Genomic DNA, 72,089 nt, shown 5'->3' on the forward strand with positions numbered 1-72,089 from the left:
TCAAAACTTTTATTATCCAAATGCAGAGTGGGATGAAAGTCCTAACACATCATACATATAATTAAAGTGCAAGTGCATAAAATGTTATTTGTAAGGATGTAACTAGTTGATGTGGTGATGATATGCTGTCACCCGTTATCTTAGAGAGTGTTGATTTGGAATAATATTGACTAAATTCGGCATGAAATGTATGCCAATTTGATTAATGAATTTATATAAAAACATAAACATCTTTCGATAATCATAACATGATTAATTTGTAATTTTTCTATTTTTAGATGCTAGAGCTGAACTGAAGAAATCCATGAACGGTGACTTGGCTTGAAAATTATTGGAGTGGATTTATTAGGGACAAAAATCTTAACACAAAATAAATTATATGACATAAAAATAAACATACTATACATGAGATGTAATAATGTTAAGAAATATTTAATAAAAACGAGAAAGCTTATTTTTTTATCAAACTGTAAAAAAATTTCATTCATATTTTGAAATTTATGCAAAATAATTTCATTGTCTATATACCTTAACAATTAGTTGCATAGGCAGTTCTTCACAATATTTGTTATCTAGAATATGATTTCCACATCTATTGTAGCAATAAGCAAGACAAGTGTTAACTTTATAAAGAATTAACAAACTGTTTTCTTCTCCAAATTATGGTTAAGAGATCAATTATTCCTTTTATTCCCGAGAACTATTTAAACACATACCAACAATCCACAGTTGAAGCACAGAACAATGTCATAATCATCAAAACATACAATTCCCTTGGTACCTCCACCATCACCCACACTAAAAACAAAGCATTGAGTTAGGGTTTTAGGGTTTTAGGGTTTAGGGATTATTATTTAATAGATAGTCACGTGGTATAAGGGCACTTTTAAATGGTTTAAAAAAAAATTATCCTGCAGCCTTAAATCAAAAGCATTCAACCAGTCCATGTTTAACATGCTTTAAAACCAGCATGTGCAGTATATTAAACATAACTAAAGTTAAGAACAAACAGATCATAATTAGATTAAAGTTATTTCTCCAAAGCCACGTGTTCTTAGATCTTGCATAGCAAAATTGAACATTCCAACTCACTGGCCAACACCCAAACATGCAGAAGTACTAATTAAAGAGAATTCATTAGTAGTGATCACTACTGAAAGCATCTCCATAATGATCATTTCCTCCATGAACAATGACATCTTGTCTTGAAAATTCATTGAAGCATGCAAATCATGCAAGTTGGTTTGCTCATTAGTGGCCAGAAAAAGGGTTCTGGTATCAGAACTTAGTTGGCGTGGGCATTTCTTGTAAGATGTTCTTGGCACCTTCATACTTGCTGAGAGTAGTCAGAAACGATGTGACTTAAAGAAATTATTCCATTGTAATGTAGCAATCTATATAGAACAGAATCCAATCTGACAAAAATAAAGCTTGTGGTTCAGAGTTGATTATTCGTTATGTTTGGTTTGTGAAATGGATGTTAGAGTACTAATTCTTATGGAATTGCACGTGGCTCCCAGCTGTTTCTAAGAGATACTTGTTGTTCCTTCTCATTGTAGGAAGAAAGTTGTCGGCCAGGCGGGCTAACGAACATTAGATGAGTTCCTACAAATAGTACTCCATTTCTTGTGTATTTTGTTTCATGAACAACAACACTGTTGGAATATTCAAAAAGGTTTCATCTTTAATACTGAACAGAAACCCTAATTTGGTGTCTAACATGATTGAAAAGATTGGAAATTAACCTTTCAAACTTTGCTTAAAGTTGGTGGAACTATTTTTTTTTCCTCCCTTTGAATGTTGCAGAGAGCCTTTATCAGTGTTAGGCAATGCTAGTGAATTTATTATTCATAAAGCAAGCTTATAAAAGTCTAATCAACATGCTATTAGCAACTACTTATTGATTTTATAGATCATGTTTACTTAACAGATGACGAAGATAATTTGAAATGGTTAACATCCTTAACTCACTATTTGACATCATTTCAAGCTTAATTAAGTCAAACAAGGGCACCCTAGTGGGGGATTATTATTTTAATCAATCTCATAGGGTTGTATACCTAACCATCTCTTGTCTCATGATGATTTAATCTATTCTCCCAAAAACAAAAGCATGGAGAGTACAACACAATGCAACATACCTAACCACTTCAATATGTAAAAGCTAAAAGCCAATTATTGCATCATACAATCTAAATTGTATTAGGCATCAAGAACATCCACATCAGTTTTTCTATTACTATATCTAAAATTTAGGGTAAATGATCCACTTTATTAAATTTAGATAATCACTTTTCACTACACGCTACATCAAATATCCTAAAATTTTCATCATCCTTAATTTTTTATTATTTTCTTCTCTTTCTTTTATTTTTTATTATTATATTTATGGAATGAGTGAAAGGAGAGAGATTGAGTGGAAAGAGAGAGATTAAAAATAAATATTGTTTTATTTTTAGAATAGAGGTTTCATTCCTTAAATTTGGAAAATCACTATTCATCAAATCTAAATTTAGGAAATGGATAGGGTAACTGATGCAAAGAATTTTTATCTAACCTATCCAAAATTTAGAGTAAAATCTTTGAATAGGGTAACTGATGTGGGTGCTCTAAGTCAGTCTAAGTAAACAGTTGTGAGAATTTGAAAACGCCTTATATGTTACTATGAACAAATCAAAATTGAAAAAAAAAAAAAGAAGGAGAAGAAGACAAGAGACAACGACCCGCGACCAACTCGATCATTGCCCTTCTTTAATAAAAGTTCAATTTTCCAAAGTGGCACCTAGATCTTAAAGTAATACTACATCTGTAAAGCTGCACAAAACTTATTATTATTATTATTATTATTATTATTATTAACCTCAATTGGTTGAAGCACATGAGGAGAAATGTAGTGGAAGAAAAGGCCATTAATCTTTAGCCATGCTTTTGCTGGTTAATTAATTTATTCTATGCAATTTGGACATGAGGTAACACCCACTAAAGGCACCGCCATGGGAGTGAGCTAGTGCACATAAATAGGGCCTTGCCCATGGAGAGGCCTCTTCGTCTTGCATCACAACACTCCATTTCTGTTATAGCAATTAATGGAGGGAGAAGGCAAAGCTGAAGGAGAGGAAGCCAAAGGACATGGCCATGGATCAGTCTTCTTATTTGCAGATTGGGTGGACGTTGTGCTGATGGTGATGGGAACCGCGGGAGCTGTGGGAGATGGATGCTCGGTCAATTGCCTTCTTCTCTTCGCCAGCGGAGTCATGAACAGCTTAGGCTACGGCAAGGCTCACAGCTCTGGCCTTCTTGACCATGCAGATTTCATGAAGGACGTAGAGAAGGTAGTACAGCTAGCCCTAATTTCTTTTGCAGCCTTAATTTCATGAATTTGAGGTTTTATCATTTGTCTGCAGTATTGCTTGTACTTTGTGTACTTGGGATTGGCAGTGCTGCTGGTGGCCTTTTTGGGTGATCAATGCCTATCCATGATCTTGTTCAGTGATTTAGTTATTATAGAATTATATCTTGCACACATTCATATAATCGATTTGTTGATCGATTGACCGATGCTTCGCAGAAGGGTATTGTTGGAGCAAAACGAGTGAGAGGCAGGTGCTGAGGATCAGACACAAGTATTTGGAAGCTATTCTGAGACAAGAGGTTGCATTCTTTGATTCACAAGAGGCAACAACAGCAGAGATCATTAACAGTATCTCAAAGGACACTTCTCTAATTCAAGAAGTGCTAAGTGAGAAGGTAATTAATTAACTGATTGAGTTATTTAGAAGAATATTCCCTTTTTGTTCTTCCCAAAAACCTAGCTAGTTTTTTTTTACTATTATTATTATAAAAAAAGGTCTTTATTTAAAATATAAGGATTTGTCAGATGATTAAGTTTGATTTGACATCAGATGAGTAGTTATATCAGAAACCCTAGTAGCTAGGGTTATAGAAATACCCTAGTAATTAAAAGATGTTTTATTATCAAATATTTGGTAAACTAATAAGGAACCAATAGCTTTTTTAATAAGGTTTTAAAGAACACATGAAAGATAATGATGATAGAATCAAATGGTACAGTCTTTAGATTCTTTCAAGAAGAAGAATAAAGGGATTCTTTTTGCATCAAATTCCTTGTATTTGTGTTGATTTGAATGGTCAACAAGTTAGAAATGGCAATGGTATGAAAAACAATAACATCCTTGATATCTAAAGAAGTTTAACTTTGTTGCTTTCGTGCATCCAATATAGCATTAGGACATCTTGTGGTAATAATATGTAATAGAATTCTTTCATGAAACTTAAACTTTTGTCTAAATGAAATAATTTGAAAGTCTTAATTTGCTCAATTAGTTAGAAGTTAATATTTTTAAGAGCTTTAGATTTTGATAGTAGATATTTCTCTTTACAAATTTATTGAATAGTAAAGAAAATTAGAGGTGCACCTTCAGTTCTTTACAAGAACTAGCTTTAACATAATGAATAAACTAATGGAAATTTTAAAAACTAATATTCCTTTTGACTTCTTTTTTATTTAAAGGGCATCTTTTTTGCCTTGAAAGTCCATGAATCAAATTCCTTGTCTTTAACAAATTGGCATGGTATTTTAAACAGCAATATTCTATATTAAACAATTAACTATTTAATTTAGAGTTTTGTATATAAAACAGCTTTAGATGTAAACATTGATCAAAACAATTCACAAATGTTAGTATTTTTTTTTTCTTTTTTCTTCTTTTAAAAATTGCTTTAGAGGTATAAATTTACAGAGTTTAAGTATTAATATTGCCAAAAAAAATACTTTTAAATAAATTGATCTGAACATTATTTTTTCCTAAATTTAAAATCACTTATATTCTTAAAAAATATAAAATCATTGATAAAAGAATATTATATTTCCATGGGAAAAGTGTTAGGCACCACATGCAACACATAGTAAGCAATTGACTAGCTATGATTAGAAAGGAGTGACATGCATGGAATTGTGCTTGAATTTATTAAGAGACTTGATTAGTTAGGAATTGAGATTTATATAAATCTTATTTATTACTAGTTTTGTTGGTTATTATTTTTAATCAGTAGGTTTAACTATAAATTATGCATATGAGTATAAATCTAATCCATTAGAGTGATCTAATTTAGGTTTATTGGGTTTCGATTATTAGATGTAGACCTTGTATGTGTAGAACATATAATCCTGCATCTATTGTCATCTATGGGTTGATAATAGATATCCACTAGATATACGCTGGTCCTAAGGATTTAGGGATTAATTTTGACAGAACTTTTGATTCCCCATTGACCTAAAGTTTTTCAGCGTCATCATCCCTAAACCCCTTGGAAGACCTTCCTTTTCTTTGCGTTGCATCTTCTTCCACGGAGATTATTTCTAGGCGGCCGTAAAGACAAGGATGACTTTTCAATTATGTTTGTTGTCATATTTATTTATGTATTTATTTTCTTATGTCATGTTCTCAATGAAACGAAGATTCATGCTCATCTGTTCTTGTATTTCCTATATATGAATTCTTATACGATTCTTAGAATCCATGCGATTTAGGTATTTTAAAAAAATCATCAATTGGTATTAGAGTCAAGACCCTGTTTCATGATTTTATGGCAATACAGTATATGATTTTCGTCGATTTGTTGTATGTATGCTAGATTAAGTTTTCCTAGTATAATATAATTTTTTATCATCAAAAAATCATATATGAGAAAACTAAGATAGACTTTTTTTTTTTTTTTTGAGTTTTTCATGTTTCTAAAAAGAATACGAAGAACGATAAAAAAATCGTCACTGTTTAATCTAATTTTAGTTAAAATTGTGATGATTCAATCGATTGCTTTGGTCGAGCAATCGATTGTCGAGTCTAAAATTTTTAACAAAAAAGATTAAAAATTTCAATCTATAAATAGCCTTAAACTCATGATCACTACATCTATTATCAATGGATTAAAATTATTTTTATTCAATTGAGATTATTTTTATTTCGATTAAATTTATTTTCTTTATCAATTGAGATTCTTTCCTTTATTAAGTTAGCTTTTAATTGAAAATAAATTCTTTTATTCGTAAATACTTTTTTTTACTGTTTCATGCTGAAGAAAAAATATACTGTTTCGGTGAAATGTCATTTAAAACAACACATACTGTTTTGTTTAAACAATGTTGCATTAAAAAAACGTAATGCGTTTTTTTTCTCTTGGCACTGTTGTTGAAACACTTAAAAAAAATAAAAAAACATGAATAAATAAATGTACATTAATTTTTTTTTAATGCATGAATAATTAAGGGATTAAGTAGTATTAAATAATACTATTTAATTATAAAACTTGAAGAAAATTTTAATTTCTTAAAGGAAGATTTTATATATGGTCATGTAGTGGTATATAGTAGACTTTCAAATCGATTCAGATAATTGATTGCATAAAACCAATCGATTGTCATATGGTATCAATCAATTGATAAGTTTAATTTGGAGTTGTTAAGGCGATTAAGTAATTTCTGTTCAAATTAAGTTCCTAGAATTTTCTTGAGTCTATCCACACAACGTGCTACTAAGTTGAATTAATGTGTCGGCCCAAAGAAAGACACCTTAAGTAGGTTTAGTGCATTTTATGTTGGTAGACGTGTATATATATGCTAAAAGTAATCAACCCAAAAGAAGATTACTTTTATGTTAGATATATCCATAAGGTAGCTTACAACTATAGAACAAAATATTATTTTGTTCAGCTCATACACAAAATATGTCAGCCCAAAGGAAGACATATTATGTGGTCGATTAAGGTTGTTGTGAGGTATGGACCAAAATATAACTCATATAAAGTATCATATTATACGCACAATGGGTCTGCCCAAAGGAAGACACATTGTGTGACCAATTAAAGTTTGAGTTATATTAGAGAGCATTGCTAATAAATAATGTGTCGACCCAAAATAAGGCACATTGTGTTGTACTTGGTATCTCATAAAGAACTCATTTATATACATTTAAAATTTTATTGTATTTGCATAATTTTATATTATTTATATGTTTTTGGCTTTAGTTAAATCGTGTGCTTAAATAAATTTTTCTATTTAATTCCAGTGCAATTTATAACTACCAGCATTAATAACATCCCAACAGTAACTGCCTAACTGGTTCAAATTTTTCTGAATGGAAAGAATGTGTGATCGTAGTCTTAGGCTGCATGGACTTAGACTATGTATTAAGGAATGATCGTCCAGCACTTCTAACCAGTGCTAGCACTATAGAGTAGAGGACTGAATTTCAGCTATGAGAGAAATCAAATCGCATGTGTCTGAATATCATGAAGCTTTCCATACCGGCACCAATAAAGGGCTCAATAACAGAGGGAGGAGATGCTAGGTGTTTTCTGGACCAATTGGCAGATCGATTCACCTCAAATGAAAAGGTCGAGACTACTATACTTCTTATGAAGTTGGTAACCATGCAGTACAATTGTAAAGAAAGCATAACGGAGTACATTATGGAGATGTCCAATATAGCGGCAAGTCTGAAAGCACTAAAACTCGATATGTCCGAGGGTATGTTAGTGCATTTTATCATGATGTCTATGACTGCATGGTTCACTCCTTTTAAGATATCGTATAATACTCAAAAGGAAAAGTGGACATTAAATGAGTCTATTACACAATGCGTGCAAAAGGAGAGGAGATTAAAGATTGAGACATCTGAGAGTTCTCACTTAGCATCTAGTTTTCAAAGTGCGAGCAAGAAACGAAAGAGAATCAATAACAAAGGAAAAGAAAAAGGAAAATAAACTGTAGATTTTAGAGGCAATGACCATAAGGAGCACAAAAAGAAAGATAAGGAATCCACTTGTTCTTGTTTTTTGCAAGAAGAAATGTCATATGAAGAAAGACTGCTTCAAGTACGCCAACTAGCATGTAAAGAAAGGTAAACTTCTCAACTTTATTAGTTCGAAAGTCAATATAGCTATTGTACCCATTGACAATTGGTGGATAGATATCGATGCTTCTACTCACATAAGTATCACTATGCAGAGTTATCTCAGGAGTCGACTTTTGCTTAATGGTGAAAGATACATCTATATAGGAAATGGAAAGAAGGTTAAAGTTGAGTCGATTGATGTTTTTAAGCTTTGTTTAGGAACTAATATTTTTCTGAATTTAGAAAATACTTTTATTGTACCGTCTTTTAGACAGAATTTAATTTTAATTTCTTATTTGGATAAATCAGGTTATTCTTGTTTATTTAGAAATAGAATTTTTAGTATTTTCTTAATTTAGTGTTGGTTGGCAATAGTTCCTTAGTTGATAAGCTTTATAAATTGAACACCTTTACTTCTATGGTTGACAACGTAATAATGCATAGTATAGGTACGAAACACAAATTGACCGACGAAAATTCTTCCATGTTATGGCATAGGCGTTTAGGACATATATCCAAAGAACGGCTAGAAAGTTTAATGTCACATGGAATTCTCGATTCCCTTAATATGTCAGACTTTGATTTTGCATAAAGTGTGTTAAGGGGAAAACTACTAACAAAAGGAACAAGAAGACCAACCGTTATAATGACATTTTGGAACTAATACATACGAACGTATGTGGATTATTCCCTAAGCATATTGGAATGGACATACATATTTTATTAGCTTCATAGACGATTATTCCAGATTTGGTTATCTGTACCTTATTCATGAGAAATCACAATATTTGGACATGTTCAAAATTTTCAAAACCGAAGTTGAACTTCAACTAGGTAAGAAAATTAAAGTCATCTGATCCGACTGTGGAGGTGAACATTACAATCGATAGGATGGATCAGGTGAACAACGTCCAAGACCTTTTGTGAACTACCTTACTGAGTGTGAGATTGTACCCCAATATACCATGTTTAGTACACCCAGTCAGAGTGGTATAGCTGAGCATCGCAATCAAACCCTAAAAGACATGGTAAGAAGTATGATGGCTTCACTTCTTTACCATAGTCTTTGTAGGGTGAAGAACTCAAGACTGTTGTTTGCCTACTCAATAAAGTACCTAGTAAGATAGTAACTAAAATCTTATTCGAGATATGGACGGGTAGAAAGCCTAGCATTAGGAATTTACATGTTTGGGGTTATCCAGTTGAAGCTAGGCCTTACAGGCCTAATGAAAGGAAACTGGACTCAAGAACAATTAGCTGCAATTTTATAGATTATTCTGAAAAGTCAAGATGATATAAATTTTATGATCCCTCTAATAGATCCTTCTTCGAAACGAGAAACGCCAAGTTCATTGAGGACAGTGAGAGTAATAAAATCAGGAAAGTATCTTTTGAGGAAAGCATTGGCAGTCCTCCTATGGTCACTACTAGTGCAATCAGTAGCGGTATGCATGATTACCATACCGCATATTATGAGAATCACAGATCCAGTGAGCATAGTGAACCAAGATATTCCCATGACATCTCCAATGCAATTAGAGGAACATGCCACTAAAATTGAAGTATTGTCTCATTTTGATAAGCAAGTACCTCAACCACCTCAAACACAAGTGTCTTTAAGGCGATCCACAAGGGAACGGAGAACCACGAATTTTCATGATTATGTTTATCTCCAAGAGTATAATTTTAGCATAGGGTTGGAAAGGGATTCTACATCTTTCCAATAAGTCAAACAATGTTCTAACCCTAAAAAGTGGATTAACGTCATGCAAGAAGAGTTAAAGTCTATGGCAGACAATGACGTTTGGGAACTTGTCGAATTATCTGAAGGAAAGAAGCTCATTGGTTGTAAATGGATATTTGAAACCAAGCGGGATTCAATGGAAAATGTCGAAAAGTATAAGGCTCGTCTTGTTGCTAAGGGATTCACTCAAAAAGAAGACATTGATTATAAGGAGACTTTTTCACCTATGTTGATGAAAGACTCCCTTAGGGTAATCATGGCACTTGTAGCTCATTATGATTTAAAGCTACATAAAATGGACGTAAAGATTACATTCCTCAATAGAGACATAGAGAAGCTTATATATATGGTGTAACCAGAGAACTTTGAGTCTCAGGACTCGAAGCACCTAGTATGTAGATTAAAGAAGTCTATTTATGATTTAAAGCAAGTGTCCCGTCATTGGTACCGAAAATTTGATCAAGTAGTTACCTCATTTGGATTTAAAGAGAACTCCGTTGATCAGTGCATATATGTCAAGTTCAGTGGAAGCAAGTTTGTTATACTTGTTTTGTATGTGGATGATATATTACTTACGAGCAACAATAAGGGTATGATGCATCAAACCAAGTCATTTCTATCTGGTAATTTTGAAATAAAAGCTCTTGGTGAAGCATCCTTTATTTTAAGCATACAGATCTATCATGATCATTCAAGAGCATTCTTAGACTTTCACAATAGGCCTATATTGAAAAGATATTTATAAGATATGGTATGCAGAACTGTACACCTAGTGACACACCTGTGTCAAGAGGTGACAAGTTCAATTTACAGCAGTGTCCATGGCTTGAACTTGAAATAAAGGAGATGGAACAATTCTCATATGCGTCAGTAGTGGGATGTCTCATGTATGCACAAGTTTGTACTCGACCAGATATAGCATTTATAGTGGGGATGTTAGGCAGATATGTAAGTAACCTAGGACCATTGCACTAGAAAGCGATAGAGAGAGTGATGCGGTATTTGCAAAGAACTAAAGGACATATGCTCACGTATCGAAGATCAGATCATTTGGAGATGATTGGATATTTAGATTATGATTTTGCTGGATGCTTGGATAGTAGAAGATCTACTTCGGGTTATATTTTCATGCTTGCTCGAAGTGCTATATCTTAGAAGAGCATCAAGCAGACGCTAGTAGCCACTTCTACTATGGAGGCAGAGTTGGTAGCATGCTACGAAGCATCCAATTACGGGATTTGATTGCGGAACTTTATCACAGCATTACAGATCGTTGATGGCATTGACAAGCCACTAAGGATCTACTGTGATAATAAAGCCACAGAACTTTATTCCAAGAACAACCGCAGTTCGTCGAAGTTTGAGCACATCGACATCAAGTTTCTAGTGGTTAAAGAAAGAATTTAGAGTAGTCAGATTATGAAAAAGCACATCAGCACAGATTCCATATTGGTCGATCCACTCACCAAAGGCTTAGTGTCTAAGGTGTTTCATGCGCATGTTGTGGATATGAAAGTCCTTATGGAAGAAGAACTCATCTAGTAAGGGTCTATATTTATTTTATTGCTCTATATTTGATAATAAAGATAAATATTTTATTTTAATTATTATACATACTTAAAGTTCAAAACATTAATGGAAATTTATATGTTTGTTTGACACTCTGACTTGTTAGGATCAAAAGTAGCTAGAGGGGGGGTGAATAGCTCGTCGCGTTCGCTCGGTGTTTGGCGTTGCTCGGCGTTGCTTGGCGTTGATTGTTTCTTCAAGAATATGCAGCGGAAAATACACAAACAAATACAACCACGCTAACACTAGGATTTTACTTGGTATCCACCTCCAAAGGAGGTGACTAATCCAAGGATCCACACCACGCACGCACCCTCCACTATGAAACACTCCTTTTCGGTAACTACCGAGGGTGGAGAAGCCCTACAAGACTCTCGGTACAAGAAGAAGGAAAGGGAAACAAAATACAAGCACAAAGCTTACAATGAATGCAGAAAACCCTAACCCTAGCTTCTCTTCTTGCCTTTGATCCGCCTCTTGACTCGGAGAGCTTCCAAGAACCTTCAAGAACTGGCGATCACGAGCTTTGAGAGTGCTGTGGAGGAGCTGGCGAAGATCTGAGATGAAACGGTGAAGAGATGCCGAAGGAAATGAACGCCTGCGGCCTTTATCGACGCCAACGGTCGGATCCCGATCGATTCGAATGTTCCCAATCGATCGGGGAGGCTTTGGATCGATCCACGGATCGATCCAGAGCGCCTCTGTGCTCTGGAAAAGCGCCTGGATCGATCCACGGATCGATCCAGAGCGCCTCTGTGCTCTGGAAAAGCGCCTGGATCGATCCACGGATCGATCCAGCGCTTATCGCGCGAAGCAGCCGCGTCCCAATCGATCCACTGATCGATTGGAACATCTGGATCGATCCACGGATCGATCCAGAGGCTCTCTGTTCGCTTAGGAGAAGCCTGGATCGATCCACTGATCGATCCAGCTCCTGGATCGATCCACTGATCGATCCAACACTTGGTTTTTGCCCAAAACCAAGTTCCAAGCCTCTCAAACCAACATCCGGTCAACCTTGACCTGTTGGTACATCATGCCTAGCATCTGGTCACTCCTTTAACCTGCTAGGACTTCCCACCAAGTGTCTGGTCAATCCCTTTGACCCACTTAGACTTTTCTATTCATGCCAAGTATCTGGTCACTTCCTTGACCTACTTGGACTTCCATCAGATGTCTGGTCAATCCCTTTGACCTATCTGTATTTCCTCGTGCCAAGTATCCAGTCAATCCTTTGACCTACTTGGACTTCCCAACACCAGATGTCCGATCATCCTTGATCCATCTGGATTTTCCCTTGCCTGGCTTCACTCACCAGGACTTTCACCTAGCTTCACTCACTAGGGTTTTCCATCTGCCTAGCTTCACTCACTAGGGCTTTCACCTGGCTTCACTCACCAGGACTTTCACCTAGCTTCACTCACTAGGGTTTTCCTTCTGCCTGGCTTCACTCACCAGGACTTTCACCTAGCTTCACTCACTAGGGTTTTCACCTGGTTTCACTCACCAGGACTTTCACCTAGCTTCACTCACTAGGGTTTTCACCTAGTTTCACTCACCAGGACTTTCACCTAGCTTCACTCACTAGGGTTTTCCTTTTGCCTGGCTTCACTCACCAGGACTTCCCTGTCAAGTATCCGGTCAACCTTGACCTACTTGACTCTTCTTCAATCAATTTCTTATTGTCAAACATCTAAACTCAAACCAAGACTCAGCTTGGTCACCCAGGTCAACCTTGACCTGAGGGATGTTGCACCAACAATCTCCCCCTTTTTGATGTTTGACAATACCACAATAACACTTACAATACCACATGTAAGTTAGGCTAATCCTATAGCCTCAATCTTCATGCCACTAGGTAATGAACATATAAATTAAGCTCTTCATTCTCCCCCTACGAAGGCACACTCCCTCTAGGTAATGAAAGCCTAACTTACACCCATTCATAGGTCCTTTCATTCTCCCCCTATTGGCACACATCAACCCATCTTTGGGCACACATCAACCCATGCCCCAATTTTGGGTATACATCAACAAATCCATTTGTTGAAAACTCTCCCCCTGAAGAGTTGCTCATCGTTGTTCACAACATCACTCGTTGTGATCAACACGATAATGAAGGTCCCATACCCTTCATTTATCCTTAACTTCTCCCTCAATGTAGACAAATACCCAACCTTGAGCATTATCTAACCACTTGAGTTCTCACTTGAAATAATGAGAATATTCACTCCCCATTTCAAGTTCAAAAGCTCATACATGAGCATTTTCTTTAAAGAAGGTTAACCACCTTCCAAGGTTCATGAAAAGTAATTTTTCATGTCTTTAAAGAGTCCCTCCCCCTAAAGACATGGTGGTGACTTCTGTCATTGCACCAACAATGACTTGGAATCCCTAAACCTTTAGGAAACCCAAATTTAGAAGTTTTGAGGTTCAAATACTCAAAATTTGAAACAAACCTCAACCTAAACTTCAATGAAGCCTTCCTTAACCAATCCATCCTTATTTTCACATGAAAACACCCTTTGTATGTATACAAATGTATTTTAGGGGTTTGGAATGGTTACCTAGATTCAAAGAGGTTCAAAGATGCTGAAATCAAGCCTTCCCAGCCAAAATCAGCAACTTGGATCGATTGGAGTTGGGTTCCAATCGATTGAACCTTTCTGAATCGATCCACTGATCGATTCAGACTACCTGGATCGATCGGCTGATCGATCCAGCGAGCTTCTGCTCGCGGGAGACTTGCCTTCTGAATCGATCCACGGATCGATTCGGGCACTCCAATCGATCCATGGATCGATTGGAGCTCTGATAGTTGCTGAAATTCCATTTCAGTCAACTTCAGAAACCCCTAGAAAATTCTAAAAAAATCCAAAAATCATGAAATTTCGTGTAGACATTATTTAGGGCATATACTATCAAAGAAAATTAGTTTTCTATGAAAATACATCATATTTTCAAAGATTGACACAAACTTGAAAACTTGCAAAAACTTTAGTGTTTTTCTTCAAGTTTGTGTTTAACTATTCAATGGTGATTACTATCAAAAGATAGCCTTCACCAAGGTTTTCCAAAAATATTTTAAAAACATTTTCAAAACCAATATCCCATCATGTTCCTTGGGCATAATGCACATGACTTGTACATTATCTTTCCCAATGATGGAAACACACATAACTATGTGTTTTGATGAACCTAAAACTCAAAAGAATGCACTAAATCAACATCTTGAGTTTTATTCATCTTCCTAACATCTCACTTGTATCTAATGTGCACTAATCACATACAAGTCACCTTATAGTCTTTGTGAGATGTAGATTTTGGTTTTTGCCCTAATCTAGAGATCATGCATATCTATCTAGGCATTTTAGAAATATTAGACATCCACCTAGGATGTCACTTGTCAATAATTGTTGTTAAATGTCATTCGTCCTTAATTACAAGGAATTAAACTTAATGCATGATTATGTTATGGCATACATCAAAAGAAAATAATTTTCAAAAGAAATTATCCTATTACTACATGATGTATGAATGTCATGACATGGTATTTTTTTTTGAATTTTTCATAATAAATCATGAATGCAAAACTAGACATGATGTCATGGCATATGATGGGCAAACAATCATGGCAAGATTTAGCATAAATAAAATATACCTAGATTAACTATCTAAGTATCCTTAAGGTCTTAGCTAAACTTACAACTTAAACCTAGATTGCCCTAAAGTGCTACAAGAGAATGCCAAAGCCTAAATTGGCATTTCTAATTTCCTTGATTTAATGTATGCCAATTGAAAATAAACATGTCCTCAAATGTTGGCATATTCCATTTTTCCACAAGAGTGGCACTTTTAAATTAAGGCCCGGATTGCCTTAAATTGCCTAAGAACATACCAAAATCCCAACTTGATAGTTCTTATGAATTTCCCAATATGTGTCATTTAAGATTAAAATCAATTCTTCCACCATTAGGCACATTTTACTCTTTCAAGGAGTAATCAATAGGTCCATTTCATTTTCAAAGGTTATCTAAAACCTTGAAAATGCTCCTTGAGTGTCAATTTCCTCAAAGTTAGGTTAACTACCCTTCTAATCGGAGTTGACACTCTCTAACCCATCTATGGGGTAGAGAAGATGCTCCTAGGAACCCAACACCTATTGGTGCTCCTTGGATGCTCTAGGTACTCACTAGGGATAACTTCCCTAGATACCTTCCTAGTGACCTTGTTGGGCTTCTTAGAAGCCTTGGTCACACTTTCTAGGTCAACTCTAGGGATAGCCTCCCTTGTGACCTTGTTAGTGACTTTCTTAGACTTCTTAGAAGTCTTAGTCACTTTGGTTGCAAAGATATTTCTAGGGATATCTTCCCATGTATCTTTGACTTGACCTCTAGACTTAGGGTTTGTTCCATAGCTATATGGAACCCTATGATAACTAGGCACATCCTTTTTAGCTTTGGGTTTGTATCCCAAACCTCTATAGCCATTGGATGACCTTTGTGCTCCTAGCCCTAGGTATTGCTCATTTTGCCCTTTAAGGATACTCTCCATCCTTTTTAGGGTCTTTTCTAGTTTGTCAAGTCTTGACCTCAAGACTTGATTTTCTATCATTAAATCCTTAGGTTTTGGTCCATGAGCATTTTTTATCTTTGGCATGTGTCTATTTTCCTTAGTGTTTTCGCCTAGATTTTTACCTACAATCCTAGCCTTAGGTGTAGTAGTTTTAGCATGAAAAGTTATATGTTTTTCTTTAACGCTATCATGCTTTCTATTTTCATGGTAAATAGCATTAAAATGATATAAATTTGAACTATCATGCTTTTTACCATAATGTAAAGGAGTAGGCTCAATAAATGTTACCTTCTTCTTTACCTTAGAGGCTCCCCCTTGACTAGAGCTTCCTTGAGCCTTGACCACCTTCTTCCCCTTGGGGCATTGACTTCGGTAATGCCCTTTTTGATTGCAAGAGAAGCACACAATGTGCTCCTTGCTCTTCTTTGTTCCGGGGATGGTCTCCTTGAGCTTCTCCTTTCTTTTTTGTGCCATTTGGCCCTTTTTCTTGGCCAATTTGGGGCACTTGCTCTTGTAGTGCCCATGTTCCCTACATTCAAAGCATATAATATGATTTTTATTATTAATTGAAATGTTTATACCTTTGCTTGTAGGGGTGGCATCTTTCCCTTTGGATCCGGAGGTAGAAGCTTCCTCTTGATCCGATCTTGATTCTCCTCCATTTGATTTTTCTTGACTCGTGGAGGTAGAAGCTTCTTCAATCTCTTCATCTCTTGACCCGGATGTAGAAGCTTCTCCTTCTTCTTGATCCGGCGTCACCAAGGATTGCTCCCCCTCAATCCTAGAGGTGGAGGCTTCATCATCTTGAATATGAAACAAGGAGTATGCTCCCTCCTTGTTCCCTTCGTTGCATTCCCTTGAGGATGAAGCTTCTTGGATTTCTTCTTCTTCGGAGGTTGAGCATCTCTCAACCTTGGAGTCCTCCTCTTGATCTTGCTCCAAAGAGTCACCCTCTCCGGATTCTTCATGATCTTGTACAGTGGAGGGGATCTCTTCATGAAGCTTGGCCAATTTGCTCCATAGTTCCTTTGCATCTTCAAATTCTCCAATTTTACAAAGGATGGTGCTTGGCAATAAATTGACCAAAAGCTTGGTCACTTTGTCATTGGCCTCGCACCTTTGGACTTGCTCTTGGCTCCACTTGCTCCTCTTGAGAACTTTTCCCTTTGAGTTTGTTGGAGCCTCGAAGCCTTCCATTAGAGCAAACCATTGCTCTATCTCCATCATAAGAAAATTTTCAATTCTTGATTTCCAAGAATCAAAACTCGTGGAAGTGTATGGTGGAGCCACCCTTGTGTCAAATCCAAGTCCATCTTGGAATTGCATCTTGAAGTTGAGCTTTTTGATATCTTTGACTTTGACAATTTTTGCTTCAACTTCTTCACCCTCTAGCTTTTCTTGTTATGCTTGACCCTTCCGGCGATGATTCCGATGAAGAGCGGCCTCGCTCTGATACCACTTGTTAGGACCAAAAGTAGCTAGAGGGGGGGTGAATAGCTCGTCGCGTTCGCTCGGTGCTTGGCGTTGCTCGGCGTTGCTTGGCGTTGATTGTTTCTTCAAGAATATGCAGCGGAAAATACACAAACAAATACAACCACGCTAACACTAGGATTTTACTTGGTATCCACCTCCAAAGGAGGTGACTAATCCAAGGATCCACACCACGCACGCACCCTCCACTATGAAACACTCCTTTTCGGTAACTACCGAGGGCGGAGAAGCCCTACAAGACTCTCGGTACAAGAAGAAGGAAAGGGAAACAAAATACAAGCACAAAGCTTACAATGAATGCAGAAAACCCTAACCCTAGCTTCTCTTCTTGCCTTTGATCCGCCTCTTGACTCGGAGAGCTTCCAAGAACCTTCAAGAACTGGCGATCACGAGCTTTGAGAGTGCTGTGGAGGAGCTGGCGAAGATCTGAGATGAAACGGTGAAGAGATCCCGAAGGAAATGAACGCCTGCGGCCTTTATCGACGCCAACGGTCGGATCCCGATCGATTCGAATGTTCCCAATCGATCGGGGAGGCTTTGGATCGATCCACGGATCGATCCAGAGCGCCTCTGTGCTCTGGAAAAACGCCTGGATCGATCCACGGATCGATCCAGCGCTTATCGAGCGAAGTGGCAGCGTCCCAATCGATCCACCGATCGATTGGAACATCTGAATCGATCCACGGATCGATCCGGAGGCTCTCTTAGGAGAAGCCTGGATCGATCCACTGATCGATCCAGCTCCTGGATTGATTCACTGATCGATCCAACACTTGGTTTTTGCCCAAACCAAGTTCCAAGCCTCTCAAACCAACATCCGGTCAACCTTGACCTATTGGTACATCATGCCTAGTATCTGGTCACTCCTTTGACCTGCTAGGACTTCCCACCAAGTGTCTGGTCAATCCCTTTGACCCACTTAGACTTTTCTATTCATGCCAAGTATCTGGTCACTCCCTTGACCTACTTGGACTTCCATCAGATGTCTGGTCAATCCCTTTGACCTATCTGTATTTCCTCGTGCCAAGTATCCAGTCAATCCTTTGACCTACTTGGACTTCCTAACACCAGATGTCCGATCATCCTTGATCCATCTGGATTTTCCCTTGCCTGGCTTCACTCACCAGGACTTTCACCTAGCTTCACTCACTAGGGTTTTCCATCTGCCTAGCTTCACTCACTAGGGCTTTCACCTGGCTTCACTCACCAGGACTTTCACCTAGCTTCACTCACTAGGGTTTTCCTTCTGCCTGGCTTCACTCACCAGGACTTTCACATAGCTTCACTCACTAGGGTTTTCACCTGGTTTCACTCACCAGGACTTTCACCTAGCTTCACTCACTAGGGTTTTCCTTTTGCCTGGCTTCACTCACCAGGACTTCCCTGTCAAGTATCCGGTCAACCTTGACCTACTTGACTCTTCTTCAATCAATTTCTTATTGTCAAACATCTAAACTCAAACCAAGACTCAGCTTGGTCACCCAGGTCAACCTTGACCTGAGGGATGTTGCACCAACATGACTGTGATATCATTATTTACCACTACTATTTAGCATTTGGTATTTGTAAATATTATACAGATTCCTTTTAGAATCATAAAGTTGATCATGATTTATCATTACAGTTTAGCATAAAGTATTTCACAAATATGATCTGACCTCTTTTGAGGTCATCTTAGGACCAGTTGAAACTTGACATGTATTAATCGCATTTCATGTAATTTCACTCTACACATTTACATCTTGAACTATGTCATTAATGACATTGGTATTGTGATTATTGTTGGGGTTTGTTATGATCATATGCAGTAGCTATGACCTCATTAGTCATATACTAATGAAGTTAATGGACCAGATTATTTATAGGGATATTCTATACCCATAAAATTTGATACCAACTGAAGTTTTACTTGTATTTCATATACAACTCACAAATAGCCCAAGTGGAAGATTGTTGGTTATTATTTCTAATTGGTGGGCTTAATTGTAAGTTCTGCATATGAGTACAAACCAAACCCATTAAAGTGATCTAACTTAGGCTTATTGGGTTTCGATTTTTGGATGTAGACCTTGTATGTGTAGAACCTATAGTCCCGCATCTATTATTATCTATGAGCTGATAATAAATGTCCACTATATATAGGGTTGGTCCCCAAAGGTTTAGGATTTTAGTCTTGACAGCGCTTTTGGTTCCCCATTGACCTAAAGCTTTTCAGCACCGTCACCCCTAAGCCCTTTGGAAGACCTTCCTTTTCTTTTCGCTGCATCTTCTTCCATAGGGATTATTTCTAGATGACGCTAAAGGTAATGATAACTTTTCAATCAGGTTCCTTGTCATATTTGTTTATATATTTATTTTCTTATGTCATGTTCTCGAAATGAAGATTCATGCTCATATGTTCTTGTATTTCCTATATATGAATTCTTATATGATTCTTAGAATCCATATAATTTAGGTGTTTTATTAGAATCCATATAATTAAGGTTTTTTACAAGAACCATCAAGTCTAACTCAGTCAAACAAGTTACTTTTATTATTTCAACAAATGTTTTCTTTAATTAATATTTATCTCTTGTACCTTTCACTTTAATATCTTTATTTTCAACAAATGTTTTTTTAGTTTATATTTATCTCTTATACCTTTCACTTTAATATCTTTATTTTTGCTAACCATAAATCTCTATCCCTCTTATTACTAGGAGTCATATCATCTCAATATATTTTCTTTCATTTTATTACTCATTGAACCATATTGCCTTGGGAGATTTTTTTTTTCCCACTTACTTTTATCCTTTTTTTTTTAATTTCACTTATATCATAGCATTTCTATATTTGCTGCATTGATATTTTGTTTCTATTGTCCCCTATCAATATCTATGATAAGTTATATCAAAATTTTCTTATAACATAAGGGGGATGATGATCAAACAAAATAAAAGCTACTCATTTCTGTTATATTAACAATACAATCTAATATATCTCAAACCCTTTCAATAATTTAATGTTCACTCATGTTAATATTTTATTAATTTAATGTTTATAGTATGTATTAAAAATTCGTTTTATATGTTTATTTTTTCTAGTTATCTTAAAACTTTTAAGTTCAAAGTTTCCTCAATTCAAACTTCATTAATTAGCACCTTAATATATGTAAGTGATATGCATTTAAAAAGTTTAATGTGAAATATGATTATAATGCTAAAATAAACTTGCAATAAAAAAATATTTGTCATACTTCTATTAGCTCAAATCAAAATGGCAATAATGATCTTAATTATATATAATTTTTTATTGTAATTACTAAATATCTTTTTTCTCTTCAAAGTTTAGCTTTCTAAATACCAACCTTTACAAAAAAATTCAAGATATGGACATCAATTTAAGTAGCTTTTTAATCCGGCACTAAAGCATTTTTCAGAATTTGGGACGAATTCTAGAACAAAAATTTATCTTATGATTATCAAAGAATTTGGCAAGTTTTTGTTACCAAATTCGTTGTCATTTTTGCAACAAATTTATTATTCGTTGCAAACTTAGGAACAAAAATGGCAACAAAAAAAATTTTATCACCGAATTTGTCCCCAAATTCGTTGCAATATTAGGGACAAACTTGGCAACAAAATATAATTTGTCATCAAATTCGTCTCCAAATTTGTTACAAAAATAGAGACAAATTTGGCAGAAAATTTATGTGAATTCGTCCCCAAATTCGTACCTAAGTTTGCAACAAAAATAATTTTCGTTATAAATTTGTATACTTTTTTGCAACGAATTTGGGGACAAAAATTTTATTCGTCGCCAAATTCGTCCCCAAATTCGTTCCCAAATTTGCAACAATCCATAATTCGTTCCAAAAGTTGGCATCAACCATTTTGGGACGAAAATATTTTCGTCCCAAATTTTGTCCCTAAAATTTTTGCAACGAATTTTTTTTTTAAATTCGTCCCCAATTTTGTCCCAAAATACCTTATTTTTTGTAGTGACAAACTCCTTTGAATATCAAAATTTTGTTAATGGCTTAGTTAAAAATATCATACTTTCAACTTCTAAACTCTTAATCCAACATTCAAAAGTAATATCATTCTTAAATATATTACAACTTTTTACTTAAATTAATTACTCTATAACAACTTCATTAATTAGTTTACCATTGATTATATCATATATTTTATGTTGTGAATCTTACAGTGTTTATCACTTTTCCCTTCAATTTTAATTAACTATTTGTTCAAATAATTCCATTCTTCAAATTAATCAATCCTTCATCTTTAACCTAATAAATCCTAACCTCTACTCATATGTACTCTCCAAGAATTGATAACACAACTGATAGTAGTCGTATAAAATAAAAATTTCTAGATCAATTCACTCAAGCAAAATTCTATGTGCCTGCATGGAATAGATTTATCACAAGAAATTATATAAGTTTATTAGCAAAACACAAAGCTTCAAGATCACCATGGACATGGACATGAAGAAGAAGATCATGTACTCAATTCCATGAGCTCTGCCTGTGCAGGTGCCGCTTTTCATCATGCACTCTTCCACCTTCGTCTCCGGCCTCGTCTTCTCCACCTACTTCTCCTGGAGGCTCTCCTTGGTGGCGCTTCCCCTCGTCCTCCTCCTCATCATCCCCGGCCTCATCTACGGCAAGTACCTCCTCTACCTCTCCCGCAGGTCCCGCGAGGCATACGGCAAAGCCAACGCCATCGCCGAGCAGGCGCTCAGCTCCGTCAAGACCATCTATTCCTTCACCGCCGAGAAGAGCATCGTGGAGAGGTACGCCGGCATCTTGGACATGACCGTGAAGCTAGGCATCAAGCAGGGCGTCGCCAAGGGACTCGCAGTGGGAAGCACGGGCTTGTCCTTCGCCATCTGGGCCTTCCTTGCTTGGTATGGGAGCAGGCTGGTGATGTACCATGGAGAGAGCGGTGGCCGGATTTATGCAGCCGGGATTTCCTTCGTTTTGGGCGGATTGTAAGAAAGATTCAATTTTTCTTCTTCTTCTTCTTCTGTTTCAGTTCATGGATCGATTCATGGTTGATGCAGATCTCTGGGCATGGCGCTGCCTGAGGTGAAGCACTTGACGGAGGCATCGGTGGCGACGAAGAGAATAGTCGAGAGGATCAACAGACGACCGCGGATCGATGCGGAGGATCAGAAGGGGTTGAGAATGGAGGAGATGCATGGCGAGGTGGAGTTCGAGGGCGTCCGGTTCGCGTACCCTTCGCGGCCGGAGGCCGCCGTGCTTAGGGACTTCAGCCTCCGGGTCCCGGCGGGGCAGACGGTGGCGTTGGTAGGCACCAGCGGGAGCGGCAAGTCGACCGCAATCGCGCTGCTGCAGCGGTTCTACGACGTGGACGCCGGCGAGGTGAGGGTCGACGGCGTGGACATCAGGAAGCTGCAGCTGAGGTGGATCAGAGGAAAGATGGGGCTAGTGAGCCAAGACCATGCTCTCTTCGGGACGTCGATCAAGGAGAATATTCTGATGGGGAAGCCCGGAGCCACCGCCACGGAGATGTACGCCGCCGCCATGACTGCGAATGCTCACAACTTCATCCGGCAATTGCCGGAGGGATACGAGACCAAGATCGGGGAGAGAGGCGCGCTTCTATCCGGCGGCCAGAAGCAGCGGATCGCCATCGCCAGAGCAGTCATCAAGAATCCTGTCATTCTTCTTCTCGATGAAGCCACCAGCGCGCTCGACTCCGAATCGGAGAAGCTGGTCCAGAACGCCCTCGATCAAGCCTCCATGGGAAGAACAACACTGGTACGATAAAAAAAAAAAAAAAAAAAAGGAAAAGCTTCGTCTTTCCTCTCCGGTATTGAATGCATCGTTGACGTGGTGATGGATCAGGTGGTCGCTCACAAGCTGTCCACGATCAAGAACGCCGACCAAATTGCGGTGGTCGATTCCGGAAGGATCGTCGAGATCGGCACCCACGACGAGCTCATCGCTCAGAGTAACAGCCACTACTCGCGCCTGGTGAAGCTGCAGAGGATTTCGAGCAATCTCGATCCGGAGCCGGAATCCTTCCGCCCTTCCTCCGTCGCGAGGAGCAGCGCGAGCCGCCTCAGCGTCACAAAAGCCAGCCCCTCTTCCTTCTCGGCCTTCTCCGAGGAGCAATCTACCATCGCCGCCACCGCCCCTGCGCCATCCTTCTCCCGGCTCCTTGCGATGAACGCGCCCGAGTGGAAGCAGGCCGTCGTCGGCAGCCTCTCCGCCATCGTATTTGGCTCCATACAGCCCATCTACGCGCTCTCGATCGGCGGCATGATCGCCGCCTTCTTCCTCCAGGACCACAACGAGATGAAAGCCGCCATCCGCCGCTATGCTCTAATTTTCTCCTCCCTCTCACTGGTTTCGATCCTGGTCAATCTGTTGCAGCACTACAGCTTCGCCTACATGGGCGAGCGATTGACGAAGCGTGTTCGGATCCGGGCGCTGGAAAAGATCCTAACTTTCGAGGTGGCGTGGTTCGACGACGACGCGCACTCCAGCGGCGCGCTGTGCTCGCGGCTGAGCAACGAGGCGGCGCTGGTAAAGACGTTGGTCGCAGACCGCGTGTCCCTGCTGCTCCAGACCGCCTCCGGGGTGGTCGTCGCCATGACCATGGGGTTGATCATCGCCTGGAAGCTCGCCCTGGTCATGATCGCGATCCAGCCGTCGACGATGATCTGCCACTACGCCAAGAAGGTGGTGCTGTCGCGGGTATCGGTGGCGCTAGCGAAGGCGCAACACAGCAGCACGCAGATCGCCGTCGAGGCCGTGTACAACCACCGGATGGTGACTTCCTTCGGGTGCGCCGACAAGGTGCTGGAGCTGTTCACAGAGGCGCAAGAGGAGCCGGTGAGGGCGTCGAGGAAGAAGGCGTGGGTGGCGGGCCTGGCGACAGGAAGCTCGCCCTGCCTGTCGTTTTTGGCGTGGGCGTTGGACTTCTGGTACGGAGGTAGATTGGCGCAGTCCGGCGAGATATCCGCCGGAGACGTGTTCAAGACCTTCTTCATTTTGGTTAGCACGGGGAAGATGATCGCCGAGGCCGGCAGCATGACTTCCGACCTGGCCAAGGGCGCCACCGCTGTGGCGTCGGTGTTCGAGGTGTTGGACCGGCAGTCCTTCATACCAGCTTCTTCCTCCTCCTCCGCTTCTTCTAATGGCGAGAGTAAGAAGATACACGGGAAGATCGAGATCCGGAAGGTCGACTTCGCGTACCCAGCGCGGCCGCAGTGCCCGGTGCTGCGTGGCTTCAGCTTGGAGGTGAAGGCCGGGACGAGCATGGCCTTGGTCGGCCGGAGCGGCTGTGGCAAGTCCACCGTCGTCAGCCTGATCCAGCGCTTCTACGACGTCGACCGCGGCGTCGTCCGCATCGACAACACCGACGTCCGGGAGCTCGACCTGATCTGGTTCCGCGGCTTCACCGCCCTGGTCAGCCAAGACCCGGTCCTCTTCTCCGGCACCGTCCGCGACAACATCGCCCTGGGCAAACCCAACTCCACCGAGGACGAGATCGTCGAAGCCGCACGAGCCGCCAATGCCCATGACTTCATCTCGTAATAACAATCACAATCATTCCAATTAAACGCAACCAACAGATTAGATTGATGATCACAAATGTGCATGAAAATGAAATGAAATGCAGATCGCTCAAGGATGGATACGGAACCAACTGCGGGGAGCGGGGGGTGCAGCTGTCGGGAGGGCAGAAGCAGAGGATCTCGATCGCGAGGGCGATCGTGCGGAACCCGACGATCCTGCTGCTGGACGAGGCGACGAGCGCGCTGGACGTGGAGTCGGAGAGGGCGGTGCAGGAGGCGCTAGACCGGATCATGGTGGGGAGGACGACGGTGGTGGTGGCGCACCGCCTGAACACCATCAAGAATCTCGATTCCATCGCTTTTCTCGGCGAGGGGAAGGTGATGGAGCGGGGGAGCTACGCGCAGCTGATCGCCAAGAAGGGCGCCTTCTTCGACATCGCCGCTCTATCTGCCTGATGAACGCCCCCCTGGAGGAGGGACGCCAAGAATAGTATGTATACATTTCCATAGATTCTGTGCATGCGTGCGCAAGTAAAGCGAATCTTTCGTAATTAACTGCCTACGGACAAAACTCTTTAAAACAAAATAAAATAAAATAAAATAAAAAATCCTTTTAATGTTTTAGAAAACAATTTGGTCTTATCTTGAGAGTTGAATTACAGAAGCAACTTATCGTTCGCACAAAAATGGATAAGAATAAATACAAATCCGTAAACCTACATTTCTCGTGAATCTTGTTTGGGAATGCCTCACTTAGGAGATATCAAGCTAGTCAAACTTGTAAACATCTTTTGGCCTGAGAATGCATATTGCTCGTTTGCTTGGCAGATCCAAACATTACAATCTTATATACGCATGCTGCTGGTCAAACTCTATTCACCATGAAAATTCTTTGAATTGCTGAAGATCTGGAGCAGTATACAATGTTGGCCTCAAACGACCTTCCCTTTCAATTTTCTCAAAACTGAAGACTTCTCGATGCAATTGAGGCCCTGCATTTAGTAGTTAGATGGATCAAACCACACGACAAAGAAAGTATAAAAGGTAAGCTCAAACCATGCTTGACGGCATCTGACAGCCTCCTGCCGAACAGCCCTCTTTCGATCATCCAGAGCGGTAGCAACAGCTTTAAGAACCTGAAAAGGTAGTAAGGGCGTAGAGCATCGATTTTTAATATAAGCCTCTGACGGGAAAAATGAGGCGTCAACTATCAAACAAATGACAGTCAGTGAGCAAATACCCTTGGTCGGAATGGAAAAATCCTTGCATGAGGAAGAACTGACATGGCCACTAGGCATTGAATCGCAGTCTCACGGACAATCTGAGACAGAATTCAGCACGAACCTTTCTAACTGAACTTGTTTAAAAGAGAATTACTTGTAATGCCAGAGAGAAGTTACAAATTGAAGCAACTATTCAGTCAAGTTACAAGGTTTTATGGATTAAAACTGAGGCTTGAGCACATGAGATGTCCACTAGATAGAAAGTGCAAACTGCAAACTTTAGTGTAATGTGATGCTTAAGGCATCCATGATCGACACTACTAATTCATGAAACTTATAAATCAAGAGGCCTGAAATAAGCTACCAGATGTAGGAGTAAGTGAACGCTTCTGTATACCAATTGAAAGTTCACAACTGGGAAACCTGATCTGATTAAGTCCACATTGCAAGTTATAGAACGAATACAACACAAAAGGTAGGTCTGCCTACTGATACTTGAAGGCTAGCACAATGTATCTAATGATCAATGGCCATTAAGAATGGTATTAGTCAACTATATCAAGTTTGTAACAACAATTGGTAAAAATGGGACCCAGGTTGAAGATGTATTAACTTATAGCTTAGTAAAACCAATGGAATGCAAGGACAGTTCACAGTGAACCTGCCTCCAGTGTTCCATCTACACTCCTGTACAGTAGCTAGTAGCAAAGGAAAGGTGTTTAATACACGATACAGCATGTCAGCCATGTATGTTAGATACTCTATTATCCCAATATGTTGCCATAATCCGTAGGAATGGTAGGCGAGATTTGTGGAAAGAATTGATGTGGAAAATTCTATCTCATTCAGAATGGGAATACCCAATTATATACAAAAATTACAATAGAAGCGAGAATAAGAAACTAATTATTCCTAAAGATATCTTTTTAACTAAATCCCTTGATTTCCTACTCTACGCTCACTGTTTATTTCTGTACTAGCTGGGAAAATTGTTCACAGCTGTTTGGCACAACTATTTATTTCTATACAAGCTGCAAAAGCTGTTCAAGTTCGACACTCCCCCTCAAGCTAGGAATAGATGTTTTCCATTCCCGACTTGACTGTATGAAATCTAGAACTACTCAGTCCCTTTGTTAACACATCATCCAATTGTAATTTTGAAAGGACATATGACATACACACTAATCCTTCCTCCAATTTTTCCTTAATGAAATGTATATCAATTTCAATATGCTTAGCCCTATCATGCTGAATAGGATTATGAGCAATATTGATAGCTGACTTATTGTCACAATAGAGTTTCATAGGGCATTCCCATTTGATTTTCAAATCATCGAGAATAATTTTCAACCAGTAGTTCACATAATCCTTGAGTAATGGCTCTAAATTTTGTTTCGAAGATCTTGCCACTACATTTTGCTTCTTGCTCCTCCATGTCACCAGATTACTACCAAGGAAAGTACAACATCCGGTAGTTGATCTTCTATCCACTAGAGAACCTACATAGTCTGCATCTATGTAAACTTCTAAAGCTAGTGTCTCATTTCTCTTGAACAAAATTTCCTTTCTCAGAGTGCCTTTCAAGTAATGTAATACTTTGTAAGCAGCTTGAAGATGAGATTCTCTTGGATCATGCATGAATTGGCTGATTACACTCAGAGCATATGCTATGTCTGGACGAGTGTGAGCAAGGTATATGACTCTACCAACCAACCTTTGATACATTTTTCTTAACAACAGTTGGTTCTTCCTTAGCTTCTCCTATCTTGTGATTTGGATCCATTGGACTAGAAGTTAGCTTACACTGAATCTTCTCTATTTCAACTAACAGATCAGTCACATAATTGAGAAATAAAAAATCCTTGGGTAGAGTATGCTACCTCAATATCAAAGAAGTACTTCAATTTGCCCAATTCCTTTATTTCAAACTCTTCTATCACTTGCTACTTTAAATCTTGTTTTTCCTTTTCATCATTTCTAATTACAATGATATCATCTACATAGACTAGAAGAATCGTCACCTTCCCTGAAGTTGAGTGCTTAATAAAGAGAGTATGGTCCCCTTGGCTTTGGATATACCCAGACTTTTTCATGAGTTTTGTAAATCTTCCAAACCATGCCCTAAAAGATTGTTTTAGACCATAAAGAGTCTTCCTCAATTTACATACTTTGTTACCAATATCCCTTGCAAATCCTGTGTGAGGTTCATATAAATCTCTTCATCTAAATTTCCATGGAGAAATGCATTCTTCACATTATACTGTAAAAGTTGCTAGTTATAAAGTGTGCAGCCAAAGATAGTAGAACTCTGCCAGTATTCATTTTTGCAACTAGAGGAAAGGTCTCCTGATAATCTACTCCATAAGTCTGAGTATAACCTTTTGCCACCAACTCTCACTTACAATTAACAATGTTCTTCCCCTTTGGCTTCTCAACAAGCTCCTATGTCTTATTCTTTTCTAATGCATCCATTTCCTCCCTCATGGCATCCCTCCATTTGCTTTTTGACAATGCCTCATAAATAGTATTAGGAATCATCATGGTATTTAGACTCTATGAATCTTTTGCGTGCTGGTGATAGATGTTTAAGAGAAACATAGTGAGATAGCAGGTAGAGAGGGTGTTTGATGCATTCTCTAGTGCCTTTTCTAACCGCAATAGGAAGGTCAAAGCTATCTATTAAGTCAATGGATGATTCAGCGGGTTGTAAAGGTGGGTCAGATCTTACCATGATCCAAGCATCAGGGTCGGAGATTTGTGGTTGAGGTTCTTGGACTTGTATCGCTTGTGGAGCGGCGGCCTTTCTCCTTGAATACACTCGAGGGATACTTGGAGTATCACAAGAAACACTTGGAGGAGACTTACTTGATGGAACTTGGGCTGAGGTTATAAGTGTAGAAAATTTGAGAATTGGGTGTTATATGGTCTCTGGCATCCAAGTGAGTTATCAAGAAACTTGTTTGAGGTATTCATACAAAAAGGAAGTGAGGGGATACCTAAGAGAGTCAAAGAGCACGCATGGACGATTTATCAAGAGAACCCAACAATCCTCAAAGTTTCTCAATTTCTACACTGTTAAATCTGCCTGGGTTTGAATTGTCTTTGGTACGGAATTGCTCGATCAAGTGTGCCTGAAGTTTGTTTAGCCCACGACGACTTCTCTATTCTCAACTTGGTGGTTTACCAAGTAGTTTCCAACATGTCTCGTAGGTGTGGCGTGGTTTCTTATCGTAGTTGCACCAAAGATAGGCTTTATTGTCTTTAATCGGAGTCACACCACACTTATCTTTCTCCTGCGAATCAATTTTGGCAGCAAGGCTGATCGAGCCATGGGTTGGGGCTCAAGCATCACACTTCGTCAACTTTCCTCAGCCTAGAGTAGAGAAATTGCCTCTGCTAAAGACAGTATGCAGTCTTTGCCAAAGATTTAGATCATGACTTGATCAAATTCAGGATTTAAGCCAGCTAACAATCATATACATGCTCCTTTTTAATAAAATTCTTCAAAACGGTAGCATCTACAACACATTGTATCTCAATTACTTGGTAGTAATCGAGTTCTTGCCACATATTTTGTAAAAATGTGGCATATTCAGTGGCCAATTTATCTCCATGCTTAGTAGCACTCGCTTTGACTTTGAGTTCATAAACTTGGGCAACATTACAGATTATGGCTTTTGAGTAAGTGCGGGTAATGCAATTCCAAATTTCACTAGTAGTAGAGAGAAACATATATGTATCACTGATGGATGGTTCCATAGAATCCCATAACCAAGACATAATCATAGTCTTCTTCATCCCATGCCCCAAAAATTGGATCAGTCGTGGCACGTCCTATCCCAAGGATATGTCTAAGTTTCCCTCTACCTTTGATATGGCTAAGTTTCCCTCTACCTTTGAGATACGTACGAACAACCCGAGACCATTCAAGTAGCTCTTCTCGTTAAGTCTATTGGAAGCCCGAATATTCTACAGATCAACAATTTTCTAGACTAAACTACAATCATCAAATACAATAGATTGGCTAGGCTTATCGGAGATGGTTGTTTGAGAATCGGTCATGATGAAGGAATGCAGAAGTAGAAAAAAAAAAGATAGAATTAGCAATGACGGCTAAGCTCTGATACTATGTGGAAAGAATTGATGTGGAAAATTCTATCTCATTCAGAATGGGAATATCCATTAGTATATACAAAAATTAAAATAGAAGAGAGAATAGGAAACTAATTATTCTTAAAAATATCTTTCTAATTAAATTCCTTGATTTCCTACTTTGTGCTCACAGCTGTTTATTTATGTACAAGCTGGGAAAACTGTTCGCGACCATTCGACACAGCTATTTATTTCTGTACAAGCTGTAAAAATTGTTCAACAAAATTAAATAGTCCAGTAACTCAAAATGTTACAATTCAAGCCACTTCCTATGGTCTTGTACCATCCAAGTTTTATGTCAATTGCAATATCCAAGCACTTGAAGTTATTGAATGAGATAATTGAATGATTGATTCCATCAAAAATGACAGCTAGAAATGATTTAATAGATTTCATTCAATAAGACAATTTTCTTGCAGCTTAAGATACAGTTAAATCAACATAGATTTTTACCATCAAATCGGGGTAGGAAATCAGTTTGATAAGACACTCAATAACTGTATGTATGTTTTCCAATATGGTCACTTTACCTGCAAAAGCATGCAATTTCAATGTCATTATTATGGAAGTTGAAATAATCGATCTGGATAATCAGTTCAGCCCAGACATGTTCAAAGATAAATGATTTTCACCAAATCCGATTTCGATTGTATGCTCTGTAAACAAGCCCAAGTGCAATATGTATCCTTTAAATTGGGTTCACCCATCAAAAAGACTCAAGCCACAAGAGTTGGAATGCAAGCAAAATGGTATTGCTCTTGAATTCCAAGTAAAAAATGATGCCAGTATTCACAATTAATCATCAGTAATTGGATCAGTTTTGGTCACCAAAAAAATCTGAATCCAAATTGAGATCCAAAATTAACAAAGGGAAATCAAGAAAAAAAAAAACATTTTCATGTTGGTCAGATTAGGAAGCTCAGTAAACCCTTATTCACCTTAGGGAGGTGTAGTGGTCATTTTGAGTCATCCATTCTGAAGCCCAAACAAAGTGTTGGAAATCATCCATTTAATACAAAGAAGAAGAACTGAATTGGCTCATAAAATTTAATCGCTTTGCTGTTTAAAGAGACTTAAACGTTGCTCAAGGCTTTGTTTGAGCACTGATGAAGCCATGAAAAGAAACAATTGAAAAACTTAAGGGTGCGTTTGGTTTGCACCGTTTTCATTTTCATTTTCTTGAAAACGCGCGTTTTCTAGAAAACAGAAAACGACTTTTTGTCATTCTCTGTTTTTCTAGAAAACGATAGCCAATTTTTTAGAAAACGTGCGCGAAAAACGCAAACCAAACACCGTTTTTCAGAAAACGCGCGTTTTCCAGAAAATGAAAATGGAAAACGCGCGTACCAAACACCCCCTAAGTTATTTGGGAACCAAGACCTTGTAATGTTTTCAGACAGAAGAAGGGAGAAAAAGCATTATGATTCCTAGGTATTGTCCTGTACTGAAGGATCATAGATGGCAGATAGAAAGCTTACTAGAATTTTAAAAAAATGTAATTTGATGTGCTTTTATGTACTTTTATGAGACTGTATTAACATACAACAGGGTAATGATAATCTAAGAAAACTAGTCTATTTAGATGATAGAAAGCATGGTTCACACTATGAAAGAACTATATGATTATGAGAAAGAAGACTTAACTGTTTCTTAGATTATTGCAGTCCCATTCACAAGTACCAATATTTATTTTGTTAAAATGAATGAGAAATGAAATTACACAATCAACATGTTCAAATTCTAGATATATAATAAGAAACATAAGCATAAAATTTTCTCACCATTATCATCCATCAGAATTCCAGATAAGACTAGTAGTAGGCTGTATACTATTTTTTTATGTGAAGTTTCAGACCCCGAAATAGCTAAGGTATCGAGTAGAGCAGGTATGATCTACAAGGAGACAAGATACTTTGTTGACATTATAAATTGAAGAAGAGGCATACTGAACAAACCAACAACAAAATGCAATTTAAATGCATGATCTAAGTTCAAAACAAACTACAAAGTTTCTGATGTCAACCTTCTTGGATTCAGCAAGCACTGCAGCCAATGGTGTGTCTGAAATAATGTGTCCAAGAGCACGGTATAATGCTATCCTGAAGTTTAATTGCAGCGTTAAGTAACCTTAAACTACAAATATAAAAAACAGTATAATTAACAAAATAACGTGTCGACGAAAACAAAAAAGGGATTTGCTCTTGCCAATGACATTAACTGTCACATTGAAGGAAAAAAAGGTTATGGAATGCTGAACTCAGTAAACTAATGTCTAACTTCTATGTTACTCGGACTTGATTATAAGTATATCTAACAGAAGTATTAGATCTAGGTGTCTGATACAGTAGTTACCAAAAATTTTCTCATGAAATCAATGGGTATGTCGGTGTTTGACTCAGAGTGTCAGATGTATAACATGTGTATGGAGATAGATAAACAGGCAGGGCAATAGAGTCTACCAGATGCAAAATCCTTTCATGTATATATCCTAAAGATGCTGAATTCCAAGTCACTTGCAAATAAATGAAGGCATACGTGGTTATTTTGTCTTGAAAGGACCCTAGCATGATTGATTGTCAATTGGCATTAGTTGTCACAACCCTTTAGTTGACAAGAACAGACAAAAAAATTATTGCCAGACATTGGGGGAAATGATTTACAACTACTCTCATCCAAGTCTAGTTATGCCTGCAGGTAAGATTCTGAGACATAGCCGAAAGCTTAGTGCTATCATTTTACTAATTCCCATAATACAATCATGAATCTAGAATAGAAAATCAGGCTAGACACTCAATTAAATAATGATATTCCATTGACAAAATTAAAAAACAATAAGGGTAAAGTTAATTTCCAAATAGTTACAACTTCACAGCATCGAGTAATAATTACCCTCCACTATTACTTTAACTTCATCATCTTGGATTGTATGTGTTTTTAAGGAAAAAGTTAACTTTCATCAAATCGTGATTCCCAATGGATTGCATATGGTGCAACTTAAATGAACCAAGTGAAGGATACGAAGCACTAGGCATGCAAGGCCCACTACAATATTGATTAAATCACTAAGATCATTTGAATCTGAAAGGATGAAATGTATCAATGCATAGAATCTGGAAGGTTACAGCAATGAAGATTAAAAATTTAAACCCATAGAATAAGTTAGAAACTGGCATTCCTAAGAGAATTTAGGACAACAGGTTTTCAATTCATTGAGCAAGTTACAAATTCCATTTCTAAGATATCATTCTCAGGGAGATTTTTGCCTAAAATTAACAATAAGGGTCTGTTTGTTTCACAGAAAATAACTTACGTGTAAAAAAAAATTCAAGGAGAAATTATACACAAAGTGATTACAGGAAACTATTTTCACCTGTTTAGTGGTATTCAACCTTGAGACGACCATAGAGGGGGGGCAAGAGGGATGGTGCTAAGTTCAAAGTGAGAGATGGAGGCACAAGGGAGATGACAATGAGGATTGCAGAGGGGATCGAAGAGGCAAAGTTAAGTTCAGCATGGGTGCGATGCAGGCTAGACGGAGTTGGACACCTCGAAGGCTCAATTGGGAGAGGGGAGACCTAACTCAGATGGTTGGTGTGGGGTTGGGGAAATGTTTTAGTTTCAAGAAGTCATTTCCCCAAATTGATTGCAATTTTTAGTCATGCAAAACTATGGAGAACAGGAAAAAAAGTAGTCTAGGAAAATATTTTTCTAATGAACCCCAAGAAAACTACAATAATGTCACACATCACCATCATGAGCACAAAAAGTTCTTTAGTAGATCTTGATTTAGGCTAGTCTAGAGGGGTGAAGCATTGCATGAGATTAAGATCAAAGTAAATCCACAATTAATGAATGCAAAATTTGAAAATCATTTGAATAATATTGCAGGCATGGAGATGACTTAGACAAAGCATATTAAATAACAAAACATCAAGTGAGAAGATAAATACTTTTTACTTGTTGAACCTGATTCTTTGATTGAAGAGAGAAGGATCGGCAGCATGCTTGAGAAAAAACGTTGTTTATAAAGTGGCCTTATTGTTGCATGGAACTTCTTATTTAAACAGTCTTCTGAATCATTCAGAAGCACATGGAATGCATCGGCTGCAGATGTTGCCAAAGAGGAATTCCATTCCATCCCAACACCTTTTCCATTCTCTTTCTGTTGTTGAAGTGTAATATCCTCATTACTGTCAGAAACTAGACATTTCATAAGAAACATTGCAATTTCTGTTACTTTCTCATGTCCTCTCATAAGCAAACCTTTTCCAACCCATGCCATCCCAAGGACAATAGACCTCTGGGAACAAATATCTCTGTCAAGAAAATTGTATTGTTTCAAATGGCTGTTGCTTTCTAAAGTCCATAAACAAAGTTTTAGGATGTCTTCACACGCCTGATCCAAAGAAAGCCTAGCTGAAATTTCTGGTTCATTAATACTGGAAGGACATTTATTAACCATAGATGCCAGAGCTTGAGCTGCTGGCAGATTTCCTTCAGGTAGAAGAATCAGAAACAAGTTCAAAATTACTTTCATATCTGTCAAAGGAGTCTGGGAACGAAGTGCTATCACGACTGATCCAAAAAGAGATGCAATCCATTTATCTCGACAAGAGAGGGCAATAATTCCATGAATACTTTGAAAAGGTTGTGCTTTAAGAAAGTCCATTGATAAAATAACGCAGTGAGCTTTTTTTAGAATCAGGGACTGGTTTTCCACTGTACAACCAGCCACGAGAAGCTTCATTGTTATCATAACCTGGTCAAGAACCTTCTAAAACCAGAGACATATCATAAAAAATGTTGTGTTGAAAATATACTCAATAAGTCTGAAATGTGTTTTGACTCAATAATACAATACATAGATGCCCTAACGTTAGGTTAAAATAATTACCAAGCTTTATTTGCATACCTGCATAGTTACATCAGTGTTGAAAACAGATACATTTTCAAGTTGATTCCAAATATTGATGGAAAATTGAACTGCAACATCATCAAAACTCCCAGAAGAACAGCATCTAGAATCAAAGTTAGTAATGAATCAGCAAGGAGAGTCAATCAGCTAAACCTTACAAAACATCTAGTTTATGATTACATGAACTCAGAAGCCTACAAAATCTACAAATGCATGCAAAAAACTAGTATCCTTTCATATGATATACACATATATCAAGCTACAGGGAGAATTTCAAAAAAAAAAAAGAGTTCTGCTGCAAGTATATAAGAAAGTGTTGAAGCTAGGAGGCTCCATGCCCATTAATTCCATGGAAAATGTGGTAGTTCAATAAATAAATATAAAATTGATCTCTTTCCAAAGAGCCAATCAATTTCAACATGGTACCCTTGTAGGAGGTCTGGAGTTGAAACTTTACCAGTATCAAATAAAAAAAAAAGGCCTGTGATTTATGGTGGACGTGAGGAAGCATGTTGAAGCTAGGAAGCTCCATACACATTAATACCACATGAACAAATGTGGTAGTCCAATATATAAACGTAAAATTGAACCCTATTCTAAGAGCTGAAGCTTTTGGAACAAGTGGTTAACCAATCAATTTAAACAAAAACAATGGAACCACTAGGACATGGCTAAATCTTAAGAAACTTCTAATTGTCACTTATCAGCACCAAAACCATTACAAAGGCACAGGAAATATTAATCGCCAACAGGTATTGATGTCAATGTGCCGCCACCACATGCTTGGCTGCTTGCAGGTTCAAATTTTCAAAAAAAAAAAAAAAAAGAGCAAAACTTCGAAGAAAAATAAGCAAATATTTTAAGCTGTAGTGTTAAGTGTCAAATATCTTTGGAATTTTTATGTACTTGTAGATGACACATGGTTACAAGGTAAAGACATCAACCTGAAATTCTTTATTCTACCATTTTGAGGTGTTCATTTCAGTCGGCAGGAAGATAACAAGGTTATGGAAGAGAAATGGATTTTAAATGTATTAATCTTAGAAAGTATCATCTGCAAGCTTTAGAAGATCGTATTAAATACAAACATATAGGTGCATTTAGCTTGTACCTTGGAAGAACCCGACTGGTGTAGCATTCGAGCAAACCAACCAAGCTGTCAGAAGATTTTAGGCCCCCTTGGATCTAAGATAAAAAAGGAAAAGGAATATTTAATTGTCAAGAATCATTCAAAACTGAAGAGAATCTAACACACTGAACAAAAAAAAGAAATAACATACGCAAGCCACCAAGCTGGAAATAATGGCATCTTCAAGTGCTCGAATTATACTTAGCACATATTGACCAACATTAGCAATTTCAGAAATTGCAACAAGTTTCAATGAGAGAGAGACGGTAGAATCATTAGTTTGAAGCATGGAAAGGATTTTCTCAACAACTTTGTTGTAGCATATTCCTCTAGCAGAATCATGACCACTAGCACTCTCAATCCACAATCCAATTTGGACCAAGGCTTTCAATGACAAATTCCACAAGTAAGTTTCATCACTCCTGCCAGTAATTATAGACATAAGTATCTCTAAAACGTCTTCATAACAGCCTTCTGATATAGGTGAACAGGATGACGGAAATGTTGAAAGTGATCGCAAGCCCTTAACTGCACACAAAATAGAAACAATAAATAAACATAAGAATTTTTGTAAAGTACCTTAAAGCTGCTGCCATATGAAGGGGAGTCTTAGCATAGCGGTAAAGTCACGGATTCGAGTCATGGAAACAGCCTCTTGCAAAATGCAAGGTAAGGCAATGTACAATGTGGTCCAACCCTTCCCCTAGACCCTAGCAGAAGCTTTATGACTATATGTAAGAAAGTATATCAATTAACACATTAACACTATTCATTCATCCTTCCATACAGAAAAAAAAAAAAAATCAAACATATAATGCAAAACACATGGAATATAATTATTAATATTAATCCACAATCTAGAATACAGCATATATACAAGTAAAATGATATAATTAACGTCCTTCCAAAAAGAGTACTTTGGATTTTGAGTTAATTTGGTTCAGTCTTAACCTAACATAAACCAACTAAATAATTTATTATTATTGAATATACAAGCTGCATATGTCATCATATGGGACTACTATAGAGTCCCCTTCCAAATCCACTTACTCAACCACATATGGGGGGAGTCACTTGCATTTTAGAACCATGTCACAGAATATTAGCTTGACAAGCCCTTCAAAATTGGCATGTTGTGACATGTCTAAAAGGTAGAGTACATAAAATAGAAGAAAATAAAGAATATCATAATGTGTGTGTGTATGCAGAATTAATCTTCAAACAACTTTAATATTTAAAATGGAAAAACTATCCCATCTTAGGTTTCAGATGTCAGAACTTTTCGCAACAAAATCATGATAACTATCAATTAATTGATGAGGAACAGCCACATCTTTGTCTAACATAATAATTAGCATTTCGTCTGACATAATTAGCATTTCACGACAATGAAACCAGAAAGATATATATAAAATGTACCTGCGCAAAGCACACCTTCTTTTTCACTAGCAACCATAGAAGTATTGGATGACCTCAATACTGAACCGAGAACATGACAAAGATCCATAGAGAAACTTTTGAGCATGAAAAACCAGCTCTTTGACTCTGCAATGAACTCTGCCGCAATATTAGATACCAAAGATAATTCTCTAGACGAACTAAGGAGTTCAACGGACAGAAAAAGTGCTCCAAAATTCATTCCGCCATGAACCGTTTTGTGGTTAGTGATACAAAATTGAGAAGAATGGTTTCTAGAAACTCCTAAAACATCCATTAGGCAGGGAAAGAACTTCAGGAACACTTTATTGCAGCAATATATTGATACCTTTGCTATGCTAGTAAAGATACCTCCAATAGCACTTAAATCGCGCTGGATTTCAGCAGAAGTACCTGAATAACTTGTTATGCTTGTCAGTGACTCTAACTTTGTTCCAATATCTGGATCATCAATAATCAAGCATAGAAAGGAATCTTGTTCAGAAGAATCGAAGCATGAGAGAGCTGTTTCCAAACAATTTAGAGCTTCCATTCTAATCTGATTAACCTCGGATTTCATATCTACATCCAATTCATCAGTTAATAATGGTCTCTCGGGTGAGAAATTAAAGATCACTTCTTTTAGATTAGACCAGATAACTCTAGAATGCTTGACCATCCTTTTCCCTCCATAGTGGTATAAACAACTGTTAAGATACTTCAAAGAATCAAGCTGCAAAGATTTGCCAACTCATTGGTAACACTTCACCAGTAGCTTTAACCTTTAAGCATCCATTACAAAATCCAACGACATACAAACAAACCTTAGCAGATAGAAGAGATGAGGACAGTTTTTCAAGGAGTAGTGGCACAACAAATGGTTCAAAAAAAGGAGATGAAGAGAAAGCATTCTGCATAGCATAAAAGATGTCAGAAAATAGAATAACCAGTGATTAGCTTGCATACATTGACGTAAAAATACTAAAAGCAATGTTTTTAAGAAAACAAATTTTGTTAATAAATAAGTGCCAACAGATTTTTAAAAAATGAAAATAATGAAGCAATAAATTTTTAAAAAAAACATCAGCTAAAATTTATTGAAAACAAGATCTAAATTTTAAAGACCTTTGTAGGACAAAAAAAAACATTATAAGAAGTTCAAATGAGAAGGGGAAAAAATTGAACTAGAAATCCAAACGCAAATTTCACGGGTAAATGATGCACAAAAGCTATTTTACTTTCATTCAGAATAAACTTTACTAACTATTGAGAGTATTTTGCAAATACAGTTGTAACTAGCAACATCTTCTATAATTTCATCAAGATAGTGATAGATGAATAATGAGATGATGGTACAGTGCAAGGCAATAATTCTAGATGGTGTCTAGTGTAAAAACTTGGAGCACACATACACACACCATGACCCTTTGTTAATCATATACAAGATTGGTCAAGATAATCTACCATGAGGACCTGAGTTTCAATAATAAACATGAGATAAATTTGAAACACCAGTTGATGGCATAAAACTATTTTAATCCTTACTTAAAACAAACTATACTAATTAAGAATATTAAATTGATAGACCAAATCAAAATTAGATTATTACTGATTTGTTTGATTCTATTTCCTATATCCTTCTGTAAATTTCTTTATTTTGTCTAGGCAAATCAGGATCGTGGTAGAGTGAAGGATTAATTGAATATGGTGTTCCCCAAACAAACTGGCGTGCTTGCATTTTACCATGACATGTCACTGCCAGATGGAGAAGTATCCTGAAAATGAGAACATTGCTCCAGGCCAGTGCCAGAAGCACGTGTCTAACAATCATCATCTACTCTCTCTATATAAATTACCATCTAAAATAAGTCTTTGCTTTTATCTAATATCAACATTCCTCAGTCATACATATTGTAGGTCTTCCTCTCCAAAAAGTTAGAATACGAGAAAAAGAAGAAAATATCATGTGTACAAGAAAGTAAAACAAAATTGAAAAAGTAGATAATCATTAAGACATAAACCTTCCACATAATTTTCGGCTTTTCAGAATAAATTTGAAAACTAACAAAGGTTGAGCTGAAAAAACAGAGAACAAGTGACATACCATTAATCCCTTAGAGAGATCTTCCCTTTTTATATCAAAACCATCATCCTTTGGCTGCAGTGAACAGAAATGTATGTACCTCATGATCCAAGCATAAGATGTGTTTGCCAGAAAAATTTATATGAAAAACGTGAAAGCAACAGATAAACATACATTATGATTTCCAATACTACAAGAATGACTTGGTATATTTGTAAAACAAATCCAATGAGGAACCAGTGATGATAACACAAAGTATTATGGAACAGCAAGCATTCAAGCATTTGAATTACATTGATGAACATTAAAGGAATATACTAGTTAGCTGGGCATTGAATGCATAATCTTAGATGTATACAACAGAAAAAAATGAGCAAAGAACTATAACAGAGTACTGAAAGCAATAACTTGTAATCCAAAATCCCTATGAAATCAGAAGAAACAGGAAAAAAAAGGATCAAGGCAAGCATGTAGAGCTGTGTAGCAATGGCTGCCTAAGATAGCAGCATTGGCTACTACTTTTTCTCATGCAAACTTCCAAGATACCATAGAAACATTTCTCATGAGTTAAAGTCAGCTCCTGAAATTCAAAGAAGAGGCAAACTCACCATCGACCTCAAGCAATGTTTGTCTCAACTGTGGTCAACTACACAAAAAGTGATCACAAACTACTACTAAACATGGACTTGCTGCAAGATCTCAAATCTTAGTCTCTGGTTCACTTGACACCAAAACAAATGCACCATAAATCCATAAAATATGTGAGCTTATTTTGACAAAGATAAGAGTAAACAGTCTGCAGTTATTATTCCAGAAGGTATCAACTGGATACAAGTTGCAATGTAAACTCAGCTACCCAACATATTTGCATCATATTGTTGGTGAAATCATGCTCCAAGCGGTTAAGTTGGTTTAGCATATTTTGATGTGATTGACAAAGGCTTAAAGTTAGTCTTATCATGTGCTTGATATATTTATTGAGTGTGCAGTCTCCATTGGTAGAAGGTTATGGTTGACCAAGAGCTTTGCAAGTTGATTGGAAGTTTAAGGAGGTCCAGATTGACCAAGAACTTGGCAGATTGATTGGAAGTTCAAGAAGTCAAGGCTGACTAAATTCTTGGCAGTTGATGGAAAAGTCCAAGAGGTTAAGGACAACTAGAAGCTTGACAATTGTTGAGAAATTCCAAGAGGTTTTGGCAGGCTATTAGTGAGGTCAAGGTTGACCAAGAGTTTGGTGGTGACTCAATGGGATTGAGTCATACTGATAGATGACTTAATGCAGTCAAGTTAAACCGGTTGTTGGTTTAATGGTTTGATGGTCAAGAATGAGATGGGCTTGTGTGAACAAGAAGTATCGACAGCATTTGAAGACTTAGAGGTGATGCCTCTAGGAAAATGGATGAAGAAATAGAGGTGGGGCCTCTAGGTAAACAGATAAAGACCTAAAGGTGAAACATCTAAGTAGATGAATGAAAACCTAGAGGTTGAGCTGCTAAGCAAGTGGACAAAGACCTAAAGGCTAAGCGTAGCCTTCATGAAAATGGATGAAGAGTTGTAGATAGGGGATCTAGGCATTTGAGGTCGAGAGATTACGAGGGAATCTAATCTTGAGTTTCTTTATGGGCAGAAGTCTACCTAGGTCTGCATTTAACAAAGGAACAAGTGTGATCTCAAGCAAAGTTGAAATCCTTAAGCAGATTTAGTTGAATGAAGGAATGTCTCGTACTCTCAGATGAGTTATTTGTTGAATCGATTAAGTAGTCTTAACAACCAGCTCAAGAATAGAAAAGTTCTATTTTAGATTTAGACAACTATACAAGGTCTTTAGTTGACCAAAGTAGCTTGAGTTAAGTAGGTATTAGACTACTCAAAAAAGGGTGCTCACTATTGGGCTCAAGTTGATTGAAGAGGCCTTCAGCCAACTAGAATAAGTATTTACTAGTGGATGAGATTGTTATCTTATCCATATGAGTGAGTTTGTTTGAGTCGACCAGAAAGGATTTGCGTCATGGCATTTAATCGAGTAAACTATTTGTGGAAAAGATAAGTCTCTGATCCTATCAACTGAATTGAGTCGAGTTACTAAAAAGAGGTTTTTAATCGATTGGCATTGTCGGTTTCCTTAATCATAGTTTCAACCTATTGAAAATGATTTGAGTCAACGGAATTCAATCACAAGCTAATCAATTGAGTTGTCTTTTCCACTGTGTTGGTTTGTGTGTATAAATTAGGGGTACAAGGGCACCGTGAAACAAACCAATAATCACAATGAATTCTCATATTCTTTGCATCACTAAATGCTTCTAACGACATCATGAATTAAGAATTAGGCTTCGACTCTTGTAATGTTTTTCTTTTTCTATTTTCTTGTACTCATTATTGTATATTGTTGTATGAGAATATTTGGTAAGGGTTCTCCACTCCTAAAGAAGGTCCTTTTCAATGTGATTTTGAGATGTGATCCACCTAATGAGTTGGTGGGCTGTGAAGTAACGCCTAGTGGTTCGAACCATGTTAAATACTCCTTTTATTGTTGATATTATTTGTAATTGTTTTCTTTTTAATTATGCTACATATATTCTGATTCACAAACACAAAGCATATTTCTATATTAAGGTGGCGTTTGGTTTAGGGGTTTGGGAATGAGGGAATAGATTCATTCCCAAACCTTGTGTTTGGTTAATGGGAATGAAATCGATTTTGGAATGAAATCCAAAATATTAATGAAACTCACCTCTTCCATTGGGTTTTGATAGGAATAGGAATAAAAATTAAGTTTTGGACAAAAATACCCTAAATATGTTCAATTTTTCTTTCATTTCACTTTCTCTCTCCTTGTTTTCTCTCCTTGTTCCCCCTCATCATACTTTCTCTCTCCTCATTCTTACCATTTTCTCCTGTATTCTCTCCCATTAGACACTCTCTCTCCTTATTTTCTTTCTCTTCATTCTCTTCCATCACACTTTCTCTCTCATGATACTTTCTCTCTCCTCAATCTCTCCTACCATACTCTCTCTCATTTTCTCTCATCACACTTTCCCTCTCTTCATTTTTCCCATCACACTTTCTCTCTCAACACACTTTCTCTCTCATCATTCTTTCTCTCTCCTCAATCTCTCCTCATTTTCTCTCATCACACTTTCTCTCTCATCATACTTTTTCTCTCCTCAATCTCTCCTATCACATTCTCTCTCCTCATTTTCTCTCACCACACTTTCTCTCTCTTCGTTTTTTCCCATCATACTTTCTCTCTCATAACATTTTCTCTCTCATCATATTTTTCTCTTACATCTAATTTTTTCTCTTATTTTATTTAGATTCATTCCGATTAAAAATATTCAAGTAACCAAATATTATTTTAAGAATGATACCTAAGTTCATACTCATTCTCATTCCATAATACTATGATACTCATTCATATTCCGATTCCTAGGAGTGAACCAAACGCCACCTAAAATTTGATCAACCTTGTAAATCAAGAGCAGAAATTGAAATTTTCATTTTTTATTTTTTGGCTATCCACCCCATCTCTCTCCTCCCTCCTCCCTCCTCCCTCCTCCCTCCTCTAGCTGTGCCATCAATCCTACAGATATGGCTTTGATGTTGGACATAGCATAACAATACACACACTACACAGGAGCATACAATAGCACAAAAGTTTTACAATGTCCCGTCTCCTCTCTCCTCCCTCCCTCCTCTAGTTGTGCCATCAATCCTACAGATATGGCTTGATGTTGGACATAACATAACAATACACACACTACACAGGAGTATACAATAGCACAAAAGTTTTACAATGTCCTACATATTATACTTCATAACTTCAATTACGCAATTCACATGCTTGATAAAAAAGGACTAAAATTTAATATTATATTGGACAAAAACATGGCTTATCAGTCATCATAGTAGATTTTATCCAAGTAACTAACTACAATTCTTTGCCTTGACAAAATTTCTACAGCAAATCTACCTCAATATAGTATTAGCAGAGATACACCTTAGGCATATGCAGCTTAAAATCATTCTTTATGATAGGGGGAAAAGAAAAAGTATGTCCGATCTCCGATTTCTAAATCTTTGAATTTGGTGGTATGGATCACTATTAGGAAATAAACACAAATGGTACATTGTTAGAGGAATATCATGTCTCACTGTACTATTGAGAACCAAACATTTCTAAGAATTCTTCACCAAAATATCAATGAAGGGGTGAACAGGAAAATAATTAACAAGTTGAAGGGTGGGTCTCCATATTATACTCAAAGAATAAGATCCTTGATGGGCATATGACGAAACCAACCAGAAAATATAGCAAAATAATGTTGCAAACTCAAGAAGATGGAGAAGTTAAAGTTCCATTTACATTTCACAAACACTGGTCAAGTTCTATTTTGTTTAAACTTACATGTGTGAAGTATATAGGATAGTACCGACTTAAAATATCAAAGATGTCCTGAGCAAAGCTTGCCATTGGGCCAGATGGATCAGGATACAAATGCCCAAGAATCTCAACAAGATGAAAATTAAGCATTAAGCATCGAGGATCTTTTTCTTCATCTATTGCTTCACATATTCCATAAACAAGGTCATCACCCTGTGCCACCACAATTTGTACGATGTAAGATGAATTGCTACATATAATAAGACATTCGAGATAAGTTAATTATAACTTACAGTAATAAAAAAGTTATCCCTACACAAATCAAAAGCATAGCTGAGCTATTAAAAATACAATCACATCAGCAGAACAACACGACAAATATCCCCTCAAGTGAAAAATGAAATCAAATAACAATTCTAAAACTAAATGTGCATAATTTTAATTCGTCACAAGAACAGGAAAAGAATAATGCATCCCCAGTCAATTGACCTTCTAAACTACCTTTTCCATTCTTAGATGAGGAGCAATGTCCATGGACAAGGACAAGGAAAGCACAAGTTTTCTAGCATTTTTTTTATTCTTGGTTTGCGTTGTGTCATAATTCTGGTTCACTAGGCCGCTTGTATTATGCAAAGAATCCCTTAGAATTTGGGCCACATTAGCAATAGATCAATCCCAACACAAGTAATTCCTAACATAAGTAGTTGGCAATCTCCATGGACGCTCAATTATTTATTCCATCATTATCATTCTCTCTGCATGATGATGTATTTTGAATTTAACTCAGTAGCAGCTAAGATTTTCGTCCTTAAAAATACAGAAAAGAAAAACAGATCATCCCCGTGTAACTCACTTGGATATGGCGTATTACACAACTTAAACCTCTAATTTCAGATGGCATGTACAAGTACTTATACCACAAGTACATCTCAGTTCATTCCATTTCTTCTAAGTTACACTCATCCAACATAATAAAGTAGTGCTTTTCAATGACAAAATACAATCACGAAATCCTTGATATGTATAACAATTGAGCCAGCAATATCCTACCACACTGAAGGCTCACAAGTCACAAACTTTAGATTGTTTCAGCTATTCAACAAGTACTGTCTGATGATCCTCCGATTTGAAAGGCAATGGGTTTTCTTTTGAACATATACAGAACTATGGATCAAGAGATGCTAATATGAAATGGAGCAATGGATTTTGTTAGAAAATGCACAGACGACAGAACCATATATCACAGCTTGATAGCTAAAGGAAACAAGAAGAAATAGGTGATCAAATTAAATTTCAAAATCACAAGGAGAAGTGCAAAATACCAACACCACAACAGCATCAGTATAAGCATCCAATAGGCACTGAAGAACTTCTAAACATAACTGCAAAGGCATATAAAATCCATGACAAAAACCAGTAACCCACATTCCATAATAGTAAAAAAAATATTGCCCGTGCACTATTAACCTTACGGTCACGAACTGCTAGTGATTGCACTTGTACATTAATTAAGAAAGATTTTGCAAGTGTTCTTGCATCACTATTGTCAACCATGCCAAACTTTTTTGTTCTCTTCAAAAGAGCTAGGCAACCAACAAGAACTCCCCAGAGTACTTGCCAATCTTCCTGATGCAAAAAAGGATAACCGCACAAAATATCAATTTGAGCTGCCATTCAGACAAGAAATTGCATCTAAAATTTAATGATAAGCAGCCTGCAACTTTACAGATCGCTTTCCAATATGAAAATGATCGTGAAAAGAATACATTAAATTCAATCATGTCAACAAAAATTTAAAAATCAAAACAGCTGTATCGGAGATAAGTGGAAATTAAAGCATTAGGTTTGATAATTGTGATGCCATTTGTGTTTTTCTTAGACTTTAGGGAACTAGTATGTTAGTTTAGGAAACAATGTGATAAAGGCTTAGTTGTTGTTGTTGTTTAGGAAACTAGTATGTTAGTCCTATGTAAACAATGAGATATAATACAGTTTCTATCAATGTAAGAGATGCTCATTTATTCAATGATTCAAGTCCCTAAGATATTCCTTATTTAAATATATGAAGTTCATCACAATAGGGAAACTAGTATGTTAGTTTGTGTTTTTCTTAGACTTTAGGGAACTAGTATGTTAGTTTGTGTTTTTCTTAGACTTTAGGGAACTAGTATGTTAGTTTAGGAAACAATGTGATAAAGGATTAGTTGTTGTTGTTGTTTAGGAAACTAGTATGTTAGTCCTATGTAAACAATGAGATGTAATACATTTTGTATCAATGTAAGAGATGCTCATGCATTCAATGATTCGAGTCCCTAAGATATTCCTTATTTAAACATATGAAGTCCATCACGATCGGCAACAATATAGCATATCTTGGATCTAGCTGTTACTAGTCAAGTCAAATACCCATAAAAAAATTCTTCTTAAAGCTTTCAATATTTAACTTGTAAAAAAAAATATTATAGAGACCTGTGCGAAACAACGTAAAAGAAACTCTGTTTTGACATTTCAACTGCCATTGCAATATTATAGTTAAGTTTGGAAAAATGAAGTACTATATGTAGGATCGAGAAGAACGAGCACCAACACTATACTGCTATGTTATTGTAAAAGGATAACTATATGTCACAATGGAACATAAACCTTATTCATCTGATATGGGACTAAACTTATTACAATATTTACTCAATATCTAATACCTTTAGTATTCACCTCAAACTCGAGTATAGATATTATTTATGTCCAGTTTGTTATATAAACTAGAAATCAAGTTTGACTAAGAGACAATAAAGATGAAATCACAAATATAGCACTTGCGCGTAAATGAAACAAAACTTTGAGGGAGTGTAAAGGCATGGATTCCCTGACCTCAGATCGACACTTCAACAGAGAGAGGATGAAGAGAAACCCTAAGAATAAATTTCTCAGTGGACTTTTACTTGCAGCTGCACATACAACAGCACCACAAGGGGTTGAAGAAATATGAGAAGAAAAACACTTTATGAGGATTGTAAGGGTGACTGAAAAGTTTAAGCAACACCCGAAAGAAGAAAGGTGAGAAGGAGCACACTCAGACAATCCATAACATATAGTGGGGCATAGTGAGTGCAGGACAAAGAAGATAAGATTAGACAAACGATCAGGATGAAGATGCAAAAATGGAAGGACAAAGATAAGAACTGCTGCTGGAAAAGAATTACACTACGATAAATCTGAGATGGTAAAGGAAAAGGAAACTCACCAGAAAGGTCTCAGAACACCAAGAATAAAGAGAACTTGAACAGGTTTGCTACTCATCAGAGCACACGAGGGCAAGCTGATTTGGCAGAGATGTTGAAAGAAGATGAAGAGAGTCCACTAGTACTGCTGACTAGTGCAGAAGCTGGATCTTGAAGGTAGCTTCCAGTGATTGAAAACAGCTGGAACCTAGAAACTTGCAGGAAAAAAAAAGAAGAAGATGGCTGCTGGTTGAAAATTGTTGGGACCGAGATCAAGGAATTGTCTGTTAAAAGGTTTGTTACTTGAGAAAAGAAAATGGAGAAAAAATATTGGCTGAATCTGCAAATAGAGGGAGAGGTCGTTGTAGAATCCATGGGCAGAGGAAGAACTGGTGACAGAGCAACAAATAGACTGAGTTATAGCCTTATAGGGACTCCAGAACGACGCCATTGCAAGAAGTGGAGCTACCCAGTGTCTGGTATCTCGCACATTGTTCTAATTGTCAAGAAAAAAACTGATGAAGAATGCAGCTGAAGACAGTAAAACTCAGTGTGACAAGACACAGATCTAGCAGAAAGGGGTTGGAGAAGGCCAAACAGCAGGGAGCAGCAGGGAGTAAAGTTCCTAGATGAGGAGAAATGTTATAGCACTACTTAATTGTGACTTGAATTGAGATTGCTTTGAGGCTGAGTTGGAATGATTAATGAGATATGTTATATTATATAACATATATATGTTTCTTGTACATTATATAATGCGTATATGTTTTACATTAAATAACATGTGTTATATATTATATATTATGAATTAACATATAATATAATATATAACATATAACATGTGTTATATAATATAAAATATATTAATTAATTGTTAATTAGATAATTTTAGGTATTAATTTAATAGTTTCGTTTTTAATAAATATTGCATTAGTGAGTTGAATTATCTTAGATGATATAACAGTTATATTAGTTAAATTCACTTGGTGTAGACTGGTGCAGATGATTTTAATTTTTAATTCAGTTTTAATCATCCATATGTAAACAAATATCAACAAAACGTCTTAATCTTATAATTCATCTTAGGGACAAGTGGATCTGCTAGAATATCGATTTTAATGGCAATGTTTAGATTATGACATGATTGGATACAACAATGAAATCATATGCCTCAAGCAACAACTAATCGGTAGATACATAGATATTTCAAATCGTCCAAAAATTCTTCAAAAAATTTATAGTGAATGAAGGGCCAACTTGATGCAAAAAAAAAAAAAATATTCTTGAGCCTTCGTATCTAATGCACATATAACATTTTAAAATTTTCAAGTCTTAAACACAAGTTACTTGAGCATTTTTCATTAATTTTCATCTCTTCCACTTAATTTCTTCCTAGAAAGAAATTTGTTAGGTCTATATAGCCAATCTAAAATATCAAGGCAAAGTTTCATCAGTTGCAAGTGTATGCAGTAGATAACATGCAATCAGGGACAAAGGCAACATGATAAACAAAATAGAAAGAGGCCTTAAATTATTTAAATTTGGATTGTTTGGTTTGTAAAAAAAGTAGTTATCTGCAGCAGCAGTACAAAACGAAGTAGGATAAGACAATCTTACTAGCTTTGCTGTGAAGAATTCTACCAAAATGCTTATAGTATGACCATCTAATGGCTTCTCAAGAAGGCAATTAAGTACTTCTGCAAGGAGAAGTGTACCTGAAAATCCAATATGGAAAGCTCAAAGTTATGAATACTTCCAAACTTAAAGGTTGTTGAACTTGACAAATAAAATTAAAAAAAAATAACTGAAACTGTGTTTTTTATGTGATTATGTGCAAGCAAGGGTTGCCTAGTATGTAAGTGTTGCATGCACAAGATCCTTGATTTTATCAATCTCAAGAGCAAACGGTATTACAAAAAATGACCTAGTACATGTGTATGATTATGTGCAAGCAAAGGTCACTTGGCATGTGGATGTTGTAACTTGTATGGAGAAGATTCTTGACTTCATCAAATTTCAAGAGCATGCTCTGGTTCAAAATGGACAGGCAGCAGCAATTTATTGAGAGAGAGAGAGAGAGAGAGAGAGAGAGAGAGAGAGAGAGATGTATATATAATAACTTCTGGGGAAAACATATGGAAATCATGACAATTAGGAGGGGCAAGGACCACACCCACATTATCCACCACAATATGTATACATGTGCATATGCAGTGCTTCAAGAGATCCACATGTCTTGTGCATTACCATTTATTGTAAAAAATTTGTCCATGGAAAACCAAACTAGTTTGTTGGATCAGGACCCAATTTAATATCTATAGGAGTAGTGTGAAAATTAGACCTTATATGCACAAATGAAGGATCTAGTGTGTCGGTAATTCAGTGAAACTATAAAGAATCAACAAATTGCAAATAGAAAAGATCTCTTGAAGCGGTATCAAAATTTCGACCAAAGAGGAACTCCAGATTCACTTGTACCTCATAACAAATCAATGAATCATAACTTAAATCTCATGAAGAGGGAGAAGAGAACAACAAATTATTATGAAAAATAGTACACTGAATATACAGTGATAAATAGTTCAATATTGCTATTTAGTTGGAAAGTTATTGTAACCAGTAAAATAATACTTTCTATGAGATAATTTTATTGATAGAAAATAACAAAGTTGTTAAAGTCATATTTATAAATAAAAAATAAATTGATAGTAAAATTGATGTATTGATAAATAATTCATACTGTATATTTTAATATATTACCATTCTTTTAGACATCCCAAATTGTTTTCTAGGTGCATTTCAGTAAAAACTATATGTGATAAAAAGGTCAACAAAGACATTATTTAGTTTAATGTATTTCTCGAAAATACACACTACCAAACCAGCCCAAGATGTTTTCTAGATTAATAAACTACATGTTACTGTGATGTCATCAGAGCATCATACTCTCTGGCATCAATATAACAACATAAGTTTGCAATTTATCTCCCCCTCCCTTGGAGGCCTATGAAGCGATCTAGTGATGATGATAAACAAACTCAAAGCAACATCAAAGGAAAGGATCAATCTCAAAAAAACAAGTGAACATCAATAAGTTTGCATGTCTCTGTTTTTTCGGTTTGGTGTCATTGTATACATATCCGCACGTGCAATTCAGCATACAATAAACAAGAAAGCATAACTCACATTCAATGAATCGGCATTCATTAGAGGTCCAACAGCATAAATCTTTAAAGTTCAGTAAAATGTAGATTTTATTGCAGTGACAAACTTTACTTTTTCCATAAGCAGAAAATATTGCCCAAACAACTGTAATCTTCCATCTTTCGAACTATAATTACCTCTACCACGGATAATATGGTCTGTGGAGGTCAAGTACAGCTCCATTTCTCGCACCTCAATATTTTGACAGACAAAAGAAAATAATAAGATGACAAATATTCAAAACACACACACACACACACACACACACATATACGCCCATAAATAATCATCAAGAATTTACCAATGCTTCCAGGGTTAACAGATCATTCTTTATCAGAGAAGAAATCGCGTCCACACTTTTGGCCTGTCATACAATAATTTCAGCTGCTTAACTGATGCCCAAAAAACAACAAAATTAACAAAAGTATGTAAATGGAAGTTAGAAAAATCAACCAATTAAAATAAACTTTTGGTGTGTGCAAATGCTAAATGTAAAGAAACGAATTAAGCTATGAAAAAGACCTATCTAAAAATAATCCCTATGAGTAAACTAAGAGATCGCGAAACCCTCCAAGTTCGTGAAGGTGAAGAGTGACTAGCGAAACCCTAACTACAATATTCGCTTCCAGTCGGTTTCTTCACTTCGAGCAGCACAATCGGTTCTAAATAAGCTCCATAAAAAAATCAATCATGAAAACAACAGGAACGCTTGGTACAACCAGAGAAAAGCAACAAATAAGTATTTCAGAAATTGCAGGAAAAAAAAAGAACAAAAGAGCAAGACATGTTGGTTGAGAACGCGGGCCGAGTCCACGAATGCTTCGATGTGGGAGATCAAAGTACTAGATTTCTCCATAGGTTGACGGCGGCGGACGACGAAGGAGGAGACTGGACAGGCGACGGGTTCTAGGGAGGTTTGCAGGAGCAAGCGACTTGGTAGTTTGTTATTTAGCAAAATAGCACAGAGGCGGAGAAGGGTTGATGGAAAACGAATCGGATTTTTCTCTGCTCTCGATATTGCATCCGCTAATATAAATACGATATGTCATATATATCCGCATCGCAAACGGATGCATCTCACGTTTGAATTTAAATTCGATCGCATATTAAATTCATTCTATTCGGGACGGATTTAGTGGGTCTAAATCTAGTCATTCTATTCGGGACGGATTTAGCGGTTCTAAATCTGTTGACTAAATTTAGAAGTGGATTAAGAACGAATTACATATTCAAATGAATCTGTTCCGAATCTATGTATATAATAATAATGATAATAATAATAATAATAATATTTAATAATAATAATAAGAGCATCCATAATATTCTAGTGTTATAACACCCATCACATCATCAAAAAGTATGGGGTCCACTGTCACATACTCGTTATAACAACATCTTTCTTTCACACACATCCCTTTTAACGTTAATACTTATTATTCATAGGTCCCACCATCCACTCACTCATTTTAACATTGTTCCATATTAAATAAATATGTTTTAAAATATTTAAATTATTTTATTTTTTTTAATAATAATTTTACGTTTAAAAATATAATTTTATTATTTTTCAAAAATAATATTAATTTTTTAAATATATTTATTAAATAAAATAGATGTTTGTGAGAAAACGCAATTACAATGTTAGGAAAACGAAATTATAAAGTTGGAAAAACGAAATTACAACTGAACACTTAAAATTATAAAGTTGGGAAAATGAAATTACAACTGAACACCTAAAATTATAAAGTTGGGAAAACGAAATTACAACTGAGCGGCTAAAATTACAAAGTTGGGAAAACAAAATTTATTTTAAATATTAATTCACGGATTGTTGTTGTATTGCCCCCAGATATGCTCAACTAAGTCGGCGCGAAGTTGGTGATGAACTTGATTGTCACGTAGCTCAGAATTTGTTCGAAGATAATCCTGAAATCCTCGGTTTGAGCCATGGATAGGTTGTGCGGGTTCGTCACCTTCTTCGTTGTACCAATTTGTCACGTGACCTCCCTCATCCTCAACAATCATATTATGCAAAATAATACATGCTAACATGATTTGTTTTTACTTTTTCCTATACCAATACCGAGCTGGACCTCTGACAATCGCCCATCAAGATTGAAGCACCTCAAATGCTAGTTCAACATCTTTTCTTGCAGACTCTTGTCTTTCCTTAAACAACTTCCTCTTAGGATCCTCCGGGCAAGGAAAAGTCTTAACAAAAGTAGCCCACTCGGAATATATTCCATCTGTTAGATAATATCCCTTCGTATATGTAGTGTCGTTCACCGTGAAATTAATCTCCGGCATATTTCCTTGCAAGACGTTGTTGAATATGGGAGATTCATATAATACGTTAATATCGTTACGTGAACCGGCGACCCCAAAAAATGCATGTCATATCCACAAGTCACGAGACGCGACCGCTTCAAGTATGATTGTTGGTGACCCATGTCCCCTTGTAAATTGACCTTTCCAAGCAACTGGACAATTTTTCCATTTCCAGTGCATACAATCAAGGCTACCTAACATGCCAGGAAAGCCATGTCTCTCATCATGCATTTGAAGAAGACGTTGAACATCATCAGCATTTGGCCTTCTCAAGTATCTATCACCAAATATTTCAACAACGTATTCGCAGAACTTGAAAAGGCACCTGATGGCAGTTGATTCACCCATACGTAGGTACTCGTCAAGATGATCGGCGGGGACTCCATAAGCCAGTTGACGAATCACAGCGGTGCATTTTTGTAGTGGTGACAACCCTTTTCTTCGTACAGCATCGTCCCTTTGTTGAAAAAATACTGAATGATTCTCTAATGCATTCACTATGCGGAGGAATAACTCTCTTCGCATTCGAAATCATCTTCGAAATATTTCATCGTGATATACCGGGGTTATAGAGAAATAATCATTGACGAGTCTCTCATGCCCGACTTCACGATTTCTTTGGACGAACCTTCTTCTGCGCGTGTCCCTCCTCTGATATGCTTCCATAAGTTGTTGGTGTTGTTGAAGAACCAATAACATCAGTTCTTCACCCGGATCATAAGCTTGCTCATCGATTTTAACATGGACTTCGTCTTCGCTTGTCGAGTTGGAACTTGAGTTAGAGCTGCCTGTAGAATGAGACATTTTTGGAGGAAACACGTTTTAGTATATGTGTTTGAGAAATGGTATGATGGTCTATATATATTGTTTTTCTCATGCAACGACTAGTTTGCAATGACTAGTATGCAACGTCGCGTTGCAACGGCTAATTTGCAACGGTAAGTTTGTAACGCCTAGTTTGCAACGGCTAGTTTCCAACGGCTAGTTGTAACAGCTAGTTTCCAACGGCTAGTTGTAACAGCTAGTTTCCAACGGTTAATTGTAACAGCTTATTTCCAACTACTTGTTTATAACAACTATTTTACAAAATTATAATAATTAAAATCACATTAATCGAAATGAGAAATACAATAATTAAAAATTACAACCACTCGAAAATATAATAATACTAGAAAATGAACGTTAAGTAAACAATTTAGATATTCCATCTCGACCTAATATCCTTGCATAGGCATTCATGTATGATAAGCTGCTCCTTTGTCATCTGCGAGGTGTCTTTGTTCAATATTTCATACTCCTTCAACTTCAAGCGACGATTCTTAGCTTCAGATTTGGACAATGCAGCTTTTGCCTTAATCTCCTCTACTTCGAGTTGTTTTTGTTTCAAATCGACTTCGGACTTCTTCACTCTTGTGTACTCAGTGAACTTTGTGATAATATTGTTGTAGTTTACTGTTAAATCCTCCATGGTTGATTTTACTTTGTCTTTTCCCTTTCTTTTTGCTGTCTTCTGCCCCATTGGACGAGTATCTTCATAATCCAGATCTATACTCACATCTTGGTTGGAGGAGGTATTGCTTGCTCCTGACTCTGAGGTCCTCGTCTTCTTTGTCGCCACAAAGTGATCAGCGGACTGTGGAGTAAACATTGGACGGTCTTTGGCAATTATCCACACATGTTCGAGATTGAATGCAACACCATTGTTTTTGGATAGATATTTTTCGTACGCAAACCTCAATATATCTTCATCACTGTGACCACTTCGATATGAACTATAAATACTATTGTAATTTGCGTTGAATCGATATACCTTCTTTTGGATTGTATTGTGCCAATGTGACCGTATAACATTTGCACTTCTGGTGTTTGAACCTAGGGGAAGATTCTTATTGTAGTAGCTTGCAACTCGTCCCCAAAAAGCATCCGCCTTTTGATCATTGCCGATTATTGGATCATCACTGATAGTGACAAAACTTCTCGCTAAGACCTCGTCTTCGACCTTTGTCCAACTTGAACGCTTTCTTGTACCCTCAGCATTTGAAACTGCCTTTTCTAAATTAACCACCTCAATTGGGGATTCATGATCGGAAAGTTGAGTCTCCGGGATAAAAGTCGGAGTTGCAGGTTCATTCGACATCGAAGGAGTGAAAGACATACCAGTTGTGTGCGGGGTACCATATCCATGAACAGCCGACGACATGAAATACGGATGACTCATGTTTTGCCAATATTCGGCTGGAAGCGGTTGATATGGACCTCGAGGGGCATAATTCAGATGATTCATAGAATTTCCAAAACCTTGGAAATTTTGAAGATTTTGTGGAGGAAATGACATATTGGGAAATGGATGTGGGTATAGATAATTTGGTGGAATTTGTGGAGTTTGGGAAGATGAATATTCTTGCGAGTTGTTTGTAGAATTCAAGAAATTTGTAAAAAATGCCCTATTATTTTCATCCATTTCGGATAGAAAATAAGATGGTAGGAACTTGAAAAAAATAGATGGGAAGAGAATTTAGAGAGTAGAATTGAAAGAGTAGTGAGTTGGAATGAAAATATGTGTGCATATTGATGGTTATTTATAGATGAAATTTCAAACTAGCCGTTAACTAGCCATTAAAAAGTAACCGTTAAATAACTTGCCGTTATTTAATTTTTAATTTAAAATTTTATATTTACAAAATTTGTTATTTAAAAGAACCGTTGTGTAAAAATAAAGATTTTAAAAAGTGTTACGTTTTAAAAAAATTAAAAAACTAAAAAAACGTTATCAGGCTTTAAAAAAAATAAAAATAAAAATAAAAGTTTGCACATGGGGTGGGGCAGGGCGGGCCCACCCCATGAACACTTGAACGCATTCAAGAGTTTGAACATCATGTCAGACACTCACAATACAGCGTTAATGCACAGTACAATTATAACGCGGCGTTTAACGCCGCGTTGTGGTTGCTCTAATAACAACAACAACAACAACATACTTGTATCTTCTATTTTAAATTTAACGGATTGAGAGATTCAATCCATTTGTACTCATTGGTTTTTAGCGAGGTCGGGATAGGGCAGATTGAAAAATTATGTAGGACGGATTTAGATTTGGATCTATTTTTTGGACGGGACGAGTTCTATAATTGACCAAATCCGGTTCAAACTCGTCTTGGGACAATTTAGTGATTAGCATATAAGATATTGTTAACTTTTAAATCTGGGATTTGAATTTCAACATAACTGAGATAAATACTTCTCTTGATCAATATTTCAAACACTAGTAATTATCTATAAAATTCTTCCTTGATCCCAATTAGTTGATGAAACTAATTGGGAGGAATTGAAATGAACATAATTACTTTTTACCAACTTGAGATCATCAATTTGGTTAGATGAATTCAAATAGGATCGAGGAGGAAGGATTTTATAAAGATGAATCCAAAAATTTTAAATAACTCAATAATCTGATTTATTTTTTTAAAAAAAAATCTATAATTTTTTATTTTTATTATAATATTTGATTATTCTTATATAAAATATCTTAATTTTAAAATAAAATAAAATTTAATCTTATAAAAAACAGCTCATTAAATTTTAAATTCAAATATATCCTGATCCATTCAAGTCAATTCGACTCAATCATAACATAACCTAAAACTCTCAATCTGTATCTGAATATGAAAGCCTCCGATCTAAATCTGATATTTTTCAGCAATTCAAGTCAGGTTGTAAGATCAGATCGATTTTTACACCTCTCCAGTTATATATATTTAAAAAATCATATATTTCTAAATTTACCTATAACACCTCTCCAGTTATATATATTTGAAAAATCATATATTTCTAAATTTACCTATAAAATCGAGTTTTCTAGATAATGGGCTGCAACTGGGCTCAATTTTACCATGTCGCCCATCATGGCCCAACGTATTTCAAATCGTGCCACAATAAGAATTACTATTTATTTATTATATTATATTATTATATTGTTATTCTACATTAAAAATAAATATTATTTTTATTTCATTTCAAAATAACCCTGCAATTTATTTTTTTAAATGCTTCTAAAATTCATTAAATCTAGATATCATCGTCACTTACATATTGATGCTTGCTTACCTATGAGAAAATTAACAAAATACTTAATGTAATATTTTTTTTATTATGAGAATATCTGTTGAAGCAACTTTAGTTAAAACAATTACAAATGCAAAATAATTTTAATTAAAAGTACTTTAATATGCTTAAAGCTATTGTAATTGCTTCGATATTTAGTAAAGATACTTTACTGTCAGTGTAATAATATTAATTAAAATTATAGTAGTTTTATCTTAAAATATTACATTGGAAAATACTTTTTATTAAAACTAGTATAATATTAAAAAATATATATAGAGTAAAATACTTTTTTATATTTTTTAATATACAATATCCTTTCGAGATAATAAAAATAAAGGTTCTCTTAAAAAAAATTGATATAAATGGTGTGACAAGGCAACGTGGTGTGTATTCGATTTTTGTTTGATTGTGTTGAGTAGGCTCGGTACCATAAATTGATTAATAAACATTTTTGTATTAGGTCAACTTGTCAAGTCAGTAAAGTCTGCGGCGTGCAAGAAAAACAATTTATTACAAATTTAATACGCAACATGTGCTAAATATCTCTTTTCACACTTTGTTGACTCAGGAATACGAGACCAGATCTTGGTCCAGAAAATTTGGGATCAGAGAGGTCATGTCCATCCATTGATGGGATTAATTAGACTTTATTTATTAAATAAATGGGATCTAATTTACCCCATCAATGAATAAATAAGGGATCAAGGATGATCCAAAGTCTTCACCAGAAGATCCTTGCCTAAAAATATTTCATCCGAATAAAATAAAATTAAATCCTTTTTAAATCAATTAAAATTTATTAATTTTCTGTATTAAAAAACCATCACTGTTCAATCAACCTTCTACACCCAAACCTTAAAGACACCGTCTCCTCACCCTTTAGAATAAATAAAAAAATAAAATGATTAATCAAGTTGGTAACGTCGAGTTTGAAATGATCGACTCGATCCCAACACTCGTAACGAGTAATTCAGGAGTCCAATATCCTTTAATTACGTGTCTTATTTAGAATAAAAATTCTTATAAATTCATTATAACTAGGATTCAAATCGTGAATACTTGATTGATCATAACTCCAAAGGCACTCTTTTAAATAAATAGATGATTAATAAAATGATTGCCGGTCTGATTAAATATACATATCTAAATTATAGCGAATATTTTCAAGGTATTTTACTCTAATAAAATATTTTATACCTATTAATAATTGACTTCAAATTTTATTATAGTAATTACTTCTGTAATTACCAACAACAGTGTCAACTAGTGGGGTTCTTTCTTTAGAATACATAACTATATTAGAAGTCGACTTCTATAAAATATACAGAGTGAGTGAATTTTATTATCCTACTTATCTTAAAATGTTATCTTTAGAATTTATGATTTAGATTATAATATTTAACTTAAAGATATAAAAAATAAATAAAAAAAAGGATAACACTATCTATATAAATATAGAGAGTTGTTATCCTACTCATCTCATGGTATTACTTGATGAGTATCATGTTTAATTTTTGTTATTTACTTAACATAAATATTATAATTTAAATCTTAAAATCTAAATAAAAAAATACATGGCATATGAAGTTAGGGTAAGAAAATGTGTATATTTCAAATTTATATAATAAATAAATATGGAAATAAAAACATATTCTTAGAGTTGATTGGGTAAATTCTAAATTGCTCTATCTCTTTATATGCAACACGTCTACATCAATTCTCTCAGGACGATCTGGTGACTAACATATAAAATTAATATTACTAACCTAAGATATGAGATTCGAATTTCGATATAACCAAGATAAATATCTTTCATTAATAATTATTCTAAAGATTAATAATCATTCATAAGTTACTTCTTTTATGTTTGTCATGAAATAAATTGACAATAATATTAGAGGTGACCATAATCATCTTTTACCAACTTTATATGCTACACCTACCATAATAAATAAATAATTTTCTTTTAAATTTTTATCATCACCTTTACTTGTATCTTCATTTGCCAATAAATAAATAATAGAGACCTCTATAAAAACTATTATATCATCTAATAATTTTAACTAAAATTGTTAAATTATCTATTAAATTTTATACGACCATTTTGAATTATTTAAATATTTTAAAAGCATAGGTTGGCTCAAATACTTTCTTTAACTACATCTAAACATACGTAAGTTGTCATGATCAGGGGTGGATTCAATGGAGGGGATGACATTGGCGGTCGTCTCCTCTTACCGACGGTGGAACCCCTAATATTATGGGGTTTCATTGATTGAGATAAGGGATATCGTCCCTTGTTTATCGTGATTACCCCTCCATATTTGAATTTCTAGAATCGTCACTGGTCATGATTAAATCTTTTAATAATAGATAGGGATCTAAACTTTAAGGTTTATTATAAATCTTTTTAATTGGTAGTGTACTTGAGGATTTTAACGGTTAAAATGACCCATGTATTTTTTTTTATTTATCTAGATGATTGATAAAAAATTTTCGTATAATCGAACGATCCAGATTCGATTAATCATTTATTACATGAATAAAAAATAATCATTTTTATACTTCTAAGCAAGATTATTGAGATATTGAGCTGAAACATACAATCAGTACTCAAATTATTAAAGACTTTGATACTAAAAATATTTGAATCGTAAAACCTTAACTTCCAAGCACTCATATGATGTCACACACAACAAAGCTATTTTATCAACTTAAAAGCCCCCATAAAATTGTTCTCAAATGTTAATATTGAAAACAATGAGTATATCACCAACTGATTAAATTTCATCTTTAAATGATTACTTAAACTTATACCCATTTGCAGCACATCCAATTAATTATTCCTCAAATAAAAATATTCTATTCATCCGACCTTTTACTTCGGCCAACTAGGCGATCGCCTGACATGCTATAGTTGATTATAATCATCTCCAATAAATTGGATGTTGAATGGTCTCTCATTCACTTAGCTTACATCTTTTCGTAAGTCCATACAAAATCAACACTAAACTAAGACAATAAATATGACTTAAAAGAAGCCTTCCTGATCAGGCGATAAGAACAGAGGACCCTCGTTCTGGGAGTTAATGCCATGTAAAAGTCAAAAGGCAGGTGGCTGACCGGAGAAGGGTAGGTCGATCGTCCGGCCGGCCGACCGGTGCCTGACTGATGGCAAAAGGCGCCCTGGCAGGAAGTTGGGCCCCGACGCTCGTTGAACCGGATGATAAGGCCGAGCGGATGGCAAGCTCGGCCGAAGACATAAGGTAGCATACTGCTGACAGTCTCCACAAAGCACATTACCAAGAATCTCCCAAGTAGACCGCTATATGTGTCCGGTCGGACATAAGGCGGAGGCTGGCCGGCCGGACGCCCGGTCGGGAGTAAGGGGAAAAGGACAAGGGACATCTTTTTCTGACAGCGGACATGTTCTATGTGCAAGCCATACTCAGAATCCTACGACAGAAGGATCCGCTGTCCCATCAGAGACGTGCCCAAACTGTAGCAGTATGGTGTCAGGTAAGCTACTCTGACAAGCCCACACTACGGTATGGGGAAGGACACGTGTACACCTCGGTGTGTGTGCACTCGCTTCTCCACAGCCCTATATAAAGGCCCTCACTCTTCGCCGGAGGTACGCATTCTACGATTCTTGGAGCCACTTGCTTGTTGAGCTTTGCCTGACTTGAGCGTCGGAGGGTCGTCGCCGGGAGCCCCTTCCCGGCCCGACTTCTGTGCAGGTTCACCGGAGGTCCGGGCGGATAGTCAGCAGATCTACGTCAGCCGCTTGGAGAGCGCCACGTGCCTAGCGTCCGTTGATTCAGCTTTCGGACAGGATCAATTTGGCGCCGTCTGTGGGAACGCTCCTGCATCCGATCGGAAGCAATGGACGAAGCTGGACGACAGCACTCGGTGATGCTCTCCACGGAGGAACTCGATGCTTTGATCTAGACAAGAGCCGCCAAGCTTATAGAACAGAGACAAAAGTCACAAGCTGAGCGGGCAGAGCAGCAAGCAACATCAGCATCAGGCGGGCGAGCGGAAGCACCTCAGGCCACCGTTGCATTCCATCGGGCCCTATTCCGCACTCCTGAAGCCGTAGCAACTAATTGATATCGGGGATCTTCTTCGGATGAAATGCCAAGACGAGATAACAAAAAAGGGAAAGCCCCCCCCCCCGAGCGGACGCATCGCCCGAGCAGATCAACCGCCAATTTTCAGAGGCTATTCTACGAGACCTTCTGCCCAAGCATTATGTGCCTCCGACGATCGATAAATACAATGGAACCACCGACCCGGATGATCATTTGGGTAAGTTTGATAACACGGCAACCCTGCATCAATACACAGATGGGGTGAAGTGTCGGGTTTTCCTCACCACCCTCTCTAGATCGGCTCAACGGTGGTTTCGGAGGTTGCCGGACGGATCTATCACAAGCTTCAAAGACTTCCGTACTGCCTTCCTCCACCACTTCGCCAGCAGTCGGCGCTACCAGAAGACGAGTGTCAGCCTATTCGCCATCAAACAAGAGCCCAGAGAATCGCTCCGAGCCTATATCCAGCGGTTCAACCAGGTGGCCATGGATATTCCAACAGCCACCTCGGAGACCATGATGAATGCCTTCACACAAGGCCTCGTGGATGGGGATTTCTTCCGATCGCTCATTCGGAAACCACCCCGAGACTACGACCATATGCTGCACCGGGCCAACAAATACATCAATGTGAAGGAAGCCCAAGCGGCACGAAGAAAGGAAATCCCAACTGAGAGGGCTCCTCCTGCCGAGCGAAAGCCTCACACTGCTCATCAGCCGCCCAGAGGACTGCGGGCCGAGGCAATTCGTTCTCATCATTCAAGATCTCATGTCCAAGAAGTAGCAACCAAACGACCCAAGCAAAAGAAGAAATGGACTCCTATGTTTTGCTCATTCCACCGGACGGACACGCACAACACCAGAGATTGTCGGAGTCTTCCCTTGATCGCCCATCCCGTTCCCTGGAGTGGCGGCCGCCGATCGCCATCGTCCGATAGGCGACAGAGAACTCACGGAGCCGATCGGACTATATCTGATCGCCAACAAAGACAAACTCCCGAGCGACAGCATACTCCAAGACGTGAAGACAATCCTCGGATGTCTAGGGAGCGGCTTACACCGTCCGCTCGGGAAGAAGAGAATAGAAACAACTCTTCCCGAAGCGAAATCAACATCATAGCTGGTGGTCCGATCGGAGGAGATTCCAACCGAGCAAGGAAGGCGAGCGTCCGGCAGCTCCAGATCCATGCGGTCGGCTGCAGCCAGGAACGGGCGAGCGGACCCGAAATTAGTTTCGGGCCCAGGGACTTGGAAGGGGTTGAAGTTCCCCACGACGACGCTCTTCTCATCAAAGCGGTAATAGCCAATTACACTATTCACCGCGTTTTTATTGACACAGGAAGCTCAGTCAATATCATATTCAAAAAGGCATTCGATCAACTGCAAATTGATCGAGCCGAGCTGCTGCCCATGACGACCCCCCTTTACGGGTTCACGGGCAATGAAGTTTAGCCGGTCGGACAAATCCGATTGGCTATTTCGCTGGGAGAGGAGCCGCTCAGAAGGACGCGTACTGCAAACTTCGTCGTGGTGGACTCTCCGTCGGCATACAACGTCATATTGGGGCGACCAGCTCTCAATGAATTCCGAGCGGCCGTCTCCACCTTCCACCAGAAGATCAAGTTCCCCGTCGAAGATAAAGTGGGAGAAGTACGAGGAGATCAACTAGCAGCCCAGCGATGTTACGTCGAGATGGTCCGAGCAGAAGCCAATGCCGCTCGGAAGACGCCCCGGATCGAGGTGAACGCTATCACTGAAAAGCCACCCTCTTTGATTTATGAAGAAAAAGAGGAAGTGCAAATTCACCCGACCCGATCGGAGGCCATGACATTCATCGCGTCCGATCTAGAGGCGAGCCAGAAGGAGGAAGTGATCCAATGCCTCCGGAGAAACCATGATGTCTTCGTCTGGTCGACGCATGAGCTGCCCAGAATTTCACCAAGTATAGCGCAGCATGAGCTTCATGTCCGACCGGATGCTCGGCCAGTGAAGCAGAGAAAGAGGGATTTCAGCGCCGAACAGAATGCCATCATCCGAGCGGAGGTGGAGAAACTCCTGGAGGCCGGCCACATACGCGAGATCCAGTTCCCGAGCTGGTTGGCGAACGTGGTGCTTGTCTCCAAGCTCGGCAACAAGTGGAGAGTGTGCATCAATTTCCGGGACCTTAACAAGGCGTGCCCAAAGGATTTTTATCCCCTGCCATGATCGAACAACTGGTGAACTCTACGGCCGGCTGCGAGTTGATATGCATGCTCGACGCTTATCAGGGATATCATCAAGTGCCGCTCGCCATGGAAGATCAAGAAAAAGTCAGCTTCGTTACAGCCGACGGCACCTACTGCTATAATGTAATGCCGTTCGGACTGAAGACTGCGGGAGCCACTTATCAACGCTCGATGAACAAAGTGTTCAAGGAGCAGATCGGGTGAAATCTGGAAGTATATGTGGATGACATTCTTATCAAGTCCGTCCGAGCGGCCGACCTCTTTAAAGATATGGAGGAAACTTTCCGAACGCCGCGGAAATATGACGTTAAGTTAAACCCTCAGAAGTGCATGTTCGGAGCAAAAGGAGGGTGTTTCTTGGACTACATAGTGACCAAGCGGGGCATCGAAGCAAATCCCAGCAAAGTGAAAGCCTTACAAGATATGCCGCCTCCAAGAAATTTGAGGGAAGTGCAGCGCTTGACCGGTCGGATAACTGCCCTATCCAGATTCATCTCCAAGACTGCCGATCGGAGCTTGCCTTTTTTCAAAATCTTGCGCAAAGCCACCAAGTTTCACTGGGACGAAGAATGCGATCAGGCGTTTGAAGATCTGAAGACATATTTGAATTCTCTTCCGGTACTAGCCAAGCCAGCTGCGGGTGAGCCACTTTGTATCTACTTATCTTCACCCGAGCAAGCCGTCGACTCGGCACTAGTAAGGGCGAGCGGAGAAGAGCCTGTATATTTTCTGAGCCATATTTTAAAAGATGCTGAATCTCGCTACACTGGGCTCGAGAAACTGGCTTTCGCTTTGGTCCTCGCCGCTCGGCGCCTCAGTCCCTATTTCTTGGCTCATACTGTCATCGTCCGGACGAACAGCCCATTGGGAAGAGTGCTGTTGAATCCAGAAGCGTCCGGGTGGCTCATCAAATGGACAACGGAGTTGAGCGAATTTGATATTCAATACCAGCCCCATTCGGCGATAAAGGCACAGTCCCTGGCAGATTTCGTCACCGAAGTACAAAGGCCAGAACCCGAAGCCATGTGGAAAATATTCGTGGATGGATCGTCCACTCGGCTCGGAAGCGGGATTGGCGTATTATTACTCTCTCCTCAAGAAGAAAAGATGCACTTGTCCGTCCGACTGGATTATCGAGCTACAAATAACGAAACGGAGTATGAGGCTCTTATAACCGGCTTACAGGCTGCCCGGCATGTAGGGGTCGGACGGGTGACGCTACATTCCGACTCCCAATTGGCCGCTCAACAACTCTCAGGCTCTTTTGAAATCAACAACGCTCGGCTCAAGCTTCTCGCTCAAGCCTTCGAGAAACTCAAGGCCGACTTCAGAGAGGTTATTATCCAGAAGATAGCCCGAGCGGAGAACCAAGCGGCCGATGAGTTAGCCAAACTCGCAAGCGCAATAACGCCGGTCGCCATCCAGCAGCCAGTTGAACAAGTATCTTTGGTGGTGCACGTCGACCGGATGGAGGGCCTCTCGTTCCCGAGCGACTGGCGGACACCCATCATGGAGTTTCTCCGCTCGGGTGCTACACCGTCTGATCGGGATGAGGCCCAACTACTAAAGAGGAGAGCCGGTCGGTTCACGCTCATTGGAGACCAACTATACAAGAAGGCTTTCTCTCGCCCACTGTTGAAATGCGTGAGCTCGGAAGACGCGGCGTACATCCTCCAAGAAGTGCATCAGGGATCCTGCGGAGGGCATCCGGGCGGACGATCGATGGCTAAGAAAATCCTGCTGGCCGGATACTTCTGGCCAACTTTACAAGCAGACGCCGCTCGGACCGTCGCGACGTGCCTTTCTTGCCAAAGGTATCATAATTTCTCTCACCGACCGGCGGAAGAAATGAAGGCAGCTACTGTGTCTTGTCCGTTCGACCAATGGGGAATGGATATTGTGGGTCCGTTTCCTATGGCGACCAGACAACGAAAATTTTTATTGGTGGCGGTTGATTATTTTTCCAAGTGGGTGGAGGCCGAGCCGCTAGCCAAGATCACCGAGCAGATGGTCAAGAAATTTATCTGGCAACATATCATCTGCCGGTTCGGCATCCCCCGTCGACTTGTTTCAGACAACGGTCGATAATTCACAGGAAAGTTGCTCGAAGATTGGTGCAGAAGCTATGGCATCGAGCAACACTTCACGTCCGTGGCGTATCCTCAAAGCAATGGTCAAGCCGAAGTAGCCAATCGGGAAATTCTTCTTATTCTGCGCGCTCGGCTCGACCATTTGGGAGGAAGCTGGGTGGATGAAGTGCCTGGTGTCTTATGGGCCATCCGCACGACCCCAAAGGAAGGAACGGGCGTCACGCCTTTCCATCTGGTGTACGGCGGCGAAGCGGTGATTCCTGTCGAAGTCGGCGTCGAGTCCGTCCGGATCCAGAATTATGATGATGGCAACGCCGAGTGGAGGAACATGGAGCTGGATTTGGTCGACGAGGAGCGAGCCAAGGCGTTCGTCCGGCTGATGGCGTACCGGCAACGGATGAAGCAAAACTACAATCGGTGCGTAATCCCTAGATCATTCCAGGTAGGCGACGTTGTCTGGAAGAAAGTAAAGCCGGTCGGCGACGTCGGCAAACTGGAGGCTCCTTGGGCAGACCCCTTCAAAATCATCGAAAAGCTCCGCTCGGGCGCCTATTATTTGGAGGATGAAGACGGGCGACAGCTGGACCGACCATGGAGCGCGAATCATCTCCAACCTTATCGAGCTGGGTGAAAGGCGCACTGATGTAACTCGTTTGTGTATATTTTGGTCGCCTATGTCCCTGTAATGCAGGAAACAAAAATGATTTAAGGGATGGCTAATAGCTTCGCCGAACGACAGTGTTCAAATTAGCCTTAAAGGTCGTCGAGCTCCGACGTTAAAAATCGAGAGACGAGCCGGTGTCTATAAACCCTCAGAGCGGAAGGCCGTCGAGCTCCGACGTTAAAAATCGAGAGACGAGCCGGCGTCTATAAACCCTCCGAGCGGAAGACCGTCGAGCTTCGACGTTAAAAATCGAGAGACGAGCCGGCGTCTATAAACCCTCTAAGCGGAAGACCGTCGAGCTCCGACGTTAAAATCGAGAGACGAGCCGGCGTCTATAAACCCTCCGAGCGGAAGACCGTCGAGTTCCGACGTTAAAAATCGAGAGACGAGCCGACGTCTATAAACCCTCCGAGCGGAAGACCGTCGAGCTCCGACGTTAAAAATTGAGAGACAAGCCGGCGTCTATAAACCCTCCGGCGGAAGACCGCCGAGCTCCGGCGTTAAAAATCGAGAGGCAGTCGGCGTCTATAAACCCTCGGAGCGGAAGACCGTCCGAGCTCCGATGTTAAAAATCGAGACGAGCCGGCGTCTATAAACCCTCCGAGCGGAAGACCGTCGAGCTCCGACGTTCAAAATCGAGAGACGAGCCGGCGTCTATAAACCCTCCGAGCGGAAGACCGTCGCTCCGGCGTTAAAAATCGCGAGACGAGGCGGCGTCTATAAACCCTCGGCGGAAGGCCGTCGAGCTCCGACGTTAAAAATCGAGACGAGCGGCGTCTATAAACCCTCCGGCGGAAGACCGTCGAGCTCCGACGTTAAAATCGAGAGGCGAGCGTCTATAAACCCTCCGGCGGAAGACCGTCGAGCTCGACGTTAAGAGCGAGCGTCTATAAACCCTCCGGCGGAAGACCGTCGAGCTCGGCGTTAAAAATCGCAAGACGAGCGGCGTCTATAAACCCTCCGGCGGAAGACCGCCGAGCTCCGGCGTTAAAAATCGAGACGAGCCGGCGTCTATAAACCCTCCGGCGGAAGGCCGTCAAGCTCGACGTTAAAAATCGAGACGAGCGGCGTCTATAAACCCTCGGCGGAAGACCATCGAGCTCCGGCGTTAAAATCGAGAGACGAGCCGCATCTATAAACCCTTCGAGCGGAAGACCGTCGAGCTCCGACGTTAAAATCGAGGGAGCCGGCGTCTATAAACCCTCCGGCGGAAGACCGTCCGAGCTCCGGCGTTAAAAATCGAGGCGAGCCGGCGTCTATAAACCCTCCGAGCGGAAGGCCGTCGAGCTCCGACGTTAAAAATCGAGGGACGAGCCGGCGTCTATAAACCCTACGAGCGGAAGGCCGTCGAGCTCTGACGTTAGAAATCGAGAGACGAGTCGACGTCTATAAACCCTCCGAGCGGAAGACCGTCGAGCTCCGACGTTAAAAATCGAGAGACGAGCCGGCGTCTATAAACCCTCTGAGCGGAAGACCGTCGAGCTCCAACGTTAAAAATCGAGAGACGAGCCGGCGTCTATAAACCCTCCGAGCGGAAGGCCGTCGAGCTCCGACGTTAAAAATCGAGAGACGAGCTGGCGTCTATAAACCCTACGAGCGGAAGGCCGTCGAGCTCCGACGTTAGAAATCGAGAGACGAGCCGGCGTCTATAAACCGTCCGAGCGGAAGACCGTCGAACTCCGACGTTAAAAATCGAGAGACGAGCCGGCGTCTATAAACCCTCTGAGCGGAAGACCGTCGAGCTCCGACGTTAAAAATCGAGAGACGAGCCGGCGTCTATAAACCCTCCGAGCGGAAGACCGTCGAGCTCCGACGTTAAAAATCGAGAGACGAGCCGGCGTCTATAAACCCTCTGAGCGAATGAGGCCAATAAAAAGGACTGCAAGTGTCCAAGAAACTCGCCGTCAATATCGTTCGACCGTCTCTACGTTCCACTCGGCTCAGAACCCAAAAGTACATTGGCATATAGGGAGCGATCTCTGCTATCAAAGCGGAATATTACATATTTAGCCGAACGGAATGGTCACGCCAAATACTTCGTAAAAATCCTTTTCGGATGCTAGAGGTGTGATAATAGATGGACGGACAACGCATATATTAGCTAGCCAAAAGGGCGAAGTACGCGAAAGGAAAGCATTGCATTAAAAATAAAACTTTAAGCCGAGCGGCTTAAGTACAAAAAAGGATCATTTTTGGCCGAGCGGCCTAATTACATATAAAAACGTCTACTCAATATAATCGTAAAGGTCCTTGGGAATGTTATTCAGGAGTGCCACTTGATCTGTAGTTGGGATGGCGAAGGACTCGGGAAGTTGCCCCTTGGACTTCAAATATGCGGTGGTAGCGGTCATGGCGAGGTTAAAGGCAGTGTACATCCGCTCGCAAACCTTCTCTGAAAATTCGGGCGAGCAGATGTAATTCTGTCTCAGGGCGGTGACCCGGCTCGGCTCGGCCTCTTGGTACTCTTTGAAGGCCAATTGAGACGCGTCGAGGGACTCCTGCAGAGTTTTCAGCTCTTCTATATGCTTCGGTGCGTCAGCCGAGCGGCCTGCTTTCTCGCCATTGAGCTGGTCCATCAGCCCCTTTACTTTCTGCTCTAGGCCCCGAGCCTCCACATTCTTTTTCTCCAGATCGGAGATGGTCGTGTTTTTGCGAGTAGTGGCCAGGGTTATTTTTGTGTCGAGCGATTTGACCTGTCGCTCGGACTCGGCCAAGGCGTTGGCCTGATCGGCCGACTTCTTCTGCTCAGCCGCCAACAAATCTTGAGCTTTCTTCAGCTCCTTTTGCAGCTCGGCATACGAAGGACCTTGAGAGCCAGACGGACCGCTAGCCGCCTTCAGTTGTCTTAATTCCTCGTCCACCATCGCTAGGCGGTTGGAGACAGCTATCTCCTCCACCCATCTCTGGCGAGAGAAAATAAGAAGTTGTTAGTGGCCGAGCGGAGATAACGCATACTAAACATCGAAGAAAACGAACTTACCCCCGTGGCCTCCTGCATGTGGCTATTGGCCAAATTTCGGAGGGGGATCAGCGCGACGCGCGCCCGAGCGTCGGCCCACATCTCAGCTAGGGGCCCCTTCAAGGTGATGGTGTGCTCGGGCGCGGTTGGGCGGTCGGCCTCTGGCAGCTGCTCTTTAGTCGGGAGATGAAGAGTGACCTGTACAATGCGGCCATGACCGGGGGTCGTCCGACCGGCGGTCGGAAGAGGATCAGAGGCCGGCGCCAAAAAATGGGATCGGATGGTTGAACGTTGGACTGGTTGACGAGCGGGCGGAAGGGTGTTGACCGGAATAGCCTCAATAGGGGCTACCGGCTCGTCCCATTCAGAGGGCGTCCGGTCAGATGAAATAGCTTCGACCTCTGGAGCCTTGCCGTGAGCACGTGTAGTAGCTCGGGCGGACGGTTGAACGACAGACGTAGCCGATCGGATTGGAGTCTCCACTCGGCGCCTCTTCGAGTCAGGTTGTCCCTCTTCCCCAGCGGAACCTTCTTCTTGGACAGTTGGTCCTCCGCTGGGGGTGGCTCCGCTTGCCACATTCTGCTAAGAGGCCTGAGCGGCCGACTCTGCATGAGTCCCTCTCTCTCCTTCATGCGAGCTGACCGGCTGGATGCCGAGCACCTCCATCTCCTTTGCTGCCGTGGCTTCGAGCGCTGCCGCCTTTTTCTTCAAAATGCCGGCCATTACCGACTCCATGATGATGTCCGCTGCAAAGGAAAGAAGAGAAATCACTTCGCAATCAAAGCATATGCCCAAGTTAAATTCTTACCGAAGCTGCTCGGAAGTGGAGTCCGTATGGGACTCAGGCCGAAGATGTACATCACTCCTTCGTGAAGAAGCTTATTGATGTCAAGTCGCAGACCGGCTAGCATAGTTGCAGCATGAAGGTAGTCCGGTCGGGTCTTGAACTTCTTCAGCTCAGGAGTGGGGGGTAGGTCGACCTGCCACTTGGTCCGGAAATTGGCCTGATCGGGCATACAAATATAGAAAAAATACTCCTTCCAATGTTTATTGGAAGAAGGCAGTTTATTAAAGAAGACTAGGCCGGGCCAAGCTTGGAACATGAAGGTGCCCGGCTCGGACTGCTTGGGGTAATAGAAATAATTAAAGACCTCCGGTCGGAGGGGGATGTTGTGGATCTTGAACAAAACAGCAACACCACAGAGAAGGCGAAAGGTGTTGGGTACTAGACTGCCGAGCGGAACACCAAAAAAGTTACAAACATCTACAATGAAGGGATGTACAGGGAAACGCAGACCGGCAGTAAACTGGTCGCGGAAGACACAGAAAGCTCCACGCTAAAAGAAGTTCAAAATCATCGGGGATTTCAAAATTATCGGTCAGAATATCAAAGTCACGCTGGTCGAATCGTGACTGCATGGTAGTGTACCATGGGCCGAGGGACTGGTCTTCAGGATGAGAAGAACTGGCCATGGTCCGAGCGGAAGAAATCGAAAAGGCAAAAAGGCAGAAGAAAGACGACAGCAAGCGAAAAGAGTACCCTGGGAGCAAAAACTGGGGAAAGAAAGGTAAAGAAAGCACTGGAAACAAGAAAGAAGAGAGGAGAACCTTACGAGAAAAAGGAGGATCGAAGGAAGAACACCGGGGATTGACGGAAGCAGGAGAACACGATCGTCGGAGCTCTAGAACGCAAGGGATAATCAGGAGCACGCGAAAGAAGGAGTGAGGCGATGGAGGAGAAAACGAAGATTTTATAGGGTGGAGGCCAGGCGGCCTCCACCGTTGGATCCAGGTCACGGGAATCAAAGCGTGCATCGCACTGTCCATTTCGAACCGCTTCGATCCCATCAAAGCACCACGCCACCGCCGTCGTATGATGACGACAGTACGCCACGTGACATTCAACCATTCGAAGCATTTAATAAGCGCATGCTCAACCTTAATGTCGAAGATTGGCGCAGAGTGCGAGGAGGTTCAATGAATGTTGCTGTTGACTAACCTTAAAGGCTGTCCCTGTGGTAGGCCGAGCGGAGGATAATGGCACGAAGGCGCCGCCCGGCTAGACTCGCAGTCCAGTCAGTCGGACTAATCGCCTCCTTCAACTAGACTTGAAGGGGAGACAAGTGATCCGGCGGTAAGAACAGGGGACCCCCGTTATGGGACTCAATGCCACGTGGAAGGCAAAAGGCAGGTGGCCGACCGGAGAAGGGTGGGTCGACCGCCCGGCCGGCCGACCGGTGCCTGACTGATGGCAAAAGGCGCCCTGGCAGGAAGTTGGGCCCCGGCGCTCGTTGAACAGGATGGTAAGGCCGAGCGGATGGCAAGCTCGGCCGAAGACATAAGGTAGCATACTGCTGACAGTCTCCACAAAACACATTACCAAGAATCTCCCAAGTAGATTGCTATATGTGTCCGGCCGGACGTAAGGCGGAGGCTGGCCGGCCGGATGTCCGGTCGAGAGTAAGGGGAAAAGGACAAGGGACATCTTTTTCTGACAGCGGGCATGTTCTACGTGCAAGCCATACTCAGAATCCTACGACAGAAGGATCCGCTGTCCCATCAGAGACGTGCCCAAACTGTAGCAGTATGGTGTCAGGTAAGCTCCTCTGACAAGTCCACACTACAGTATGGGGAAGGACACGTGTACACCTCGGTGTGTGTGCACTCGCTTCTCCACAGCCCTATATAAAGGCCCTCACTCTTCGCCGGAGGTACGCATTCTACGATTCTTGGAGCCACTTGCTTGTTGAGCTTTGCCTGACTTGAGCGTCGGAGGGTCGTCGCCGGGAACCCCTTCCCGGCCCGACTTCTGTGCAGGTTCACCGGAGGTCCGGGCAGATAGTCAGCAGATCTACGTCAGCCGCTTGGAGAGCGCCACGTGCCTAGCGTCCGTTGATTCAGCTTTCGGACAGGATCACTTCCCTTAGTCAAAAAGTTGTCACTAGATAGTCTACCCTACCTAACTAAATATGCCATTTAGAATGACGCTTCATAAAGACAAAAGTCTTCTTCCAAGCCTCCAAGTCCATCAAATTCATCGAACTCTCGAAGTTTGCTCAATAACATCTAATCA

At 39.2% G+C, this 72,089-nt stretch overlaps 3 protein-coding genes and 1 pseudogene across 10 annotated transcripts; 1 reads left to right on the forward strand and 3 right to left on the reverse strand.

Annotated features, from left to right (window-relative positions):
• The first annotated feature begins 3,031 nt into the window (after positions 1 to 3,031).
• On the forward strand, positions 3,032 to 25,460 carry LOC122002579 (putative ABC transporter B family member 8). The gene is made up of 7 exons (XM_042557793.1): positions 3,032 to 3,332; positions 3,405 to 3,459; positions 3,569 to 3,747; positions 21,812 to 22,269; positions 22,342 to 23,062; positions 23,150 to 24,843; positions 24,933 to 25,460. The coding sequence occupies exons 1-7, from the start codon at positions 3,087 to 3,089 to the stop codon at positions 25,282 to 25,284; spliced, it is 3,705 nt and encodes a 1,234-aa protein (XP_042413727.1). The 5' UTR covers positions 3,032 to 3,086; the 3' UTR covers positions 25,285 to 25,460.
• LOC122002580 (MMS19 nucleotide excision repair protein homolog) lies at positions 25,425 to 51,535 on the reverse strand. 8 transcript variants are annotated; one of them, XM_042557796.1, is made up of 20 exons: positions 51,337 to 51,534; positions 50,854 to 50,916; positions 50,690 to 50,744; positions 48,966 to 49,063; positions 45,598 to 45,756; positions 45,453 to 45,512; positions 44,155 to 44,343; positions 39,768 to 39,821; positions 38,488 to 38,574; positions 37,667 to 38,396; positions 36,399 to 36,775; positions 36,230 to 36,303; positions 35,116 to 35,221; positions 34,154 to 34,962; positions 32,227 to 32,302; positions 31,985 to 32,096; positions 30,657 to 30,733; positions 26,069 to 26,149; positions 25,885 to 25,964; positions 25,425 to 25,820 (listed from the first exon to the last, which is right to left on the reverse strand). In XM_042557796.1, the coding sequence occupies exons 1-20, from the start codon at positions 51,406 to 51,408 to the stop codon at positions 25,787 to 25,789; spliced, it is 3,393 nt and encodes a 1,130-aa protein (XP_042413730.1). In that variant the 5' UTR covers positions 51,409 to 51,534; the 3' UTR covers positions 25,425 to 25,786. The 8 variants fall into 8 exon arrangements, 7 of the variants coding, with proteins under 7 accessions (XP_042413730.1, XP_042413729.1, XP_042413728.1 ...); XM_042557795.1 differs by having other exon boundaries at positions 34,154 to 34,974; XM_042557794.1 differs by having other exon boundaries at positions 34,154 to 34,977.
• An 838-nt stretch (positions 51,536 to 52,373) lies between these two features.
• LOC121999727 lies at positions 52,374 to 53,405 on the reverse strand (annotated as a pseudogene).
• Positions 53,406 to 54,075: 670 nt separating this feature from the next.
• LOC121999728 (glutathione S-transferase T3-like) lies at positions 54,076 to 55,080 on the reverse strand. Its single transcript, XM_042554368.1, has one exon. The coding sequence runs from the start codon at positions 55,078 to 55,080 to the stop codon at positions 54,076 to 54,078; it is 1,005 nt and encodes a 334-aa protein (XP_042410302.1).
• Between the last annotated feature and the right edge of the window lie 17,009 nt (positions 55,081 to 72,089).

The sequence above is a fragment of the Zingiber officinale genome, chromosome 7A (genome assembly GCF_018446385.1).
Source record: "Zingiber officinale cultivar Zhangliang chromosome 7A, Zo_v1.1, whole genome shotgun sequence".
NCBI lineage: Eukaryota > Viridiplantae > Streptophyta > Magnoliopsida > Zingiberales > Zingiberaceae > Zingiber > Zingiber officinale.

Bases quoted from the DNA above. Each gene is read 5' to 3' on its own strand.
- LOC121999728 (XM_042554368.1), bottom strand. From the start codon at position 55,080: ATGTCGTCGGCTGTTCATGGATATGGTACCCCGCACACAACTGGTATG.
- LOC122002579 (XM_042557793.1), top strand. From the start codon at position 3,087: ATGGAGGGAGAAGGCAAAGCTGAAGGAGAGGAAGCCAAAGGACATGGC. The intron at 3,748-21,811 runs GTAATTAATTAA...CTGCCTGTGCAG, and splicing joins AAGAAGTGCTAAGTGAGAAG to GTGCCGCTTTTCATCATGCA. The intron at 22,270-22,341 runs GTAAGAAAGATT...TGGTTGATGCAG, and splicing joins TCCTTCGTTTTGGGCGGATT to ATCTCTGGGCATGGCGCTGC.
- LOC122002580 (XM_042557794.1), bottom strand. From the start codon at position 51,408: ATGGAGAAATCTAGTACTTTGATCTCCCACATCGAAGCATTCGTGGAC. The intron at 44,344-45,452 runs GTATTTTGCACT...GTGGTGGCACAG, and splicing joins CTGATGCTGTTGTGGTGTTG to GGTGATGACCTTGTTTATGG. The intron at 39,822-44,154 runs GTAAGTTTAAAC...TGTTCACTGCAG, and splicing joins ATCCTATATACTTCACACAT to CCAAAGGATGATGGTTTTGA.